The 55148-nt window shown below is 40.9% G+C and overlaps 4 protein-coding genes across 4 annotated transcripts in view; all 4 read right to left on the bottom strand.

The window, feature by feature from the left end:
• Positions 1-9077: 9077 nt before the first annotated feature.
• On the bottom strand, positions 9078-12982 carry LOC119521154. Its single transcript, XM_037819214.1, has 4 exons — positions 12973-12982; positions 10273-10385; positions 9717-10114; positions 9078-9582 (listed from the first exon to the last, which is right to left on the bottom strand). The coding sequence occupies exons 1-4, from the start codon at positions 12980-12982 to the stop codon at positions 9159-9161; spliced, it is 945 nt and encodes a 314-aa protein (XP_037675142.1). The 3' UTR covers positions 9078-9158.
• A 6316-nt stretch (positions 12983-19298) lies between these two features.
• Positions 19299-20297, bottom strand: LOC119521110 (proteasome subunit alpha type-3-like). The gene is given in 1 exon segment (XM_037819165.1): positions 19299-20297. A coding segment is annotated over 1 exon segment (765 nt). The 5' UTR covers positions 20250-20297; the 3' UTR covers positions 19299-19484.
• A 4937-nt stretch (positions 20298-25234) lies between these two features.
• ZNF180 (zinc finger protein 180) lies at positions 25235-42725 on the bottom strand. Its single transcript, XM_037819164.1, has 5 exons — positions 42478-42725; positions 39539-39636; positions 34717-34791; positions 30468-30594; positions 25235-29428 (listed from the first exon to the last, which is right to left on the bottom strand). The coding sequence occupies exons 2-5, from the start codon at positions 39587-39589 to the stop codon at positions 27690-27692; spliced, it is 1992 nt and encodes a 663-aa protein (XP_037675092.1). The 5' UTR covers positions 39590-39636; positions 42478-42725; the 3' UTR covers positions 25235-27689.
• Positions 42726-53266: 10541 nt separating this feature from the next.
• The window catches only part of CEACAM20 (CEA cell adhesion molecule 20), an 8497-nt gene continuing 6615 nt past the window's right edge, over positions 53267-55148 (bottom strand). Inside the window, exon 6 of the mRNA XM_037819867.1 lies at positions 53267-54158. Within this exon, the coding sequence (XP_037675795.1) occupies positions 54105-54158 (54 nt within the window). The 3' untranslated portion in view covers positions 53267-54104. The remainder of the gene's footprint in view (positions 54159-55148) is intronic.

Genomic DNA, 55148 nt, shown 5'->3' with positions numbered 1-55148 from the left:
AGCATCTCCAAATGTCCTTCTTTCTGGCTCTCCAAGCATCTCCAAGCATCTGGGTCTGTCTCAGCTCTTAGCTTCTCCCAGAGGCAAACTCTGGATTACATATCTTAGCTTATGTCCAAAATGTCTCTCTCAGCTTCTCTTAAAGGACTCCACTGATCTAATTAAGAACATCCAGAATGGGTGGGATCCACAACTCCTTGGAGATGATCTAATCAAGGGTCTTGCCCACAGTTGGGTGAGTCACATCTCCATGGAAACACTCAATCAAAAGATTCCATCCAACAAGATTGGATTAAAAAATTGTGGCTCTTCTGGGGTCCATAACAGTTCCAAACCAGCACATGGAGAGACCTAGTCTTCTTTTTCACCAGATAGTTGTCAACGTTTCTAAAAAGTATTTACTAAAATTATTTCCCTACTGACTTAAATGTCATATTGATCATTTATTATTTTATTCTATACACTCATATCTTTTCTAAGTGTATAGATGATAGAGATGTATCTTTCCATGCCAGGATGAGTTTTCAATGACAGTGATATTATAACACACTAGCAAGTGGATAATACAAGTTCCAGAAGGTAGAAAGAATAGACGGACCAGCCAAGATAGATATAGGGAGTGATTAGATCTATCCTCCTGCCTGAAATGATGAAAAAAGGACAAAATATGTAACACTGCAGTTTTTAAGTCATTGGGGAAAAAAAGACACTGATCCTTGAAAAGCAGAGACCAAACAAGTGAGCCTTACAATTTTCCCATGTTCCTACCTGAAGAGAGTTTTCAGATTATGGTACAAGGACGGAGGGGAACCAAAGGTCTTGATGAGTTGAGAGGACAGAGCTAAGAGCCAGGGCGGTCAAGGCAGCTGGAGTTCCTGGAGCAGAGTACCAGAAAGGAGAGAGATACAGAGACCTGCAAAGGGTCCTCACCCAGTATGCTCTGCAGCTTACTGATCAGTGCAAGAACAAGACTGGGGAAAAGATTAGAAGGAACCACACTCAGAGCTCACATGGAATTTGAGATAGTGCCTGTTCTCATCAGATGGAGTGGAAAATCGCATTATTCACAGGATATCAGGCAGAGTACCTCCATAGTGGGGTAACAGTAGTGCTTGACAAAATGCTGCTCTGGTCCTGCCCAACAAAACTTTAAAGTAAGACATGGATGGAAAAAACTATTTCCAAGTAACTTTAAATATGTGTCTCGTAATAAAGAAAAAAAAAAAATAGCTATAGGAATTTTTTAAATACCCAGCCACAAAAAGGTAATAATCACAATCTTTGGTAGACAACACAAATTACCAAAAATGCAAAAAAGCAGAAAAATATGACCCTTAATAAGGAGAAAAATCAATACATTCAATCTAATTCATAAATGATATGGATGATAGACTTAGTAGACAAGGACATTAAAATAGTTATTATAACTGTATTTCATATGTTCAGAAAGTTAGAGGAAAGATTGAACATTTAAGTGGAGACATGGAATAAATATTAAAAAGACCCAAATCAAAATTCTAAAAATAAAAACTACAATGTCTGTAAGAAAAAACAAATGGATGGAATTAATAGCAGATTAGACATTGCAGAAGAAAATATTAGTAATTGAAGATATAATAATAGAAACTATCAAAAATGAAACACACAGAGAGATAAATTATGAGCATCAGGGAATTGTGAGACAACTTCAAATTAATTAACACACATGTAATTGGAGTCCCAAAGGAGGGATGAGGAACAAAAAACATAAATTTGAAGAGACAGTGGCCAAAAAATGTTCTAAATTGGATAAAAACTATAAACCAACAGATTCAAGAAGCTCAATGAGTTCAAATCACAAAAAAAAAAAAAAAAACATGAAGAAAGCTACCTCAAGGAACATCATAATCAAATTTCTTTAAAAAATAAGACAAAATTTTAAAGAATCAGAGAGAAAAGAAACAATATGCACAGAGGAACAAAGATGAGGATAGTGGTAGATTTTTTTATTGGAAACAATGCAAGCCGGAAGCAATGGGGCAACATATCCATGGAGAAAAAACTGTCAATCTAGAATTCCATATCCAGCAAAACTATCTGTCACAAATAAAGGCAAAATAAGGATTTTTCATTAAAAAGCTGCAAGAATTCACTACCAACATACCTTCATTACAAAAACTGTTAACATGTATGCTGTATGCAGAAGGAAAATGACACCAAATAGAAATCTGGATACACAAAGAAATGAAGAACATAGAAATAGCATGACATGGACAAATATAAAGATATTTTAAAATCAATTATATTTTCTTAAAAGATAATCACCAGTTTAATGAAAAATAGTAATGATGTACTTTGGGGTTTGTAACACATGTAGGAGAAAAACATATGACAGCCGAAACACATAGGCTGGAGGGGCAGAAATAGAAGTTTGCTATTGTAAGATTCTCATTCTAAATGTAAAGCAGTGTAATATAACTTTAAGGTACACAGTAACAATTTAAAAGTGCATATAGTAAACACTAAAGCAAGCACTAAATGAATAGCAAAAAGCTATAGCTGGAGGGGGAACATGGTGGCATAGAGAGGTGTGGAATTTAGCTTGTCCCCTGGAGCAATTAATAAACCATGAGGAACAGCTAGTAAATAATCTGGAACAACTGCTGGGGGACAACCATGACTGTCCACACATCGTACACCAACCTGGATTGGGTGGAATGGCAGAGATTGCAGCATAAAATCTATAAGTGAAAACTGAAGATCTGTCCCAGGAGTCCCCTCCCCCCATGGCAGGCTGAGCTGCAAGACCTCACCATGGGAGAAAGCAGCATTCTCAGAGCCAGCGACTATAGCTCAGCCCAGCTCCAACTGGGGTTTTAATTAACAAATGTGGACTGCTGAATACAAGCCACACAGGAGAGGAGTTGGGGCAATGCAAAAAAAACTTAATTAAAAAAAAAAAGGAAAAATACAGAAGCTTTTAGAGACTGAACTTAGAGGGCCAGAAAACACCTGTATCCCAGGAAAGGGAGCCCAGAAGACCAGATGCTCTATCTGACTGATGGGCAAAACTGGGGGGTCATGGACTGGCTCTGAAAGGGGGCTTTCTTTCCCTTTTTCTCTCTCTCAACCTGAGTGGCTCAGTGGAGAGAGCCCCAGACATTTTCAGTTTGCAGTGCTCTGACCAAGACAGGGGTGGAGATAACAGAGTCAGAGAGACAAAGGAGCTATTCAAATGCAGAAGATAACTCCCTAGGGGGTGTATCTTCCCTAAGAGGAAGGAGGTGGGGCCTAGCTCTAGGACTGGCCCTCCCTTCAGAACTCAGACCCCAGGGCCTGTGGGAAAACAGTAAAAACAGAAAGAAACTAAGCTAAGAATTAAAGGGACCACACCTACTTACACCACTGGGGAGGGACAGGATGACAGCTGCCACCTGCTGGGCAGATTAGGAAAAGCACAGTGGCTAGAGGCCTCACAGGAAAGTCTGTGACTCTTCTAAGACACACCTTCAGGGAGACCTGAAACTGAATATAACCCCATTCTGAGATCTGAACCCGACGTGGTTCTAGAAAATCTGATTGGTGTAACCAAGGAATTCAGATGCCTAGACAACAGAAAACTACAAATTGTATTAGGAAAAATGAAGATATGGCACAGTCAAAGGAACAAACTTATACCTCAATTAAGATAGAGTTGAGATATTGCTTCACTTTAATGAAACAACCAATTAAAGATTTTGAAAGAAATATGACCAATCACATCAAAAACCAATGAGTTCAGGGAAGATATTGCAAAAGACATGAAGGATATAAAGAAAACACTGGACAAACATAAGGTAGAAATTGAAAGTTTGAAAAAACTACTGGCAGAATCTATGGAAATGAAAGGCACAACACAAGAAGAGAAAAACACAATAGAGACATACAAAAGTAGATCCCCTGAGGCAGCAGAAAACACTCAGGAACTGGAGAACAAGACAACTGAAATCCTACACACAAAAGAACAGATAGGGAAAAAAATTGAAAAATATGAGCAACGTCTCAGGGAATTGAATGATAACATGAAGCGCATGAGTGTGTGTGTCATGGATGTCCCAAAAGGAGAAGAGAAGGGAAAAGGGGCAGAAGCAATAACAGAGGAAATAATCAATGAAAATTTCCCATCTCTTATGAAAGACATAAATTACAGATCCAAGAAGCACAGCATACCCCAAACAGAATAGATCTGAATAGTCCTACACCAAGACACTTAATAATCAGATTATCAAACATCAAAGATAAAGAGAGAATCCTGAAAGCAGCAAGAGAAAAGCAATCCATCACATACAAAGGAAGTTTGATAAGACTTGTGCGGATTTCTCTGTAGAAACCATGGAAGCAAGAAGGAAATGGTGCGATATATTTAAGATACTGAAGGAGAAAAACCACCAACCAAGAATCCTGTATCTGGCAAAACTGTCCTTTAAATATGAGGGAGAGTTTAAAATATTCTCTGACAAACAGACAATGAGAGAGTTTGTAAACAAAATACCTGCTTTATAGGAAATACTAAAGGGAGCACTACAAACAGATAGGAAAAGACAGGAATGAGAGGTTTGGAACATAATCTTGGGTGATGGTAGCACAATAATACATGTACACTGAACAAAGATGACTGTGAGTATGGTTGAAAGAGGAATGTTAGGAGCGTGTGGGACATCAGAAGGAAAGAGGAAAGATAAAGACTGGGACTGTATAGCTCAGTGAAACCTAGAGTGCTCAACAATTGTGATAAAATGTACAAATATGTTTTTACATGAAGGAGAACAAATGAATGTGAACCTTGAAAGGTATTAAAAATAGGGTGGTATTGGAGGAAAATAGAATCAATGCAAACTGGAGACTATAGTTAGCAGAAACATTGCATTATGCCTACTTTAATGTAACATAAGCAATATACCAAAGCTAAATGCCTATAAGAGGGGAATATGCGGGACGGGAATGGGACTCTTGGCATTGGTGATGTTGTCTGACTTTTTTATTCTACTTCAGTTTAATTCTATTTTCCTTTTGTTGCTTTTTAGCTGGCATTTTTTCTTTCTTTTTCTTTTTATCTCTCTACCTTCTTTGATGCTTCCTCCTTCTTTGTGGAAGAAATGGAGATGTCCTTATATAGATAGTGCTATTGGTGTGAATACATATATATGTGACTATACAGGGAACCATCGATTGTTTACTTAGGACAGAATGTATGGTGGGTGAACAAAACCATCTTAAAAAAAAAACGGGATGATGAAGAAACCTTGAGGGCACTATATTGAGTTGAAATAATTCAGATATATAAGGACGAATATTGCATGGTCTCACTGATATGAACTAATTATAATATATAAACTCATAGACATGAAATATAAGTTACCAGGATATAGAACAGGCTAAGGAATGGGAAGTGACCGTTTATTATGAGCAGAATGTTCAACTAGGTTGAACTTAAGTGTTTGGAAATGGACAGAGGTGACAGTAGCACATTATTGTGAGAATAACTAACAATGCTGAATGGTGTGTGCCCATGGTGGACAAGGGAAGCTTAGAGTCATGAATGCCACCAGAAGGAAAGTTGGAGGTTAAAAGATGGGAATGTATAAAAGTGAATCTTATGGTGGACAATGTCCGTGATTAACTGTACAAATATTAGAAATCTCTTTCATGAACTAGAACAAATGTATGACACTATAACTAAAAGTTGATAATAGAGGGTATATAGGGGAAAAATGTACCTATTGCAAACTATGTACTACAGTTAGTATTTTAACATTCTTTCATCAACAGTAACTAATGTACTGTACCAATACTCTGAGTCAATAATGGAGGGGGGGTGGTTAGGGGTATGGGAGGATTTGAGTTTCCTTTTTTTGTCTTTTTACCTTTTCTGGAGTAATGAAAATGTTCTAAAAATTGAAAAAAAATTGTGGTGATGGATGCACAGCTGTATGATGGTACCATGTGCAATTGATTGTGCACTTTGGATCTTTGGATAATTGTATGGTATGTGAACAATCTCAATAAAATTAAATTTAAAAAAAAGTGAAAGGATGGAAAGAAATATTCCACCCAAGCTACAGTCAAAAGAAAGCAGAGGTAGCAATACTAACACCAGACAAAATAGACTTTAATTACAAAGATGTCATAAGAGACAAGGACACTATATATTAATAAAAGGTACAATTAACCAAGAAGAAATAACAATCATACATGTTTATGCACCCAATCAAGGTGCTCCAAAGTACATGAGACAAGTATTGGTAAAACTGAAGGAAGCAATAGACATTTCCACAATAATACTGGGAGACCTTGATACACCACTCTCTCTTATAGATAGAACAACCAGAGGATCAATGAAGAAATTGAGAACCTAAACAATGTGATAAATGGACTAGATGTAATAGACATATATAGAGCATTACATCCCAAGTTACCAGGATATACATACTTCTCTAGCACTCATGGAATGTTGTCCAGGATAAATCACATGCTAGGGCATAAAAATAAATTTTAAAAGATTGAAATCATTCAAGGCACATGCTCTGACCATAAGGGAATGCAACTAGAAGTCAATAACCATAAAGAACCAGAACATTCACAAATATGTGGAGGTTAAACAACACACTACTAAATAATCAGTGGGTCAAAGAAGAAATTGCAAGAGAAATTGCTAAATATCTAGGGACAAATGAAAATGAGAACACAACATATCAAAACCTATGGAATGCAATGAAGGCAATACTGAGGGGGAAATTTATAGCTCTAAATTCATACATTAAAAAGGAAGAAAGAGCTAAAATCAAAGAACTAATGATACAACAGAAGAAGCTAGAGAATGATCAGCAAATTAACCCTAAAGCAAGTAGAAGAAAAGAAATAACAAGGATTAAAGCAGAAATAATGAGTTGGAGAACAAAAAATGCAACAGAGAAGATAAATAAAACCAAAAGATGGTTCTTTGAGAACATCAACAAGATTGACAAACCCTTAGCTAGAATGACAAAGTCAAAAAGAGAGAAGACCCAGATAAACAAAATCATAAATGAGAAGGGGGACATTATTGTGGATCCTGAGGAAATTAAAAAATCATAACAGGATAGTATGAGCAACTGTATGCCAATAAATTAGAAAATTTAGAGGAAATGGATAACTTTCTGGAAACACATGAACTGCCTAGACCAACATCAGAAGAAACAGAAGACCTCAACAAACTAATCACAAGTAGAGATCCAATCAGTCATCAAAAAGCTTCCTACAAAAAAAAAAGTCCAGGGTAGGATGGCTTTACAGGGGGATTTTAACAAACTTTCAAAAATGAACTGACACCATTCCTGCTCAAACTCTTTTTTAAAAAATTGAAGAAATAGGGACATTACCTAACTCATTTATGAAGCTAACATCACTCTAATATTAAAACTACATGAAAATGCTACAAGAAAGGAAAACTACAGGCCAATCTCCCTAATGAATATAGATGAAAAAGTTCTCAAAAATATACTTGCAAATCAAGTCCAAAGACACATTAAAAGAATCATACACCATCTATGAAAAATCCACAATTTACATTATGCTTAGTGCTGAAAGACTGAATGCTTGCCCCTAAGATCAGGAACAAGACAAGCATGCCTGTTCTTGCTACTTCTATTCAACATGGTATTGGATTTCTAGCAAGGGAAATAAGGCAAGAAAAAGATATAACAGGAATCTAGATTGGGAAGGAAGAAGTGACATTATCTCTATTTTCAGTGACATAATCTTATGTATAGAAAATCCTAATGAATCCACCAAAAAATATTAGAATAAACAATTCAACAAGGTCACAGGACACAAGATCAAAATATGAAAATCAAGTGTATGTCTATACTCTACCAATCAACAATCCAAAGTGAAATTAAGAAAATAATTCCATTTATAATAGCATCAAATAATAAAATACTTAGGAATATTAAACTTTAAAAAAATGAGGGCAACATTTATACTCTGAAAACTATAAAACACTGCTGAAAGAAATGAAAAAAGACCTAAATAATAGAAAGAGTCCATGTTCATGAATGGGAAGATTTAATATTATCATGGCTAATGCCACCATTATGCAAAACACCAGAAATGGATTGGCTTTTATAAAGGGGGTTTATTTGGTTACAAAGTAACAGTTTAAAGGTGATAGAAGTGTCCACACTAGTGTCAACAATAGGGTATCTTCACTGAAGAATGGCCAATGGCATCTGGAACACCTCTGTTGTCTGGGAAGGCATGGGGCTGGCATCTTCGTGCTCTTAGGTTGTGTTTCCAAAATGGCATCCTCCAAAATGTCTCTCTTAGCTGCAGCTGCGAGCTCCTTCTGTCTGAGCTCTTATATATGACTCCAATGATTAAATCAAGACCCACACTGAATGGAAATAATCTAATCAAAGGTGTTAACCACAGTTGGGTGGGTCACATCTCCATGGAAAAAACCTAATCCAAAGATTCCAACCTAATCAACACTAATACCTCTGTCCCCGTGAGATTGACTCAAAGAACATGGCATTTGGGGAGACATAATACATCCAAATCCACATACTCCCCAAATTGATCTACATACACATTCTACACAAGCTCCATCAAAATCCCAACTGCCTTTTTTTTTTTTTGCTGAAATTGACAAATCAATTATAAAATTCACATAGAAATTCAAGGGACCCAGAATAGCCAAAATAATCTTGGAAAAGAACATGCAACAACATGGATGAACCTTGAAAACATTATGCTTAGTGAAAGGAGTCAGTCACAAAAGTTCACCTATTGTATGATTCCGTTTGTATGAAATGTCCAGAATAGGCAAATCCACAGACACAGAAAGTGGATTACTCATCACCCAGGGCTGGGTGAAAGTGAGAATGGGGAAGACGGCTTCATGAGTATGTGGTTTCATTTTGGGGAGAAGAAAATATTCTAAAACCGATTGTGGTGATGGTTCCACAACTCTGTGCCTCAACTAAAAACTGTTGAACTCTTCACTTTCAATGACTTAATTGTACGGTGAATATCAATCAACTCTGAGATGAGGGGCAGACAAAGTGAGAGTGAACGGATGGAGTAAAAAATTAAAATCGGTAGAGAAAAACAGAATAAAAAGTAATACAAATGGCAGAAACACAGTGCAGGGGGAAATGGTTTTATTTGTAAACAAGAGGTCTCATTGGTGAGCTGGGGTCACTGACAGGGTCTCTGGCAGTCAGGGGACTCGTGTGGCCAGGCCAGGGGTTCACGCCGTCACTGTCGTCTGCAGCGTCGCCCACAGGGACGCAGGCAAGCTGGGGGATCACGCCGGCACCAAGCTCGCCAGCAGCGCTCTCGGCGGCAGGCAGGAGGGTCACGCTGGTAAACTCGGGGGCGCCCACAGCCCGTGTGGTGAAGTCGGCCGTTGGAAGTGTCTCTTCTGCCAGCACATGTGTGGCAACAGCAAGCAGAAGCGCAAGCACGCCTGTGAGAGCAAAATGCAGGAAGGTCTCTTCTGCGAGTGGGTGAGTGACCCCCACCAGGGCCATGGAGAAACGGGCGAGTGAGGCGATCGTGTCGGCCAACAGCTTGGTCACATCTCTGAGTGGAAGAACAATATTGGGGAGTGACTTCACAGCCCTGTGCGTGTCCACGTGAGACTCGAGAGGAGTATGGGGATGCTCGGGGGTATCCAGAAGCCATTGCTGTCGAGATGGGAGATGTGGGTGAATTACCTGCTGACGTCTCTGAGTTGGTAGGTATTTCCTCTTGCAAACGTCTGGGGATGGTTGGGGAATAGCTGGGTGATACGGCAGACTCTCTGAGCGAGGTGGGTGAATTGCTTGGCGATGGAAGGAAGAAGATGTGGTATATGACTGATGAGTCTGGTGATTCGGATCGTCGAGTGCCATCTGGAGAGCGCAGTGCGAAGTGGGGCGATGCTGGTGACGACGGAGGTGAAGGTGGGGACCCTCCGGGGGAGGATGGAGCCTCGTCGTCCTTGGTCTCTGGAGAACTGACCATTATGACTGAGCTGCTGGGAGAGAGGAGTAAGAAGCGGGGTGAGGACGGCGTGCGGTTCAGGGAGCCAGGGCTGGGGGCCCGCTGCTGGGAGGAGCCTGACCTCATCCCCCTGTCCTCAGATGCAGACGTGCTCGGGAATCTGCAGCTCCCCCTGCCCGCTCTTCTGACTACAGAAGGGGAGGGCGGGTGGTGCGTGTGTGGGGGTGAGGGTGTCCTCTAAAAGAACAGACGAGAATAAAAAAACAAGACGGGCGAAGATTCACTTACCCAAGTGTTGTGTCCTTCTCGCCTCTGAACAGATTGCAGGTTTCGGGCTGTAAGCGCCAAGCACAGGAGGATCTCGATGAAACGCCCTGGACGCCGGGCTCCTCTGAAGAAGTCTGAGCAGAGCGCCGAGGCTGCATTTAAGCCCCAGTGGGCGGGACCCGGCGCGGAAGGGGAGGAGCTTCACCCCTCCCTGCTCCACCGTTTCACGTTAAAAGTTTGGAACAATTTAAGCACCAACTTAGAATTTTTGTGGGCCAAATATATTACAAATTAATTTCATTTAAACCCTTTAGGACGTCTAGTGCCGAGTTTGGTGCTGGGACCAGCAGCGTCTTTGCAAACTATCAAACCCCTCCCCAGAACTGCTGAAGCAGAAACTCTAAGGTGGGAACCCAGAAGTCTCCTGCATTCTAAGAATCCCTCTCCCTGATGCTGAAGCAAGGCAGAGTTTAAGAGCCACCTGTGTAAGGGTAAAGAGTTTTATTAACATGTTGAGATATATGTTGTGTGATCGATCCTGGTCTTGAGTCATCTGGGAAAAATTGGAACTAAATGAGTGAAGGGTTGATTGGATTTGGATGATTAAGTTGGAGGAATGCGTGGCTCGAGATAATGCAATCATCCAATTAATTTTTATTTGTGCTAACTTGTTTGCTTAAATTATGCATATTTGTGTAAATTAACATAATTAGAATGAGAATTGCAACGCTGGGGTGTGACAGATATGTGACTTTATGTAAACATTTGCATCAGAACATAAATCCTATTCCTGCCCCCATTTTCCTAGAGGGTCCATTCAAGGTCAGCCCCTTCCTGTTCCCTGGACTGATGTCTCCATTCCAAGGACTTTCAGAGGCATTGGGGGTGATGCAGGAGGAATTGACACTCTCTCACCTTCTAGGACTTGTTAAAGAAATATCAACACTTATTTTATACATATTACTTTTTTTCTTTCATTACAATTCATTCTTCTTTCCCAAGCTTCCTGAGATGAATTATTACTTTATTTAATACCCACTTCTCTTTTCCTAAACAATCATTAACATCCCATATTCTGCTGCTGTCACTCTATTTTAATCTGATTAGTGTTCTAATTTCCTTTAAACCCCAGAACACATTAGATGTTGTTAAACAATTTGTGGGAGTTCAGATTATGAATCACAAACATTTTATTGGATGTTGGAAATATTCTTCGTTGCTTGGTAAATGATTGATTTTACATTACACCAATAGGCATTTATTAAGGATGTCTATGACTTTTATATAACACTCAAAATTCCGTTAAAACAGTTAATCTAATATTCAACTACTTCCTTTCTCCCTTTACATGATCCGTACAATAAATGAGATGTTAGTTAAAATTTTCACCTGAGCATATGTTCTTCTCAAATCCTTTTTTTGCTTCCTTCAGATGGGAAAGGATGAGGGGACAGACTTAGAACTTTATTCAACCCAATCCCATCTGCACATGTGGCAGAAATTGCTCACATCTGATTTCTAGTCATAATCCTCTTTAATGTTTTCCAGTACTGATAACGTCTTCATCTTTTCCTATTTTTGAATATTTTACTGTGATTTTTCTGGGGTTGGGATTAAAGCCACGGGTGAGAAGTTTACACATCACAGGTTTGTGAAAGATAATACTGGGATTATAATGGGAGAGGGGGTGGGAAGGGAAAGCCCTGCTATCCCATTATTTCGGAATTCATTGACCCCAAATCTGCTCACTCTTCTAAGACCCACCTCCTCATGGAAACTGAGGAAAGTTCTGGTGTATGTTAGGAGACTGATTAGGGGGTTAGTTTTATGGACAATGAAAACAGGAAAGAGGTACCAGGTCTTCACCCTTCTTGCGCTCAAGTTGGGGCTTGAGAAATCTCATGAACCAAGCCTGACAGCATTTTTATTTCTATGATAAAAATACCTGTATTTTAGTGCAGTATTTCCAAAATATAATTCAGCAATGTTTAACTTTCTCCTTAAAGTAAATCATCCCAAGGGTTAACCACTGTTAATAGTTTGATGAATATATTGCCATATCTTGTAAATATTTTCGTCAACACTTTAAATATTTCACTTCATTTCCGACACTTTTGCATGGTTTCTTAAAAGAAGTCTGATATAATTATTATCCCTGTTCTTCTGTAAGTAAGATGTATTTTCCTCTGGCTTCTTTCTAGAGTTCCTCTGTCTTTGATGTCCTGAGGTTTGAAGATGATGTGCCTAGGTATAGATTTTTTGTATTTATACTGTCTGGTGTTCTTTGAGCTTCCTGGATCTGTGGTTTGTTATCTACCAATAATTTTGGGAAAACCTCAGTCATTATTACTTCAAATATTTCTTCTGTTCCTTTCTCTCTTCTCTCTTGTAATTGTACCACAGTTCTTGGATTTTCTATTCCATTTTGTTCTGCCTTTTCTCTTTGGTATTCAAATTGGGAAGTTTCTATTGACATATCTTCAACGTCACTGATATTTCCCCAGCCATGTCCAGTCTATTGATGAACCCATCAAAGGCAGCCTTCATTTCTGTACAGTGATTTTGATTTCTAGCATTTCCTTTTTATTTTTGCTTTGAGTGTCTATCTTTCTCTTTACATTATCCATTTCTTTGTTCCAATAAAACTTTATTTATAAAAATGGGTGGCCCCTGAGGACAGATGTTCACACATCTCTGTTGTGGAAACTTGGTGGCACTTACCGATAGCCATCCAATCCTACTACCCCACCTGGAGTGCCCAGTGTCCTGCTGGTGGGAATGTAAAATGGGATAGTCACTTTCTATTCTTTTTGAGTCACACTGGTTAATTGCATTTTTCTAATGATTTGTCCATTTCACCTAAGGTTTCAAACTATTTGGCATAAAGGATGTTTAAAACATTCTGTTATCTTTTTGACCGTCAGATCATTTATATTTATGAGCCTGTTTTATTCCTAATCTCATTTAACTATATTTTCTGTTTTACTCTCTTGATAAGACTTGCCAGAGGTTTATCAATATTCGACTTTTTAAAGAATCAACTTTTGACATCACTGATCCTCTATTTTGTGTGTTGTTTTTCACTTCATAAATTTCAGCTCTTGTCTTTATTCTTTCTTTCTTCTACTTTCTTTGTGTTGATTCTATTTTTCCCTCTGTGTTCACTCTTTTTCCCTTTGTGTTCACTCTCTTATTTTCTCTACTACTTTGCTCATTAATTTAGACCCCTCTTTCTTTTTTGTTTTAAAATAATCATGAAAGTCTATAATTTTTTCTCAAAGTAGGTGCATTTGTAAGTTTTGTTTTTTTGTTTGTTTGCTTGTTACCATTTTAGGTGTAAATTCTTTGACATTAAGTACACTGCCAATACAACGTAACTTTCACCACTATCTATTTACAGACTATTTTCCTCAACCCAAAACAGAACTCATACACATTTAGCAATAACTCCCCATAACCCCCACCTCTGGGAACCACTATTCTGCCTATCATCTCTATGAATTTCCTTATTCTAAGTATTTCACATAATAGAAATCATAAAATATTTGTCCTTTTCTGTCTGGCTTATTTCACTTGACATGTTGTGTTCAAAGTATATCCATGTTGTAGTATGTAACAACACCTCATTTCTTTTTTTAACATTTTTTATTATGAAATATAACATATATACAGAAAAGTGATAACTTTCAAAATACGGTTTAACAAGTAGTTATAGAGCAAATTTCAACATACAACATGGGTTACAGTTCCACAATTTCAGTTATTTCCTACTAGCTGTTCTAAAACACTAGAGATCAAAAGGAAATACCTATTTAATGATTCAGTGTTCATAATCCTTTATTAAATCCTATCATATCTGTTGCTACTCCTTCTTCTCACTTGATCACTGTCTTTTCAAGGATATCTAGACAATGACCACTCTAACTTGTTCATATTGAGAAGGGGTGTCGACATTATGGGTTCAGGGGATGCAACTGGACTTCATTTCTTTTTATGGCTGACTAATATCCCACTGTATGGCTATACAACATTTTGTTTATCCATTCATCTGTTGATGGTTACCTGGGTTGAATCCACCTTTTAGCCATAGTGAATAATGCTGCAATGAACATTGGTGTACAAATGTCTGCCCGAGTGTGTTTTCAATTATTTGGGGTATATACTTATGAATGGAATTTCTGGATCATAAGGTAATACTATGCTTAACTTTCTGAGGAACTGCCAAATGTTTTCCACAGCATCATTTTACGTTCCCACCAACAATGTATGAGGATTCCTATTTCACCACATCTTTACCAATACATGCTACTTTCAAATTTTTAAATCAATAACCATCCTAGTGGGTATGAAGTGGTATCTCATGGTATTTTCAATTTGCATTTTTCTAACAGCTAATAATGTTTAGCATGTTTTCATATGCTTATTAGCCATTTGAATATCTTCTTTGGAGAAATGTCTGTCCAAATCATTGGCCCACTTCTAAATTTGGTCGTCTTTTTGTTGTTGAGTTGTGAGACTTCTTTATACATTGTGGATATTAAACCCTTATCAGATATATGGTTTCCAAATATTTTCCCCATTTGGTAGGTTGCCTTTTCACCTTCTTGATAATGTCCTTTCATGCACAAAAGTCCTTAATTTTCATGCAGTTTATTTTATCTATTTTTTCTTTCATTGCTTCTAATTTTGGTGTAAAATTTAAATCCATTGCCTACTAAAAGGTCCTAAAGATAGTTCCCTGTGTTTTCTTGTAAGAGTGTTAAAGTATCAGCGCTTACATTTAGGTCATTGATCCATTTTCAATTAATTTTGTATATGATGAGAGGTAGGAGTCTACATTCATTCTTCTTCATGTAGATTTCCAGATGTCCTGGCATCATTTGTGGAAGAAACTATTCTTTCACCATTGAATGAACTTGGCATCCTTGTCAAAAATCAAATGGCCATGGATGTGTGGGTTCACCTCTGGACCCTCAATTCTATTCCATTGGTCTATGTGCCTTCATGCCAGTACCATGCTGTTTTAATTACTGCAGCTTTGTAGAAAGTTTTAAAATTAGAAACTGTGAGTCCTCCAAATTTGTACTTCTTTTTAAAGATTGTTTTAGCTATTCATAGCCTCTGGCAATTCCATATGAATTTGATGATCAGCTTTTCCATTTTGGCAAAGAGACTGGTGGAATTTAGACAGGGATTGCATTGAATTTGTAGACTGCTTCAGGCGGTATTGAAATCTTAATATTAAGCCTTCCAATCTGTGAACACAGGATTGCCTTTCTGTTTATTTAGGTCTTTCATTTCTTTCAGCAATGTTAACCACCGTTGTTAAATTTATTCCTAGGTATTTTATTTTTTAAGAAGCTATTGTAAAAGGTAAAGAGGCAGCCAACTCAATGGGAAAAAATTTTTGGAAACCATGTATCTGACAAAAGACTGATATCTTGCATATACAAAGAAATCCTACAACTCAATGACAATAGTACAGACGGCCCAATTATAAAATGGGCAAAAGATATGAAAAGACAGTTCTCTGAAGAGGAAATACAAATGGCCAAGAAACACATGAAAAAATGTTCAGCTTCACTAGCTATTAGAGAGATGCAAATTAAGACCACAATGAGATACCATCTAACACCGGTTAGAATGGCTGCCATTAAACAAACAGGAAACTACAAATGCTGGAGGGGATGTGGAGAAATTGGAACTCTTATTCATTGTTGGTGGGACTGTATAATGGTTCAGCCACTCTGGAAGTCAGTCTGGCAGTTCCTTAGAAAACTAGATATAGAGCTACCATTCGATCCAGCGATTGCACTTCTCGGTATATACCCGGAAGATCGGAAAGCAGTGACACGAACAGATATCTGCACGCCAATGTTCATAGCAGCATTATTCACAATTGCCAAGAGATGGAAACAACCCAAATGTCCTTCAACAGATGAGTGGATAAATAAAATGTGGTATATACACACGATGGAATACTACGCGGCAGTAAGAAGGAACGATCTGGTGAAACATATGACAACATGGATGAACCTTGAAGACATAATGCTGAGCGAAATAAGCCAGGCACAAAAAGAGAAATATTATATGCTACCACTAATGTGAACTTTGAAAAATGTAAAACAAATGGTTTATAATGTAGAATGTAGGGGAACTAGCAGTAGAGAGCAATTAAGGAAGGGGGAACAATAATCCAAGAAGAACAGATAAGCTATTTAACGTTCTGGGGATGCCCAGAAATGACTATGGTCTGTTAATTTCTGATGGATGTAGTAGGAACAAGTTCACTGAAATGTTGCTATATTATGTAACTTTCTTGGGGTAAAGTAGGAACATGTTGGAAGTTAAGCAGTTATCTTAGGTTAGTTGTCTTTTTCTTACTCCCTTGCTATGGTCTCTTTGAAATGTTCTTTTATTGTATGTTTGTTTTCTTTTTAACTTTTTTTTTCATACAGTTGATTTAAAAAAGAAGGGAAAGTAAAAAAAAAAAAAAAAAAAAAAAAAAAAAGAAGCTATTGTAAATGGAATTGTTTCCTGATTTCCTTTTCATATTGTTCATTACTGGTGTATAGAAACCCAATTGCCTTCTGTGTATTTATCCTGAAACTTTCAACTTGGCAGAATTAGTTTATTACATCTAATAGCGTTCTTGTGAACTCTTTTGAGTTTTCTATATATTGGGATCATATGATCTGTGGAAAGGGATCATTTTCCTTCTTCCTTTCCAGTTTGGATACCATTTATTTCTTTCTCATACCTAACTCTTCTGTCTAAAACTTCCAGCACCATGTTGAATAACAGTAGTGACAGAGGGCATCCTCGTCTTATTCGTGGTCTAAAGGGAAAACTTTCAGTCTCTCACCATTGCATATTGTATTTGCTCCAGGCTTTTCATGTATAACACGCTGAGAAAGTTCCCTTCTACTCCTAGTTTTCTGAGTGTTTTAATCATAAAAGGATATGGGATTTTGTCAAATGACTTTTCTACATTGATTAAGATGATCATGTGTTTCTTTTTTTCCTTCATTCTATTAATGTGGTGTTTTACATTGATTGATTTTCTTACATTAAACTAACGTTGCATTTCTGGAATAAAATCCCACTTGGTTGTGGTGTAAAAATCCTTTTAATTTTCTGTTGGATTTGGTTTGTCAGAATTCTGTTGAGGATTTTTGCATCTATATTCATAAGGGATGTTGGTCTATAATTTTCTTTTCTTGGGCTGTCTTTATTTGGCTTTGGTACCAGAAGAGGGTAATGCTGGCTTCATTGGATGAGTTAGAAGATAATCCCCCTTCTTCCATTTTTTGGAAGACTTTGAGAAGAATCAATGTTAAATCTTCTTTAAATATTTTGGAGAATTCAGCAGTGAAACCGTCTGGTCCTGGATTTTTCTTTGTTGGGAAATTTTTCATTACTGATTCAATCTCTTTGCTTGTTATATGTCTGTTGAGATTTTTCTGTTTCTTCTTGCATCAAATGAGGTCATTTTTGTTTCAAAAAATTCACCCAAGTTTTCTGATTTGTTGGTATATAATAGTTAATATTATCCACATAATCCTTTTTATTTCTCTTTGGTGGGTAGTAATGTCCCCACTTTCATTCCTAATTTTAGTTATTTGTATCCTCTCTCTTTTTCTTTGTCAGTCTGGCTAAAGATACGTCAATGTTATTGATTTTTTCAGGTAACCAATTTTTGGTTTTGTTCATTCTACTGTTTTTCTGTTCTCTATTTCATACATCTCTGATCTGATCTTTACTGTTTCCTTCCTTCTACTAACTTTGGGTTTTGTTTGCTCTTCTTATTCTAGTTTCTTTTGATGTGAAGTTATGTTATTGATTTTTTTAGTCTTTTTAATGTAGGCATTTAGAGCAATAAATATCCCTCTGAGCACTGCATTCACTGCATCACGTAAGTTTCGGTATACTGTGCTTTGTTTCAATTCGTTTCAACATATTTCCTTGCTTCCCTTGTGATTTCTTCTTTGATCCATTGATTGTTTAGTAGTGTGTTCATTTCCACATAGTTGTAAATTTTCCAGCTTCTATTCTGGTATTGATTTCGAGTTTTATTCCATTGTGGTCTGAGAAGATACTTTGTATGACTTCAATATTCTAAAATTTATTAAGATTTGATTTCTGGGCTAACAGATCATCTATCCTGGAAAATGTTCCATGTGTTCCTGAGAAGAATGTTTTTTCTGAGGTTGTTGGATGGAGTGTTCTATACAATTCCATCAGGTCTAGTTGGTTAATAATGTTGGTCAAGTCCTCTATTTTCTTACTGATCTTGTTTAGATGGTCTATCAGTTATTCAAAGTGGTGTACTGAAGTCTCCAACTGTTGGGGACAATTAAGGTAGCATATATAATATTCACCTTCAGCGATACCGGTGACATGCAACATGGCCGCCAGGGCTGATGCAAGAACAGCCTAAGCTATAATTAACCTTCTTCAAGGAAGTAACAGTAGTTCCCGCCTAAGCAGTAGCTAGTTCGCGCCTAAACAGTAGCCGCCCATTGGCCATCCACCCCAGCAACAGCAGCCACCAATCCCAGACCGCCACTTGTTGTTACTAGCCACTCCCTCCACCCTTAGAGTATATATACCCTGCCTCTTCAATAAAATTTTGCAGCTTGATCGGAAACCTGTCTTGCTGTCATTCCTCGTGTCTCTTGTCCCATACCATTCTTCCCTCGCAGGAGTTAGAGCCTCAGTTGAAAGTCCCGCGGGCCGGGACATCCAACTATTGTAATCTATCTATTTCTCCCTTTAATTTGGTCATTTTTTTCTTCATATATTTGGGGGTTCCATTGTTGAGATGTATATATGTTTATAACCATTAAATTATCTTGCTGGACTGAACCTTTTGTCTATATATAATATCTGTGTTTGTCTCTTATAAACTTTTTTGACTTAAAGTCTGCTTTATCTGACAATAATACAGCCACTCTGATTCATTTTTGATTAGTCTTTGCATGGAGTATCTTTCTCTACCCTTTTACTTTCAACCTGTTTTTGTCTTTGTTCCTAGTGTGAGTCTCTTGTAGACAGCATAAGGATGAATCACGCTTTTTCATTCAATCTGCCCATCTCTGTCTTTTTTTTTTTGATTCTAAAACAAAAATTTAATGAAAATTGGTTATTGGGTATGTAATAATCCACAGGGCTAAATAGTTTACATGGGACTGTAGTAGAAATTTAAAACAGAATAGATATAGATGTAAATATTACATATTATCATCATCAGATTCATCTTCTTCCTTCAAAGATTCCTTAGCATAGTTCTCTGCTTCTTCCCTTATATCTTTTGGAACAATTTCATGTCGTCCTTTAGTTAATTCACCAACCCAGCTGAGCTCTCGTTCAAAAGCTTTATCCTTAACTTCATCGTGTACTATGTAAATTATTTTTGCAACTTCTTTAACATCACGGCAGGTCATTTCTTTCATCTGAAGCTTTTCTATTTCTGTCTTTGCAGCTTGCCTGGCTTTACCAATGGCTCAGCCCCAATAACCATATGAAACACCTGATGGATCAGTCATGTAGAGTTGTGCACCGTCATTCACACGGTAAGACCCTAACATGAAACTGCACCCAAAAGGTCTCACAGCACTGTAGAGTGTATACGCATGAACATACATGGCCACTCTGTCTGCCAGATGTTTTAGTGGAATGTTATAGCCAAAGTTAGATCTAAAGTTGGAAGCTTCTTCTCTTGCTATGTCTGCTAAAGAACGAGCATCTGCCAACAAACCTGCTACCGCCATTCCAACATGCCGATCAACATTAAAAAGTCGTGTGTTGGAACCTTCTTCGTAAAGTTTAGAAAGGACTAATTTTTCTACCCCGAAGACAACGCCATCTTTACATCTGATTCCAATAGCTGTACTACTATTTTCCACTGCCTTCATAGCATATTCAACTTGAAAAACTCTTCCATCAGGAGAGAATGTAGAGGCTGACAGGTCATACCCGGTGCCGATAGAGCTCATCACGCTAAGACCACCAGGACACGTACTGCCCGATCTCTGTCTTTTAATAGGGGAGTTTAATCCATTGACATTTAAGGTCATAACTGAGAAGGAGGGATTTACTTCTGCCATTTAGCTATTGTTTTTTGTATGTCTTGTATGATTTTTGATCCTCAATTACTCCATTACCTCTTTTTTTTTATTCCCTTCCTTTTTCCTTTTATCCATATTTTTAGTTATTTCCTTAGTGGTTATCTTTGTAATTACAATTAACCTCTTAAATTAATAACAACCTAGTTTGATTAGAACCAACCTAGTTTCGGTACTGTAAAACTCTACTCCAATGTATCTCCATCCTTCCCCCTTTATACTGTTGTCTCAGATTACATATTTATATATTGTATTCCCAGTAACACATATTCAAAATATTATTTTACACATTTGCCTTTAAGTCATTGTTTTAGTTTGCTAAAGCTGTCAAAATGCAATATACCAGAAATGAGCTGGCTTTTAACAGTGAGAATTTATTAGTTTACAAACTTTCAGTTCCGAAGCCATGAAAATGTCCAAATCAAGGCATCAGGATATCTTCTTCCTGAAGACAGAGTGCAGGTGATCCTGGATCCTCCGTCAGCCGGAAAGGCACTTGGTGGTGTCTGCCGGGCTGTCCCTTCTCTTCTGGGTTTCACTGCTTCCAGCTTCTGGCTTCAATGGCTTCCTCTCAGCTTCCATGTCTTTCTCTCTGTATTTTTCTCTGACTTTCACCCCCTCTTACAAAGAACTCCAGTAAAAGGATTAAGACCCACCTGGGGCACACCTCAACTGAAACAACCTAATTACAAGGTCCCACCCACCATAGGTTTACACTCACAGGAATGGATTTGCTTTAAATACATGATCTTCTGAGGTCCCTTCAGCTTCAAACTACCACAGTCGTAGAGGGGGGAAGAGCAGTTACAAACCAAAAGTACAATAATGCAGGATTTTATATTTACCTAGGTAGTTAACTTTACCAATGTTCTTTATTTCTTCTGATGGCATTGAGTTACTGCTAGTGTCCTTTTACTTCAGCCTGAAAGGCTCTGTTCTGGTTTGCCAATGCTGCCATTAGGCAAAATACCGGAAATGGATTGGCTTTTATAAAGGGGGTTTGTTTGGTTACACAGTTACAGTCTTACGGCCATAAAGTGTCCAAGGTAATGCATCAATGACCGGGTACCTTCACTGGAGGATGGCCAATGGTGTCCGGAAAACCTCTGTTAGCTGGAAGGCATGTGGCTGGCGTCTGCTCTGGAGTTGTGGTTTCAAAATGGCTTTCTCCTAGGACATTCCTCCCTAGGCTGCAGCTCCTCTTCAAAATGTCACTCTCAGTTGCTCTTGGGGCACTTGTTCTCTCTTAGCTTCTCAGGAGCAAAAGACTGCTTTCAAAGGCCATCTCCAAAATGTCTCTGTAAGCTACAGCTCCTATCTCAGCTCCTGTGCATTCTTCAAAGTGTCCCTCTTGGCTGTAGCAAGCTCGCTCCTTCTGTCTGAGCTTATGTAGTACTCCAGCAAACTAATCAAGGCCCACGCTGAATGGGCAGGGCCACACCTCCACGGAATTTATCTAGTCAGAGTTATCACCCATAGTTGGGTGGGTCACATCTCCATGGAAACACTCAAAGAATTACAACCTAATCAACACTAATACATTTGCCCACACAAGATTGCATCAAAGATAATGGCATTTTGGGGGACATAATACATTCAAACCAGCACAGGCTCCTTTTAGCATTTCTTATAGGAACTGTCTTCTGGTAACAAACACTTTCAGCTTTTGTTTTTCTGTAAATGTCTTTTAATTTCTCCTTCATTCCTGAAAGATAATTTTACCAGACATCAAATTCTTGGTTTACAGTTTCTCTTTAAGGGCTTAAAAAATATGGCAGGGGATGAGGATGAGGCATAAAAATGGAGACTGGAGAATGGGAGGCCCTTTTATGGAGTGCTCACTCTGCAGCAGCGCCATGGGAAACACTTTACCTACGTAATCCCCTGAACCCTGACAACAACCCCTGATGCCTAAAGAGTGGCCTCGTGCCCACAGGGGACAAGGGAAAGAGTTAGCCCTTGAGGCAATGGAGAAACAGCAGGACAGGGGCAATAGGGTCAGCACCTTCTCACGGAATGATGGGAGAATGAGGAAAGGTGTTTGCTGCACCTGAAATGCAGATCAGCACCTCAAAAGAATGTGCAAGCAGGATTCATATCTCCTTCCCCTTCAGAGAAGATGTACAGAGGAAAGCATGGGACAATGTCTGGTACACCCTGCTTTCAAACAAAAGCCATAATTATCAGTGAGCTCCGTTGCTTTGAAAAGTAAAAACCTGCCATGATCGATTGTGGCAACCATTTTCTGACCTTGTGTCCTTGTTGACAGTGTGTCCTTCATAAAAGGGGCTCAGATGTCTGATGCTCACTTTCTAAGCCCCCCTTGACTTGGTTCTGGTCAAGTCACAGGGAGAAAGGATCATGTAGGAGAGATTTTCTTCTCTGAACAAAAGAAAGCCCTTCTTCCCTCCTGATTGGAATGTTCCTTAGATGATGTGATATTGGAGTTGCTGCAGCAATCTTGTGACCATGAGGATAAATCCAGGAGAGGATTAGAGAAGCAACCCAAAATCTCAGCATCACTGCTGAAAAACCCTCAAACCATGTACCTTCAGACTTCCTGAATGGAATATTATAGCTGTAAGAAGGAATGATGTCCTGATGCCTGCAACAACATGGATGAACCTTGAGGACATTATGTTGAGTGAAATAAGTCAGACACAAAAGGACAAATACTGTATGGTCTCACTAATATGAGCTAACTATAATGAGTAAACTCTGGGAGTTAAAATCGAGAGTATAGGTTATCAGGAGATAGAAAGGAGGTAGAGAATGGGGAGATGATGCTTAAGGTATACAGATTTTAAATAAGGTTGATTATAAATGTTTGGAAATGGATAGAGGTGATGGTAGCATAATACTGGAAGTGTAATTAACAGTTCTGAATTGTGTGTGTGAGTATGGTTGAAGGGGGAAGAAAATGTGTGTCACTAGAAGGAAAGCTAGAGGATAAAACGTGGACTGTATAACATAGCAAAACCTGTTGTGGATGATGGCTGTGGTTAATAGTTCAAATATAACAAAGTTTTTACATGAACCAGAACAAATGTATGTCACTATTACAAGGTGTTGGTAGTAGGGTGCTATATGGGGAAAAGTACAATCAATGCAAACTAGGGACTATAGTTAATAGTAACATTATGATAGTCTTTCATCAACTGGTACCATACCAATACTAAGCATCTGTGATGGGGAGGTTTAAAGGATATGGGATTTTTGTTTTTCAGAGCAACAAGAATGTTTTCAAATTGATTGTGACAGTGAATGCAAAACTCTGTAATTATACCCAGAGCCACTGATTGTACCCTTTGGATGGATTATATGATATGAATAAAACTTTTTTAAAAAGTAAACAGTCTAGGTTAATAGCATATCCTCGAAGTTTTTCAAAAGTACAGAACATTCAGAAAGTGACACCCACAGGATTTCAGCCTGCCACAAAACATTCTGCAGAGAAGTGTAGTCCTTGTCCTCTCAGAAAGCAAGTAGCGGTAGAGAAAATGTTGGCAAAACAATTCTAGAACAAGAGCTTTTGGTGAGAAAAGTCACAACCTGTTGGATCTGTGGTGACCCAGGGATGCAGATATCAACAATCAGACCTAAGCAAACACCATCAGAAAATGAACCAGGTGGAACCTGTGCAAAAAAGAGGAATGATAGGAATATACAAGACTCAACAACTCCACATGACAACTCAATCCCAGGAATTATCTCTGAAGAAGAGTGGCAATGATCACAAAAACTGTCTTGGCCTCAGAAATGAAAATTCAATAGGACACAGAAGATGTTGAAGAGTCCAGAATAGGTGATGTAAGTTCTAGGGAACAATTTATCAATCACTAACCTATTTTGACTGAAATCTCATCCCCATTGTATCTCCAGTAGCCAATGCCACCGTGTACACAGCACAGAAAATCCAACTTACTGTTCCAATATGAAGATCTACTTGGCAAAGGCCAAAAGTCGTATTTTTATCAATGAAACAACACTATATTTAATGCAATGTCTATAAAAGTCATTTTGTCAGACCCCAAATGAATCCCAAAAAAAAGGATAAATCATCTTAACCAGTAACTGCTGACATCACCGATTTGTTTGCAGTTTTATAAAACCATTTTAAGCTTTTGAATATCAACCAGCAACAACCAAAGTAACCATACATTAGTTTTGTAATTTGATCTGGTTTTATGATCTCTATTTTGATACCCAGCATCTGAACCCTCTTCCTACATCTGAGGAATTTTTCACTAGGAAAGGAGCTGACATCACCCAGAGATCCTGGATTTGGAACTGGATGCAAAAATGTATGGCTTTGGGTTAGCCCTATTTGGGGAAGAGTGGGTATGGTTTTGGTTGTAAAAAGGATTTTCTAAATGCTGTAGGAAAATAATTAACCTAAAATTGTATGTCTTAGCCAAGGTACCATTCAGTAAGTGACAACTGAGGACACCTTCAGGTTTAAGAAGTCTAAGAGAGTTGACTGCATACCCACCCTCATAAGGGAATACTAAAGGATATACTTCAACAGGAAAAGTGAACATGGAGGGAACACAGGAAAAAATAAAATGGTGAATACAAAACCTCCAAAGTGTTGATGAAAGTATTTAACTCTTCACTACACATAGTTTTGTATTGTTTTAAGCTTTTATGTATTTCTAGTTGTTAGTTTCTGTTCTGGTTCATTTTGTTTTCATGACATCATGATGAGTCCTCATGTTTATTTCCAACCTTCCTCCTTTGAGAAAGAATCCATTTAAAGGTATAAGTTTTATATTCTGAGAACAGCTTTTTCTATATCTCAAAGGTTTTGGGATAATATGGTCTTATTTTCTAGGGGGGGTGGGGTGGGTGTTAAATTTCAGTTTTTATTTACTCCTTGAAAAATTGTTTCTAAAAGTTATTTCTTAGCATCCAGATAGTTAAAAACATTTTGGTCATGTTTTATTTATTTCTAATTTTACTGCAGGATGATGAAAGAAATTTGGCCTGTAAAATCTCCGTGATTTTTTTCTATAACTGTACAATTTTATTTTTGTGAACTTCACAGACATAAAAATTCTTATTTAGGGGATGTAAAGAATCACATACATGTTATCAAAATCATAGTATTGACTCACCTTTTGAACCCTAAAATTTGGGCTTAGAAATTTAATTATATATATTTTTGGCAGGCTGCCACTTAAACCTCTGTCTCTTTATTTTTGGTTGGCCACTTTTTAATGAAAATAATACTTTTCCTATCAAGAAAATTTGTTGAGCAAGTGATAGAAATTACTCTAACATTTTTGTTTAATTATTGAGTCTGTTTTACTTCAAAACATCTGGTAACCATAAATCACCAGCCAGGAACTGAAGTTTCAGTACACACAGATGACACATATTCAACCTGGCCAGAAACACGTACACACAAAGAAACAAACACACTCACTCGAAGACAATTTTTTTGCAGTTTTACACATTTCACATTTTCAATGTAATATTTTCAACATTTACTGAGGAGATTCTTTTGCAGTAAATCACTTCCAAAACTTGAAATCATCAGAATCCTAACCTTTAGCCTGGCTGGCTTTATATTTGCTTGTACAATCCTAGTTCTTTGCATTCAAAGTAAAGATTCAGCATGTTCTGTGAAAATCATTCACTTGTACCTAACACTGGCATTGGTTTATCTATAATTTGGGGAGAAAGAAGTCTGTTTAGGCCCCATTGCTAAATAGAGGTGTTTCACAATTTTATGTTCTCCCCGAAAGCTAATACCTGGAGAACACCTGCTGTTCTGTTATCTGTGCATTAGGAGTCTGACCGGAGCACTCTCATGCGGTGGGAGCTGGTTTTCCAGATGTCCACAACTGTTCCCCCAGACCTTAAGTCACTGACAGGTGTACTGGAATCTCACAGGAATGAAATTTTACTAAGGGTAATCCCTATAAGATTGATTCATTTTAGGTTTCCCTTCCTTCCTCAAGTCTCTCAATCTGTCAGTACAACTCCTAGCTTATTTTTTTTACCACCTCTCTGGGGTCAGATCTTCAGGCCCACATCAGTCCATAGGATTAGAGCCCATGATTTAGGAGCAAAGGCCAGAAAGACATGTGAACCAGATCTAAAGATCAATGAGTAGCTACAAATCTTGCCTCACTGAAAACTTTCTTGGCAAGCTTAATTCAGGTGATGAGCACTTAGCTGCAGCACTCAGAGGCCTCTCCCATTAGGGGACACAGTGCAGAAAAAAGAGAAAACATGACATGAGGGGAGAAAAAGAACATCTTCAAAATAGAACTCTTTTACCCTGCTTTGAATATAAGAAAATAAGCCTACCTACCCTCTACACTGCCCATGTGTTCTCAAGCCTTCATACAGAGCCCTTTCTGGCCTAAATTTTCATTCCCCTTTTCCCAGGGAACCATTTTACTTTCAATGAGGGCTGTCTCTGGGAATTTAGATCACAAAGAGTGACACACTCATCCTAATCCAAACAGAAATCTCAGAATATGGGGGGATCTTTGCTATCTGGTTGCCCAGTCTTTCCTAAATGGTCAAAGGAGATTGAACCCTTTGAATTATTTTTGTTTTTGACCAATTTTTACTTATTTATTACAGCAAAATAGCATACAGTCTAAAAAGGAACAAAACCACACATAAACCTAAAAGTCAAATGCATATATCTATAATCTCTTTCAATTCTGACCCATATACAAAGATTTTATAATGGTTCTAGGAATGAGTGTTCTAAGTTCTTCTGCATTTTTTCACTTCATTTCTTAAGCCATTTTCCTAATTTCTACTAAATTTTCATTTATATAGTAGGAAGTGCTGTTTGAAACAGACTAGAATCTACCTAATGGGGAAATCATGTAGTAAATGATAATGATTTGCAATACTGTTTTCTGCCCTAAATTCTAACAGCCACAACTATCTTTCAGTCTTCTCAACAACAAGCCCACCAGTGTTAGCATCCTCCTTAATTCTTTATTGCAAAAGAGTAGACCATCTACCTCACTGGCAATCACTCTACAACACATTGCCCATTTAGTGGTTTTCCCTCAGATTCTAGCCAAAGTGCTGTCCATAAGGAAGAGTGCCAATATTTATTACTTTTGTAAGAATGTGTCATAAGGGCCAAGTTTCATTTTGCATCTGGAAGTGCTAAGTAAAATAAATGGTTTATAGCTTTCCCCCCTTTCTTCTCCAGAACGAATTTCCAGATACATAATAGAGGGCTGACTGAAAGCTTTCCCACATACATTGTTTTTATACTAGCTTTCCCATCACATGTATTTCATTAAAAAGAGAAAAAGAAATATTTCCGCACTAGTTACATTCATAGGGTTTCTCCTCAATATGAGTTGCCTTGTGCCTAATAAGTTTAGAGCTATTAATGAACGCTTTCCCACACTGATTACATGTGAAGGGTTTCTCTCCAGTATGAGTTCTTTGATGTACAATAAGTCGAGCACTCAAGCTGAAGGTTTTTCCACACTGATTACATTCATAGGGTTTCTCTCCAGTATGAGTTCTCTGATGTTGAGTAAGGCACGAACTCTGCCTGAAGGATTTCCCACACTGATTGCATTCATAGGGCTTTTCTCCGGTATGAGTTCTCTGATGCACAACAAGAACGTAACTCTGGCTGAAGGATTTTCCACACTGACTACATTCGTAGGGTTTTTCTCCAGTATGTGTCCTCTGATGCATAACAAGGTGAGAACTGCGGTTGAAAGATTTTCCACATTCATTACATTCATAGGGTTTCTCTCCAGTATGAGTTCTTTGATGTGCAACAAGCTGAGAGCTCCAACTGAAGGATTTTCCACACTGGTTACATTCAAAGGGTTTTTCTCCTGTGTGAGTCCTCTGATGGGCAACAAGTTTATAACTCTGACTAAAGGACTTCCCACACTGGGTGCATTCATAGGGTTTTTCTCCAGTATGAATTCTTTGATGTGCAATAAGTTTATAGCTTTGGATAAATGACTTCCCACACTGACTGCATTCATACGGCTTCTCTCCAGTGTGGGTTCTTTGATGTGCAATAAGTTTATAGCTCTGCCTGAATGACTTTCCACATTGACTGCATTCATAAGGCTTCTCTCCAGTATGAGTTCTCTGATGCACAACAAGAACATAGCTCTGGCTAAAGGATTTCCCACACTGATTACATCTATAAGGTTTCTCTCCGGTATGAGTTCTCTGATGGGAAACAAGATGAGAACTCCGGCTGAAGGATTTTCCACATTCATTACATTCATAAGGTTTCTCCCCTGTATGAGTTCTCTGATGTGCAACAAGGTGAGAGCTCCAGCTGAAAGATTTTCCACACTGATCACATTCAAAGGGTTTCTCTTCAGAATGATTTCTGTTTTGAGCAAGGGATGAGCTCTGAGAAGTTTTACTACACTTATATTGAGAGTTTTCAATAGGAATTCTTTGTTTATTATGAGATATATTGTGGTTTAAAACTTGCTCACACTCCCTAAAATCAAAGGGTTTTTCTCCTGCATGAATTTTCTTGTGTATATTTAGGGGCGTACCAGGGCTGAAAGATTGAATACTATCATTCAATCCATAGACTTTGTCTTCTGTTTGAGTTCTTGCAGGCTGAATAAGGTGAAAACTCTGGGGGATTTTTTCACATTCAATATTTCCACATAGTTCCTCACTGTCATTTATGTTCTGATGATTGTTTATAACAGAATTACGACGCAACTTTTTAACATGCGAGACATGTTTATGAAAATGATTTCGTATAGGTATCAACTGGGGTGAAAGAAGACTGGAATTCAGACCACTCTTATCCTCAAGTTCATCACTTTTGCAGATTCTCTCATAAGTAATAGCTTTCCTTTGGGGGGATGCCACTTCCTTCAGAAACCTCTCTTGTTTTTCCTGTTGCTTCTCCAACTGGTCATTACAATTCTGGACTTCTCCACATGAAGACAACCAAGGATCATCCCTTGTTAACCTTTCTATCTTCACTCCATGGGATGTTTCTTCATCAAAAATGCTCTGCTTTGGAGTTGATTCTCTTCTTCCAAGTGCAGTCACAGAGTCTGCAAGAAAGCAAAATAAGACATCCCAGCCAAAAACATTAAGAGCTAGAATAGTGGAATAAAGCGAATTTTGTTTTCAGATATAGACCAAAAACCTGAACTGGAAAAGCAGAAAGGTGGGGTGAGGCAGTAAGCAGAAAACTACCACAGGCCCATCATATAATTGGGCATTAAAATTGAACTGTTTCAATCTTTGTTTTGTCTGACTATCTAAGACTTTAGATGCCAAATACTACTTGTATATTCCAAAATAAGATCACCTATGCAGAACCTAAAGAATATCAAAATAAATTTACAATCCTTGGGAAGAAAACAGAGGGTCCTTTCTATCCTTTCTAATGCTAGACATACATCCACTGAAATAGAAATTAAAGTCTACATTTCTAGGACTTTCTGGAGGTATGAAATTCACTAGCATAGCCTGGGTCAGCAAGACATGAGCAAACTATATTTGTGAACCCAGGAAAAAGAATAGGAACACTATTATCCCAGTTCTCTAAGTGCCTCAGGGGTGAATAGGGCCCCAAGGATTCCTGTGATTCCAAGTGAGGGGTCAAGCAATAGACAACACATCTGGAAAAAGTGATGTATGGGAGAGATGGAGAAACTGTGGCATCCCCTGTGGGGATTTTTCAAACAAACCCTCTATACCTGTAATGATTCCCATGTGTCTAGGTTCTAATCTGGACGTGTGCACTGGGAAATTTTTTTATACTGTTCCCCAAGTTGGAGATTGTGTCTGATTTGAAAAGCTGATGGGGAAGACAGAGAACTTTGGGTGTTTGGGCTGGGGACAAAAGAAAATCACTGCAATTTGGTCCCAGACTTTGGCCTTTAGGAACCATGAAGACTGAACAAGCTCAAGCCCAAGAAGCTATACCATTTCTACCCTACAAACTAAAATTAATTTTCACTGGGGAATAAAGAGCACCAACACAATCTGTGTGTGGTCAAAATCATTCTGGCTGCTGAACCCCACCATTCTAAATCAATGGGAATGTGAAATCATTTTAATGGACAGTCCCTTCACTATCCTTACCCCAAGAGACCAGCTCCCTGTGATTCTCCAGGATCACGTCTCTGTCCAGGGTCCTCCGAGCAGGGTTCCGAGTTTCCTGTTCCTCCGGAGTGAAGTCCACAGTCACAATTTTGAAGTTCACACCTTCCTAAAACAGGACACACATTCCTCTCAGTGAGATGGTCAGAGTCCAAAGGATTCTAGTCAAGGTGTGCAGGTGCCTTCTCAGTGAGCCCCTTGGGTTTTTGATGCTCAACCCGTTCTTACAACTCCCAAGAGGAATACCAGATAAGATGTGATGTTTTTTCTCTTGTCCACTTAAAGAAAATGCTTATTCTGATTTTTACACTGGTGAATCTACAATTTCCATTTAGGAGTTCCCTCCAAATTCTGAAGAAACTAACAGAACGGTTCAGCAAACGTTTTTCTGTCAAAGACCAAACAGTAAATATTTTAGGCTTTGCAGGCCACAGAGTCTCTTTCAGAACTACTCCACTTTGCTGCTGCAGCAAGAATGCAGCCACAGAAGTATGTAAACAAATGGGCATGGCTATATTACAACAAAACTTTATGTACAAAACAGGCAGTGGGCCAGATTTGGCCTGAGGGCTGTACTTTGCTAATGCCTAAAAGAGAAAAGAAATGAGGGCCTCAAAAAACTACAGTATGTACAGGTTATAAACACTGGATATGAAAGAAAAGACACTTGGGTTTTCTCACCTTTATAGTGTATGCGTGGATTAAAAAATGTATCTGATCTGACAATCTGAATTTAATGAAGAGTTTATGCCTTTTCTGTTTATTAGGCTTTATTCATACCAAACTCACTGAGTTGTTGGGTGAATTGTGATGATATATGAAAAGCCAATGGCAAAGTTTAATACTAAATAAAGGATGGCAATTATTAGGGCAATTATTAGGTCTGAGAACCCTAAAAAATTAACAGACAACCAAAGTGACTAAAGAAACTTTTATCCTGAACCCTTAGACTTCAGATGACAGTTTTACTCGTGTCTACATTCAGAACTGTACTGCAGAGTCTTTTGGGAGACATTGACTGTCATATTGCCATATAAAGGGGGTCTCCTGGGCTGCTTCCTCTAAGCAGGAAAGGGCCTGTTCCCAAGACTACTAGGCAGGAATTTTGATTCAAAAAAGTAGTGTGGAGGGAGATATGTCCTTACGCAGAGGCAGAAAAGGCCACGGAAGTCAAATGCCACTTGCCCCTAAAGGCTCATTAAATAGGCCAAACGTTTTTAAGCTGTGGTTCATGAATGGAATACAGGGATTCCTGAATCCCATAGAACTACAAGCAAAATGCTGCTGTACATGTATTTTTGTAAGTCAGGACCTATATACAGTTCATCAAAATCTCAGAGGTTTTCATGATTAGCCCAGAAATATTTGAAAACTGCCACTTATATCGAACACTGACCTTTAAGGTACTGTTTTTCAACCTCTAATCCATGCTTCCTTTCAATAAACACTCCCTTTGCCTGTTTAAGGTAGATTCCTTTAATACTGAGCTTGTTCAAGTGTCAAATAAGTAATATTAGCCTAGGTTAGCACCTCCCATCCCACCCCCAGCTATGTGTTCCCAAAGTTCCGTGAACTTCTATCATAACATTCGCCACACTTTCTTATTATTTGCTTAATGGTCATCTTTGTCACTAGGCTACAATCCAGGAGAGCAGGGGCAAAGTATTAATAGTTTACATCTGTAAATCCAGTGCTTAGCATAGTGTTGGTATATAGGAGACACAAAACATATATTTGGTAAACTATTTCAATAAGTGAATCAATGTCATCAATAGACTTTCTAATTTGTCAAAATAATCCTGGTCCAAATTCTGATGTAGGCCCTCTCCTCTCACCTGAATCTCACCAGGCATATCATATATACCATTTGAAATGAAAAGTCCTTCCACATGTGGTTACTGGCTTTTCTGGACTCTCACACCCACTTAATCTATTCTTTCTCTCACTTGTCCCAAACTCCCCACTCCTCAAAACTCTTCCCCAAACCTTTCAATGTGCCCTCAGGAATTCATCTGCTATAATGAAATCCTACAGCTTCAATATCTTTCACCAAATATTCCCTATCCATCCCTGTGCCAATGGAAACCCACATGCCGCCAAGAACGCCCCTCTCCATCGTCCTCACAGGCTGCGGATGGCTGTGCTCTCACATCCCAGGGACCTCGGCTTCATGAGGGGGAATGTGAGTGCCCTCCCAGTTCACACTGCAACTCAGGCCGTTCACCTCCACATCTCTCACTACTTGGAGCTTTGTCTCACTCATCTGAACACCATCAATCCCATCCCATGAAGAAATACCTAGGATTTATCCTCTAATACAAGAACTTGTATTGTCTCATCAAATGTCCACATGGATAGCCATCCAAGAATAATATAAAAATAACTGACTTTAATGAAGCACTTACTGTGCACTGTCAGGCAGTGTGCTAAGCACAGCACATAAATTACCATTCATTTAATTTTCACAAGGTTCCTGTAAGATGATACTATTAGCTTTTCAGATGAAGAACCAGGCTAGAGAAATGAAGACATATGCCTAAGGTCAGTGACTGGGATGCAATCTCAATTTTGAGAACAACACAGACCATGTTCTCAGTCATCAATTCATATGGCTACCCAACTCACGGCACCCTCCCCCACTCACAGCACCCTCCCCAATTCACGGCACCCTCCCCAATTCACGGCACCCTCCCCAATTCACGGCACCCTCCCCCACTCATGGCACCCTCCCCAATTCACGGCACCCTCCCCCGCTCACGGCACCCTCCCCCGCTCACGGCACCCTATTCTCACAGTGACACCTCAACTCTTGAAATCACGAGGCAGCCCCACCTCTGAAACCACCATCTGCTGACAACCCCGGACTGCTCCACGTTACTTGCGCAAAGACTCCCTTTACTCTTGTCCTTCAGTGGTTTAGGGACATTATTCTATTGAAATGTCTACTCTACTCCTTTACATTCTTTTCCTTTCCATTTAAGTATCCTCCTGACTTTTCCATCATAATTATTCAGTTCAGATTTGAGGGATCATTCATTTTAATCTTTTATTGAACAGAGTCAAAAATTCTCTTTCAAACAGTCCTTGACCCACATGCTTGCCCTGCATATACCTGGCAAATTACAAAACTAGATGAATTCGAATGTCAATCTGCTATCTACAGAAAGTGAGTTACAGAACACCACTGGAAAAACCTCACACAACTGGGGAGCTATATGGAGTATTATAAATTACAGGTCACCATCTCTGAATGACCCTTTAAGACCAACCCACAACCCTAGTATACCTATTGGGACAGCTTATTCTCCAGTAATCGAAAATTACTATTTTAAACCTTCTCCACTCCTGTCAAACATCTCTCCATTCCAATTCCCACCTAATAAGTAACTTCATCTGATTTTTCACAGAGGAAAAATCCAAGACTTCACATGCACTCTAAACTAAATCCTCTGGGACACTTCATCAAGGACTATGCTTTAGAATTCAAATTCTCTCTCCCCTGATCTTTTTCTTTTTTTCCCATTTATTTTATTTTCTACTTAAGCCATTTTATATTCAAATCTACTTAAAGGTAGCTATAATCTTTTTTTTCACCTAGCAACCCTCTGATTTGTGAGTGTGTAGAAATGTGTTTGGGGGGGGGGGCTTTATTTTTTAAGTTCTCCATTGTTCGGAACTGGTAGAGTTTCTAAATATCTCAGGTTAGAATTAGTACAGGCTTTAAACTTTTGTTTGCTTATTTTTATGTAATTTGAAGTTTAACCGTGAAAATACTGTTAATTGTTTTTTAATAATTCAATTTTCTTGAGATATATTCACATACCATGCAGTCATCCAAAGCATACAATCAGTTCACAGTACCACCATACAGCTGTGCATCCATCACCAAAATTAATTTTTGAACATTTTCATTACCACACACACAAAAGTAATAAGAATAAAAATTAAAGAGAAAAAGAACAATTAAAGTAAAAAAGAACATTGGGTGCTTCCCCCCCAATCTTAAACTTTTTTTCCCCACTAACTCCTTCCTTGCAATCATTTAAGCAGAGTCAAATCTTTTCAATCCTTAAAAAAAAAAGTCCTTCAACCTCAAATCTCCTTGCAGTTATCACCCTCTTCCGTCTTTCACATGATAACCAAACCAAGCCAGTGCATTTCAATCTGGCTTCTGTCACTGTCAAACCATTCAAATTTCTTAATGTAAAGAAAGAAGTCATGCCCAACTCACCTGGGATGGGATGCCCAGTGACCCAGTGTCTTCTCCCTCCACCTTGATGATAATCTCTTCAGGAAGGAGTGAGTCCTGAGAAGGCAAACAGACGAGAAAAAGGGAAAAAATCAGGGAGCTAAGTCACAGCTCAAAACTCCCACTGCGACTAGGTGAGGATTTGACATACCACTTGTTTTAACCACATTCCCCAAGTAAAACTGTTTTAGCAATTATGGAAGATAGGAGCATTTTGGGATTTTGTTCCTACAGAATGCTTGCTGATTTAGAAATATTAAAAATTTTTCAGCTCTTGGCACTGTTTCTTAACTGATCTTAGCTGTACCCCTCCACTAAAAAAAAAATTAACTGAAAGAGTGTGTAGTAATTTAAAATAGAGGCTACCATTTGTAAAGTTTCCTTTTTTGAGAAACTTTCCTCTATTTTCCAGGTTTGTTTCCTCTGTTTCCCAGGTTCCTCTGTTTGGCTGTAGGATAAGAGTTTTGTTTTGACTAGAGTGTGGGCTCTGTAAGAGCTTAAATCTTGTCTGTCCTGTTTACTGTGGTTTCACTGTGCTTAGATAAAAAAATATGTGATAAAAGTAATATTTTAACTAAAAAAAAAAAAAAAGACAAAGAACCGTTAAGGCCCCTAGAAAACAGCCAAAGTCACTAGTTTAAAATAGAATACCAACAGTCACCTCAAAACTGGTTTTAGGCAAAAGACTAGATATTTTTCCAAAGAAGAAATACAAATGGCTAAAAAACACATGAAAACATGCTCAGTATTACTATCTATTAGAGAAATGCAAATCAAAACCACAATGAGCTATCATTTCAAACCTCCTAGAATGGCCACTACTTACAAAACAGAAAACTAAAAGTGTTGGAAAGGATGTGGAGAAATAGGAGCACGTTCACTGCTGGTAGGAATGTAAAATGGTGCAGCCGCTGTGGAAGACAGTTTGCAGTTCCTCAGGAAGCCAAGAATAGACTTGCCATATGATCAGGCAATCCTGCTACTAGGTAAATACCCAGAAGAACTAAAAGCAGGGATGCAAACAGACATTTGCACACCAACGTTCACTGTGGCATTATTTACAATTGCCAAAATATGGAAGCAACCCAAATACCCATCAACTGATGAATGGATAAAAAAAATGTGGTAAATACATACGATGGAGTATTATTCAGCTGTCCTGATGCATGTAAAAAATGGATGAATCTTGAGGACATTATGTTGAGTGACATAAGCCAGACACATAAGGACAAAAATTGTATGATCTCACTAATATGATCTAATAATAATAAGCACACACACAGAGTTAAAATCTGGATATAGTTACCAGGAGAAACAATGAGAATAAAGAATGGGGAGCAGATGCTTAATTTGTGCAGAATTTTTAATTAGGTTGACTGTAAATGTTTGGAGATGGATACAGGTGATGGCAGCACATTATTTTGAGTGTAATTAACAGTGCTGGATTATGCATGTGACTGCGGAAAGGGGAAAGGGGACATTTCAGGTCGGGTATGTCACTAGAAGGAAAGCTAGAGAATAAAACATTGGACTATATAACATAGTGATCCGTGCTGTGGATGATGACCGTGGTTAATAGTACAAATATAAGAATGTTCTTTCATGAACTAGAACAAATGTACATCACTTTTACAAGCTGTTAACAACAGAGTAGCATATGGGAAACAGTGCACCTAATGCCAACTATGGACTATAGTTATCAGTAATATTTTATCATTATTTCATTGGTTGTAACAAAGGTACCACAGCAATGCTAAGTGTGAATAATGAGTATATGGGAAATGGGGTTTTTCTTTTTGAAGTAATGAAAATGTTCTAAAATTGATTGTGGTGATGAATACATAACTGTGATTACACTGCAAGGCACTGATTGCACACTTTGGATGGATTTTATGGTGGGTGAATAAATCTGAATAAAACTGCATTGTAAAAGAACACATTTTAACTGTAGTTTTAAGAAAGATGTAAGTGTAAATTTAGATTTGTGTAACTGCCACTTAAAAGTCACCAAAATAAATAATACACAGAGAGCCCATCCATAATGAAATATCCTAACACTGATCAAAACAACGTCTCTGACACAGTGAGATGTGAACCAAATCAAATGGCGTCTCTATGATCAAACATAGATCTTCATTAATATGAACAAAGTGTAGCTGCGTTGACATACGCGATGGGTTCCTCAAAGGCCACCACCTCCCACCTTTATGTGAGAAAGGAAGATGGGTTGATGGGTGAGAGAGGCTCCCGTAAAAGCAGGAGTGCCTGCTCAAGGCCAATACCCACCAAGGAGTGCTTTAACAAGTTAATTAAAGGGACAACCACATGGCCTAAGAGTACTGTTTATATTCAAAATTGTGCCAGAGGCCCCAGCCAGTAACTAAGTCAAGAAAAAGAAAAAGAAAAATAGAAAGTCTTAAGAACTGGAAAAGAGTAAACTGTCAATATGTGCAGAATAAATTATTAACTGCATTTTTCTTGTTCGTGGAAACAAAATCAATATAAAAATTAAATTCTATTTTTACATACATGAAACAAAATAAAAATTGTGAGTAACCATTTAAAATAGCATCAAAATACATTAACTATCTGGAAGTGATTTTAAGGACCTTTAAGTTGTACAATGCATACAATGGAAAAAGGGTGAATAGAGATGCGTAAAGAATGGCAAATCGATAAGAAAAAGACAACCAACAGAAAGAACTACTAATTGGAAAAAACAACAACAACAAAAACAACCAAAGAGAAATTTGATAAATCAAATTAGATAAGGATCTGAAAAACTGCTCAACCTCATCATTAATCCAGGAAAAAGCAAACTCAAGTCCTGAGACAGCACTCTACCACTTCTAGAGGGGTTGTAATTTACACTGAAACCCAGACACTTTCCTTACTAAATATCCTTCCTAGAGAAGTCTTGTCCACTTATACAAGAACATTTACAGTGGTGCTATTCATAACAGCAAAAAACTGAACACTAAATATCCATTAACAGCACACCCGTAAAACCTATCATATATTTAGAAGTCAAAGTCCGGGCGCTGGGTGTGCACATTGCTATTGGGATGTCACTGCTTCTGCGCCCTCAGTGGACATGCAAGGGGACACATGAGCGTATGTGTGCACCAACGCACACACAAAACACACACACCGAGGCACATGTTCATCTCTCTATTTCTACATCTCTTTATACTGAAAACCATGCGTTCTCATCAATATCCCCAATTCCCACGGAACCCCCAGAGGTTGATGCCAGTGTTCTCTGCGCACACCTGTATCTCCCGGCTCTGACAGTGGGAAACCTGCTCCCGTTAGCCTCAGGTTCACTTATCTTGGAGGTGACTCTTCTCCCAAACCCACCCCCTCTCCCGCAGATGCTCTCCTCACTCCACTTGGGCTCTGCCACCCCCATCAGGCTGCCATCTGCCCAGGGGCCCTCCTCACCCCGTGTGGCCTTTGACAACCCAGGCCAGGCCGTCCCTACTCATGGCCTTGCTCCTTGTGCCATCTGGATGTGGACTGTCCACATCAGGCCGCCCCTCTGCGTGGTTGCCCTCTGCATCCTGCTTGGGCTCTGATACCCCACATTGGGGTCCCTTCATGCAGGAATGCCCCCAACCTGCTCACACTGACCCAGCACACCTGGCTGCACGCCTACCCCCAAGGTGGGGGCACTTCTCACCCTGCTCTGGCTCCCACACCACATGCCGGACCACCCCTCGCATGGACGCCCTCACCCCACTTGGGCTCCCCTTTAAAGGGGATGCCCTTGTCTCCTGCTCTGACTCTGTCACCCCAAACCAGATCACCCCTGCATGGAGGCCTGCCTCCCACCCAGGGCACTGGCTCCCCATGTCAGGACGCCCCCTTGCTCGGGCCCCCTCTTCAGCCCCAGAGGGCTCTGGCACCATGCTGGACCCCCACGGACTTCACTCCGCTGGGGCTTGGAGCCCCCATGTCAGGACCTGGGCAGACACCCTCCTACCCGACTCAGTCACCGACACCCCCTCACCCCGATCCACAGCAGGCAGCCCTCCCTCAGCACAGAGGCCTCCCTTCCTCAGCCCCCCTAATGGCTTCAGGCCAGAATCGCTCAGGAGGGGGAAGTTCTAATTGAACATTTTTCAGAGAGTAAATGTTTTCAAAGAATATCTACTGTAGGAAAAGGCTTTAAAGTGTTGATTTTTTTCACCTTAAAATGCACTCCACAGAAACAAGAAAATATAGGCAAGTAAATGAAAAAAATATATATATACATCACTTGTAATGTAACTTTTTGGTATATTTATAGTTTCCTAAAATACTTTCTGTATACGCACAAACTATATCTTTTTTTAAAAGTGACAATTTCTAAATACTATGTACTTAACAGAGATCATAAATACCTTTTTATGTCAGCAAATATACATTACAGACTCACGTTCAATGGCCACAGTATATTCCATTTTGGGGTCCCACCACGTTCATTTAACTGTCTTCTTTTGCTGCACATTTAGGATAGTTCTGAATGTTTATATTCAAACAAAGGAGTGACTTGCTGGGACAGGGGAATCCGTGTTCTAAGGGCTTTGATATGAAATGCCAAACTGCCCCTGAAAAAGCTACTGGGGTTAAAAGGATGAGGGAATACCTGAGGCTCATAGATGTGTAGTGTTCAAAAATTAGCAGCCTGTGGGTCAAGAGGTGTCAGAAGCCCCTAAAAAGCTGCAGAAGAAACAGGACAGCCTTCTACACCTGGAGGTCAGGCTATGGGGCCAGGGTGGGAGTGAGCACGGGGTCTCAGGGGAAGGCAAGCTCCACTCACCTGGGTACAGGCCTTCAGGGGCCCTAGCAGCTTCGCATCCTGCTCCTCCATGCTCTCCTCCAGGCGCAGGCAGGGTCCTGGCAGCTCGAGGACCAGGGCTGCATTGAGAAGGGACAGCCCTGACACAGCATCCTTGTGCAGATCCCTGCCCTCCCTGGTCCAGTCTTTGCTCCCTGGATGCCCTCCCCATGGCAAATGTGTTTCTAGGGGTTCCTGTCCAAATAACTGTGCTACACCCAGAGTCCTTCAGGCACAGCTCGTGCCTTCCCTAGGTCAGGAACCTGCAGCCCCAACGTGGTTCCTTCAATATCCTGGGGGCTGTGGACCACCTACCCCCAGGGCCATCTTATACCTAAGAACAGCCTCCCCCACCCACCACCACAGTCCACAGCACAAATCAGTTCCTCCCCACCCCAGTGGGTCCCGGGATCCCCACAAATACTCAGCACACTGAAGACCCCTAGTGCCCTCCCCCCAACCTGAATCTGCAGCTGCAAACCAGGATGTCTGCCTAGGGCCAGCAGCAGGGTTCGGAGAGTGACAGCCCAGAGTCACACTTCCTGACTACATGGGTGAAACTCATGACACAGCCCCACCCCTTCCAGAAGCCGATTCCAGGAATGAGTGATCCTGAACCATCATCACCCCACCCTCAAGCATCCTCTCGCAGATCGCCTCCCATTGCTGCTCACCTCCCACTTCCACTCAAACAGCCAAGCCTCCGCACAGAGGCCAGCTGCACCCAGGACCTGGTACCTCCACTGTTCTGGGGCCTGCTGGCCCTGACCAGAACAGGGCCAGTCCCCATTCACACCCACACTCTCCTGTACCCTGAATTTATAGCTCAGGTCTGGACCCTACACCAACCTGGTGTCCTTGGCTCTGAAACTACAACAAAATCCGCACAGGCCTGGGAGCCTCCCCTCCAAACACCAGCACGTGCCAACCCCAGGCAGCCCCTCCCAGGTCCAGAATGTACAGCTCAGGAGCTCAGACCTGTCTTTCTTTCAACTATTCTGAAATAAGAGCAGTTCCAGCCAAATCCTACCCTAAATCCCTCCCAACACTGCTAGATTCTCACTCCCACAGCAAAGTGTGGGTTCAGAATGCAGCTGTGCCCTGAAACTCCACCAACCTCGACAGATCCCTACTTGAGCAGCACCAGCCCAGATCCCTGCCCAAATATCTTTCTGGACACCTGCAGCTCAGGGAGATCCTGTCTTTCCACAGGATCAGCATCATCAGCCTGTGATTAGGGTACCCTCTGCCCAAACCCACCTCCAGCCTCCTGTTTCCCACTTAAACCCCTGTGGATATGCAGCCCTACCCACCACCTCACTCCCCCTGCAGCCCAGAATCTGTGGCTCAGACCTGGTCCCTCCACCCACCTGGGCATTCTCAGGCAGCACCAGAGTCTTAGGGCTGCCCATGTCCCCCTGCTCTGCCCAAATGCCAGTGCATGTGCAATGTGCAGCTGATGCAGCCCCACCCCTCCCAGGACCAGAACCTGCAGCTCCAAACTGGGGTCTCCAGACCTCCACTCTAGCAGGTTCCCTCCTCTGGCTTGACACCCATGCACACACAGAATGGGTTCACGCCCAGAAGTGCATCAAGGACCTGGACTCCCCACCAACACGGGGTTCTTGTGTGCAGTCCCTGCCCCTGAGATGCACTCCCTGCATCTCCCACTCTATGAGCTTCAACCCACCTGGGACACCTCAGGCATCCACAAGCCTCCACATGGGTTCTGGGGTCACCTGCCACTCCGACTCTCATGCCCCCACCCCACTACCTGCCTGCCACCAGAACATCCAGACAGGAGCCTGTGCACAGAGGTCCAGAATCAGCCCCAGGGCTTGGGCACTCACAATCCTGAGGGTTTTCAGGCCCAGGATAGAGCAGCCCCCCTGGTCCAGGGCCCATCTCCTTCCTCCTGCGTGAGAACCTGGGTGCCACACAGAGTACTGCCCCTTCCATACCCAAATATGCAGCCCAGACTCTGTCCCTCTACCAACCTGGGTGTCCTCATGTCTGCAAGCAGAGCAAGCTCTGAGAAGGTCCCAGAGATGGCTGCTTCATAATCATGCTGGCAGCATCCTGCCCAAACAACTAGTGATCTCATGGCAGCTATAAGCTCTGCCCTTCCTGGGATCAGCTTCTGTACCTCCAACCCAGCATCTCCAAGAATTTGAGGGCCCTTCGGCTCTGCACTATCCTACATGTGTTCTAGGATTATTGCCCAAGTTGCTGCTTCCTACTCAGACACCCCAGCTTGTGCAAGGAATGCTCCTAGAATCTGCATCTAGGCCGTGGTCCCTCCTTCAACTTGGGATTCCGCAGTCTATGGGTGATTCCCACCCAGGGCTGCCTAAAGCAGCCCTGACCTCCCCTGGAACAAGAATCTGCAGCTCCAACCTGGTCTCTCCATCAAGTATCTACGCCAGGGTCCCAGCACCTCCTGCCCAGAATCTCACCTCCCACCTCGTGCGTGCTTCTAACCCAAACTTCTGCTCAAGAATATGGGGATACTGGCAAAGGCCCTCCCCTCCAGGAACCAGGACCTGCAACAGAGTACTCCATCAACCTGGACGCCCTCAGGCCCTCCACTAAACAGGCCCTGAAATGGGGGTGGGGGTTCTCAGGATATCCCCAGCACCCAGGCATGTGCCCTGTCTTCCACCAACCTAGGTAACACGGGCTCCAGACAAGAGCATCACCTGCTCAGGCCAATCACCGGCGCATGCGCGTGGGACACAGCGCGGGAATCTGGAGCTGCAGCAGCCTCTCCACCAACCTCCGCGACTGCACATGAGGTTAGAGTGTGTCTCGTGCGGGTCCCAGGTGACCCATCACACACTTTCTCACTTCTAGCTTCCCGCCTACAAACTGCGCATGCGCCCACTGGACAGCCAGCGCTGCCCCCACCCCCGCTCACAAACCTGGGCGTCCTCGGACCCGCGGTCCGGGTCCGGCCTGTCCTCGCCTCGGTAACCGGCACTGCTCTACGGCAGGACGAACTAGGGTTAAACAGCTTCCCACCCTGATTCAAAAGCACGACCGACTCGGGTTAAGCTCGTTCGGCTCTCTCCTCTGGTCGGCATCAGCAAAGCCGCTCGGGGGTTAAGCTCCGAAAGGCCGAAGTGCCGGGCGGCCGCAACCGCCCGCGAGCGGGACAATGGCTGCGCGTCTGGCCGAACCCGGAAGTGCGTTTGGGGTCCACGAGCAGGAACTACAATCCCCAGAAGCCTCAGCGGCGCGGCCGGCCGGTGGGCGGGCTCCGGCGCCTCAGGGGAGTTGGGGCTCTTGGCAGACGTCTGCTGCGGTGTTTTCCCGAGTCTTTACCCGGCCTTGAGACGGGGAGCCAGACCGGCAGGCCAAGGCCAGGGCACCGACGCGAGGGGTGTGGCTGACCGGAAAAGGCCGGCCCTGGGCTGGCCGGACGCCGTGGAGGCGCTGGGAACTGAACCCGGGTGGAAGCCGCGGGGCCCACGTGGGCGCCTGCTGCCGGTCCTACGCTTCGGCGCTAGGTCTCCTTTAGTCCTCCGGGCAAACCTGTGGGGTGGTTGCGGCATCCCCGTTTTACAATAGAGGGTGCTCCTAGCAAAGCCCTTCAAGTCTCTGATATGTTTTTTTTTTTTACTTAATTGTAATAAAATAGAATTCTTTTGTTGTTTTTTTTTTAATTGAGTTTTCTCTGCCTGTAAGGTTTTAAGAATCCCCCACCCCTTTTTCTCTTTGCCCTCAGCTCCTGTCCCCCTCCCCCCTTACTGGCTCAGCTCCAGTCACGTTGGCCTCTTCCCCCTTCTCCAACAGATCCAGCACGCTCCCACCTCGGAGCCTTTGCATATGCTGTGCCCTCTGTCCCTAGGCTCCTGCTCAGGGACTCCACTTGGCCTTCACCGTGTGGTGTTGAGGTGGATGTCATGGTCTCGTGAGGCCGTTCATGAGCGCCTGCTGCGAGCGTGGAAACAAGCTCTTCAGTACCACACGGTGTCTGCCCATATCTTCATTTTCACCAGCTAACACACAAAATATCAAATAACCAGTATCTGCCTTCACCCTTCGATTGTCAGCTGCATGAGGAAAGGATTTGTGTCGGTTTTGATGACTGCTGTATCACCACTGTCTGAAAACAGATGTTCCATATAATACCCCAGTCAACAAAAGGTCTTGTCAAAGCACTCCTGTAGTTTTTCTTAGTTATATTTTGACCATTAGCAACAATAACAAACTGTTACTATTTGAAATGTACTCTCTACCCCCCGCCAAAGTATCCTGTAGTTGGTTATTGTGGTTGATTTTTTAAAAATATTTTTTATCTCCTTAATCTACTGAAATGTTAATTCTCATAGTATTCTGAATGAGTCTCTTGGCTTCTCTAATGAGACAGTTTTTCACAGATAATAATTTCACCTCTTCCTTGCCAGTTTTTAAACCAGAGATTCCTTTCACATTGGATTGTGTGGTAGGGGATGGTCTGAGCACAGCCTGCCACCTTTCCCTGGACATACAAATAAACCCTGTGCTGGGGACTGTGTTAGCCAGACACCTGGGACAGGATGATAGACGTGGGCTGACCCTTTTTCGAAAGAGCCTTGAGTTAAAACACATCCCCTAACAGTTAGTGGTCTGCCTGTACATTCCTTCCTTCTTTGTCCTGAGCATATGTAAACATCCCCTATAGATAGTTAGGCTAAAGTGTGTCCATTTTATGGCACCTGCAGGTATATCTGTCCCTGGCAGGGAGGGCGTGGGGTCCTTCCCCTACAACACAAGAAGTGTGTGTAGACCACAGGTCTACAAGTGTGTGTAGACCATCTTCCTGTGCAGGACGGGGATTGGGACCGCTGGCCGTGGGAGACCATTGCCCACTAGTGAAGTTGCCCTTATTTTGTCTCTTCCCTACAGGAACAAACATTTTTCTGTTCAGTGCCTGTGTGAGTGGTGTTTTTGCTGGCGCCCCCAACCCCTGCAAAGCATGGAGTGGATTGGGACGCTGAGACCAGTGTTCCTGGTGACAGGCATCGTTGTGCCCTTTGCCACCCTCCATGCGGTGAGAACCGTCCCCTGGAAGTGATAGTGGGTGGCTCTCCTTTTGACCAAGAGTTTGGAGAAAGAGGTACCAACAGTTCAACAGATTGTGTTGGTGACCGTTTTCAAAGAAATATTAGTAAAAGTGGCATTCTTTTTTGTCTTATTCCTTTAACAAGCATCTAATATTTCAGGGATAAATATAATGCTGGTTCTTAAATCAAAGTAGATAGCTTATGATTTTTTTTTAATTTTTTATTATGTAAATTTGAAACACAAAAGTGGAGAGATGGTTTAATGAAGCTGCTTGGCCTATCATCCCTGTTGTAATTTGCCAGGGCCACTATAACAAAAACCACAGACCGGTTAGCTTAAACTACAGGAATTTGTTTTCTCACGGTTGTGGAGGCAAGAAGTCCAAAATCAAGCTTTCAGCAGAGCCATTCTTTTTCTGAAGTCTTTAGCATTCTGGTGGTGGCTTGCAAGCAACCCATTACTCAACCTCTCCTTGTTCACGTGACATCTCTCTCCGTCTCCTACTGTGTCCAATTTCCTGAGCTTATAAGGGCTTCAGTCATATTGGATTAAGACCCACCCCAGTGTGGTTTGGCCTCACCTTAACTAGTAACATCTTCAAGGATCCTCTTTACAAATAGGTTCACATCCACAGGACAGGGGGTTAGGATCTGAATGCATCTTTATAGGGGGCGTGATCCAATCCATAACACCCAACTTAAGCAATTTTCAACTGGAAGTCAATCTTGTTTCATCTATACCCCCATCAGTGCTTGTGCTTTCCACTCTCCTCATCCCCTGGTGATTTTATGGCAAATCCTAAATAATATTTTAATTTCATCTGGAAACATTTCAGTATACATCTACAATGGAAGGACTCTTAAAAAATACAACTTCAATTCAAAATAGATATGAGTTATAGCTATTGGGTACAGAGAATACAAAGTAATTGTTATTAGCAGATGTTATTAAAAACCAGAAGATCCAAGAGAATTCACTGAAAGATATTAGCATGAAGGAAAGTTTAAAAAGTCATTGAATATGAAACAAATAATTAACATTTATTTAACACTCTGGACCAGGCACTTGTTTTGAGGTCCATATATATGCATATATATATATTTTTTTCTATTCTAATATACATTATTTCTCATGTAGTCCTCATGCCAACCCTATGAAGTTGAACTCTCATTCCCATTTCACAGAAGAGGAAACTGAAGTGCAGAGGTTTTAAGTAACTGTGCCAGTTTGAATGTATTATGTCCCCCAAAACACCATTATCTTTGATGCAATCTTGTGGGGTAGATTGATTAATCTTTTTGTTTAGGGTGTGACCTTTGATTGTTTCCATGGAGATGTGACCCACCCAACTGTAAGTGATAACTCTGATTGGATAATTTTTATGGAGGTGTGGCCCTGCCCATTCAGTCTGGGCCTTGATGAGTTTACTAGAGCACCATATAAGCTCAGACAGAAGGAGCGAGCTTGCTACAGCCAAGACGGACACTTTGAAGAAGGCACAGGAGCTGAGAGAGGAGCTGCAGATGAGATACAGTTTGAAGACGGCTGTTGAAAGCAGACTTTTGCTCCAGAGAAGCTAAGAGAGGACAAACGCCCCGAGAGTAACTGAGAGTAACACTTTTGAGGAACTGCAGCCTAGAGAGGAATATCCTGGGAGAAAGCCATTTTGAACACAGAACTTTGGGGCAGACACCAGCCACGTGCCTCCCCAGCTAACAGAGGTTTTCCGGATGCCATTGACCATCCTCCAGTGAAGGTACTCAATTGTTGATGACTTACTTTGGTCACTTTATGGCCTTAAGACTGTAACTTTGTAACCAAATAAACCCCCTTTATACAAGCCGATCCATTTCTGGTGTTTTGCATCCCGGCAGCATTAGCAGACTAGAACAGTAACTTACCCTAGAATTATTGTAAGTGGCAGAGTTGGGATTTGAACCCAAGAGTCTGCCTCTAGAGTCTATGCTTTTAACCATTATATTGCCTCTTGCCTATACATCAATATCATATTACTCATAATAGAAGCAAAACAAGCCTGCAAATAAATATAGTAAGATATATACAAGACATCAGAAGAAACTTTCAAAACCTTAATGAAAGATATAAAGACAAATCAAAATACCATGTTGCTGGCTATGTCGTAAAGATGTCAAACCTTGCAGACTGATGTACAGCTGCCGTACGAATATGACAAAATCACAATGGGATGCTTTGGGTTAGCTCATCTTTTTTCTCTGTTGACTTCTCTTGTTGCATTTGTTTGTTTTTTACCTTAAACATGCAGGCAATAAAACATTAGTAATATATCATTTAAAATTGCTGTTTTTTATTTTTTATCTTTTTTTAGGTCTTTTTTTTCTTTCAAAATGAATTAGTTGGCAATGTTTATCTCTAGGAGCCCCCAAATCCCAGCTCAACCTCATTAATAAAGGTACTTCAGAACAGCTACCACGGAGGAACAGAAGCCACCCTAGAAAATGCCCGTCTAACCCAGAGATTTCTCTATCCACTGTTTAGGCAGTGTTGGAGGCCTGAGTTTTACCCTGAGGAGATACTGGCCAAGAGATGGATGAGGGCTCAACATCCACCGAAGAACGAGGAAGTCTGGAATGCACTTGCTCCAGATGCTGGAAGAGTCACAAGAAAGTAGAGGGGGAATGTGATCTGTCCCTAGGATATTGTAGGGTTCTTGGCAGGGAAGAGGGAAGTTTCCAGGATTCAAATCTGAAGATGTTTCTAGCATTATTGAGTGTAACTATAAAGATCTTAACATTAGTCTTCTGTATCATATCTAACGTTAATAGGAAAAAAAATCTGAATTAAAATTATCATCATTATTATAGTCTTACTACTCGATGAACAACAATACATTATGAGTAATTCGTTCTTGCTTTCCACGATACTACACTCTTGGAATTCCTCCTATGTTATTCACCAGTCTTTTTCTGTCTCCTTTGCTTGATCCTCAGCCTCTCCTTAATCTCTAAGCATTAGAAGGAGGCAGGACTCAGTCGTCGGTCCATATTCTTATCTGTCTTCATCCACTCTTTGGGATCTGTCCAGGAAAGGGTTAACATGCAGGCCTGGGTTGCTGGAACACTGCACATTTCTGAGAAAGGCATGTTTTCATAACTGACCATTAGCCGGCTGCTGGGAACTGAGCTCTCGGACTGTTCCATCTGATAAGAATGTTTTTTGCACGCCTGAGGCCTTGAGCTACCTGGAACCAATTTGTCCAGATAGTTTATACCAACCCTGTGATTCCTGGTGATCACCTGCTTTCCCTCTGGGCGTCTGGAGCTTCAGTAACCGAGGCCAGTCTCTCGAGGTGCTGCCCGCCTTCATGACTGATCCCCAATAAAAACCCTGGACAGGCTTCTCTTGTTGGTAACACATTGAACATGTTGTCAGGCATCATTGCTGAGAGAATTAACTGTGTCCCATGTGGCTCCACTGGGAAAGGACACTGGGATGCTTGTGCCTGGTTCCCTCCAGACTTCGCCCGATGCACCTTTTCCCTTCACTGCTTATTTTACTCTGTATCCCTTCACTGTAATAAATAATAAACTGTGAGAATAAAAACTTCTGTGTCCTATGAATCTTTCTAGTGACTCATTGAACCTCGGGGTGATCTTGGGGACCCTGGACACAGGATCATGTCTAGCCTCATAGATTTAAATTCCACTAACTGCCAAATGTGTATCTCCAGCCCTGACTTATCTAGATCTTTTAATGAACAATTGCCTACTTGATTCTCCATGTGATTTCTGACACGTGTCAAACAAATTCTTGATATCCCTCCCTACTCTAAATGTGCTTCTCCGCCATTGTTGCCTCAGAAAGTGGCCTGCCAATCATTCAGTTGCTCTGATCAGAAACTTTGGGGTCATCCTTGGCTCCTCACTCTCTTTACTCACAGCCAGGCCTTCAGCAAAGCCCGTCTCACCACCTCCACCACTACCATCCGGATGAGGCCCCCCTTCATCTCTCGCCTGAACTAATACAGTAGCCTCCCCACCGGTCTCCCTGCTTGTGCTCCTGTTTTCCTACAGTCTGTTCTCCACATAGCATCCAGAGGGATTCCTTAAAACTGTGAATTCTGTCCTGTTGCTCCCAAGGTCATTACCCTCCTCGTCATACTCAGAATTAAAATCTAATGTCCTTGTCATGGCCAATGGGTCCTAGATATCCTGGCCCCTGGTGCTTCTCGGAAGTCATTCCACACCCTCACTCGTTGCACTCCAGCCACACTGGCCCCCTGGCTGTTCCCACAGCCTTCCAGGCACCATCCCACCTCAAGGGCTTTGCATTAGCTAATCCTCTTCCTAGACTCTCTTCCCCCAGATATCCACGTGGCTCCCTCCCTCATTTAATTCCTGTCTCAAAACACATATTCAGAAAGGCTTTCCCTGAGTGCCAAGTCAAAATTAGCACTTCTGTTCTTTTCTAACCCCTTACACCGCTTTTTCTTCATAGCACTCTTCACGACCTGACATTAAATTTTGTATCTGTTTGTTTTTTTGTTGGATGGCTTTCTCCCCATTATGATACAAACTTTATGAAGCAATGGACTTAAATTCTCTGTGTTATCACTAGCATCAAAAAAGGATCCGGCATTTAGCAGGCACTCAATAAACCCTTGCTGAATGAATGACTGGTTGAGTGGTGGTAACTCCATGTTCTGTATTGGCTGTTTCAGTGTATTAGAGGTGTACAGCCAGATGATCCTGACCACTGTGAGTTAAGGATGGTTGGAAAACATCTCCCATTCTCAAAGGATCATGCATCTTGAAAGAGCAACAGACATGAATAAATAGTCTTAGTATAAAGTCTATTACATTAAGTGCTGCAGTAGAAAGATAAACAAATCCCTTTTGCCTGACTAGAGAGAAAGCTAAAACTTCTTACTCAGGGAGAAGGAAGTTTCCATGCAAGAAGTAACGATTAAATGAGGCCCTGCTGCCTTGTGGAAGATTTGTAAAAAGAGAAGAAGGTTAACATGTGAAGATGGGAAGGTGTTAAAAATAATAGGATCTAGTAGAAAGAATATAGGTTGTGGGGTCAAGACTAAAATCTGAATTTGGAACTATCATCTGTATACCTGGGAGTTAATCACTTAATTCCTATGAGTCATAAGTAGCTCATCTTATAAAACTGGGGTAATCTTTTATTATTGTGAGAATTAATTAGAGATGACGAAGCTAAAGCACATACAATGTGGTCATATTACAGTGTGGTAAGAACTGTGCTGTGGTTGTAGGAGAAAGAGCTGGAGGGTCAGGGAACAGTTTCCATGGTGGGCTTTCTTCCTCTGAGAGGCGGTAAGTCTCCTCCTGCTGAAGACAGTCCCAGACACAGACCTGGAACATCTCATGGTTCTCTCAACTCCTAGCTCCAACTCCAATCACCGGTTACTAAACACAACGTGACCACTCCTTGGTGCTTGTGGTACTTGGGTCCTAATACCCCTTCAATACACACATGTATATAGAAACTCCTTCACACTTGCTTAAATCCCATATATTTCAAGAAACCTATCTCTATTTTAGTTAACACCAACTAATCTCTCCCTTCTGCAAAAGATCTTTAACTTTTATGCATCGAAGGAAATGGGAGAAAATATTTGGAAGCCATATAACAGATAAGGGTTTAATATCCAGAATATATAAAGAACTCCTACAACTCAACAAAAAGCCAAACAACCCAATTAAAAAATGGACTCGAACAGACATTTATCCAAAGAGGATATACAAATGGCCAAAAATCACTTGAAAAGATCAAAATCATTGGTCATCACAGAAATGCAAATCAAAACCACGATGAGATACCACTTCACACCCACTAGAATGGCAGAATGGCTATTAAGAAAATAACGTGTGTGGGCGAGGAAGCAGAGAAGTAGGAACCCTTGTATATTGTTGGTGGGAGGCAAAATAGTGCAGTCACTGTAGAAGACATTTTGGTCCTTTCTCAAAAAGTTAAGCATATAACTACCATGTGACCTAACAATTCCACTCCTAGATATATAACTAAAAAAATTAAAAGCAGAGACTCGAACAGATATTTGTACACCAATGTTCATAGCAGCATTATTCACAATAGTCAAAAGGTGGAAGCAACCCAATTACCCATCAACAGATGAATGGAACCTTTGGAATATGGAATAACCATACAATGGAACGTTATTCAGCCATAAAAAGGAATGAAGTTCTGAACTTGAAGACGTCATGTTGAATGAAATAAGCCAGCCACAAAAGGACAGATATTGTATGACTTCACTTATATGAAATAAGTAGCATATGCAAATTCACAGAGACAGAAAGTAGATGTAAGTTTATCAGAAGAGGCAGGGAGGAGGAATAGGGAGTCAATGCTTAGTAGGTGCAGATTTTCTGTTGGAATGTTGGAAAAGTTTTGGTAATGGACGGTGGTGATGGTAGAACAATTTGTGAATGTAACTACACCACTGAATTGTATGCTTGAGGGTGGTTAAAATGGGAAATTATATATATGTGTGTGTGTGTGTGTTACCACAATAAAATAAATCGATAAATAATGAATACATGATCAAGTTAAGATCAAATTAACAGACTCATGTAACCAGCACTCAGATCGAGAAACATTAAAAGCACCCAGGAGACTCCCCTCCTGCACCTTTGATAACTTACCCCCAAGGGCAATCCTTGCCCCAACTTTTAACTGCATAATTTGGTTCTGCTTGCTTTTGTATTTTATGTGAGTGGCATCACACAGTATGAATTTTGTGCCTGGCTTCTTTCACGCAATTTTGTGTGTTGAAATTCATCCATGTTGTAGAACATTTTCGTTGTTGGGTTGTATTCCATTCTATATGGGAGAAAATGAACCTTGACTTTTCCATTGTACTATACACAAAGTGTACACAAAATAGATTCAAAGTAGGTAATAGATTTTTAAAGTGAAAGGCAAAAACAATAAATATTTTCTTTTGATGTTATTACTTTGTATGCCCTATTTAAGAAATGTTTGCCTAACCTTTACATCACACTACACACAAAAGGTTTTCAATTTTCAATTTTGAAATTATTTATTTATGTTTTATATTTTATTTTAATTTATTTTAAAAAGTTTTACCTCCCAAAATGAATGGAAGAAAATGGAAGAGCCAGTATACCTCTTCAGGTTTGGCAATGTTATATTGTGAGTACTAAACAGGGCATCACATTATTTTTTTTTACCAAATATTTTGTGGAGATATAATCTAGATACAGTAAATACTACTCAAAGATTTTTACATACAGGTACACCTCTGTGATACCGACCCAGATCAAGAGATGGAATATTTTCTGGATTGCTAATGCTGCCGGAATGCAAAACACCAGAGATGGATTAACTTTTATAAAAGGGGGTTTATTTGGTTACACAGTTACAGTCTTGAGGCCATAAAGTGTCCAAGGTAACACATCAGCAATCGGGTACCTTCACTGGAGGATGGCCAGTGGTGTCTGGAAAACCTCTGTTAGCTGGAAAGGCACGTGGCTGGCATCTGCTCCAAAGTTCTGGTTTCAAAATGGCTTTCTTCCAGGATGCTCCTCTCTAGGCTGCAGTTCCTCATAAATGTCACTCTTAGTTGCATTTGGGGTATTTTTCCTCTCTTAGCTTCTCCGGAGCAAGAGTCTGCTTTCAATGGCCATCTTCAAACTGTCCCATCATCTGCAGCTCCCGTGCTTTCTTCAAAGTGTCCCTCTTGGCTGTAGCAGCTTGCTCCTTCTGTCTGATCTTATATAGTGCTCCAGTGATTTAATTCAGACCCACCCTGAATGGGCGGGCCAACACCTCCATGGAAATTATCCAATCAGAGTCATCACCCACAGTTGGGTGGGGCACATCTCCATGGAAACACTCAAAGAATTACAATCTAATCAACACTGATAGGTCTGCCCACACAAGATTACATCAAAGATAATGGTGTTTGGGGGATAGAATACATTCAAACTGGCACAGAATATTTCTGCCTGCCCCAGAAGGCTCCCTGATGCCCCCACTGTTCAAAATCTCCCTCTTTTCCCTCCCCACTATCTGGTCATCGCTGATGAGTTTAGGGAAATACATTATTAAGTAAAATGCCCAATCAAGAGGACAGACATTTTAGAAGTTAAAGGTTGCTTTCACATAATACAGCAACATTCACTGAAATCTTGGGGGCTTATTGGATTCTCTCATTAGAAATAACAGTAACAAAAGCAGTTTTATGATGCAGAAAAAGCATCTGCTTTTCTACAGCTATGGGGGAAAGAACACGTTATCTTGGTTGAGATTTCTTTGACAGAAATTAGAAAAGCTTATAGTTTTAAGGACAACCACTGGAATTCAGTTTGCACCAAGGGAAAAAAAAAAATAAGCCAGCTTGAGAAGGAAGGCGGTTGTGCCAGTTTGGAGCTTTTATCTATCCCATGAAAAGCCATGTTCTTCTAATCCATCCCTGTGGAGACAGACCTATTGTGGGGGAGACCTTTTGGTTAGGCTATTTCAACTGAGATGTGACCAGCCCATTCGAAGTGGGTCTTAATCCTTTACTGGAGTCCTTTGTGAAGAGGATAAAAGACAGTAAAAGCCCAGAGAGCTGACAGAGAAAAGCCCAGAGGCATTTGAAGACAGACATTGAAACCAGAACCAGCAGAGAAGGACCAGCAGACATCACCATGTGCCTTCCATGTGACAGAGGAACCCCAGATGCCAGCAGCCTTTACTCAGAGAAGGCATCTTCCTCTTGATGCCTTTATTTTAACATTTTCATGGTCTTAGAAGTGTAAAATTGTAACGTAATAAATCCCTATTGAGAAAGCCAACCCATTTCTGGAATATTGCATTCCAGCAGCTTTAGCAAACTGAAACAGGGTTGAAGGGTGGCTAACAAATGGAACACGGGGCATGTGATGCTTTGCCTCTACAAGGTCCCCTTGAAGTGTTCAGAGACGGCCCAGGAAGGGCTCCTTTCCTGATACTGTTGCCTGGATCCTTGGGGTTCTAAGCTTCTCATGCCCGTCCCTCTCCAGGAGCCACAACCCTGCTTCATTCCATGCTTTCTCCTGTCATTTCTCAAGAGCTCCTTGTTCCTTATCTTCTACATGATTTGAAAAGCCACTGTTTGTCTGGCCTTGGGATACTTCCCCTGCTCACCTCTGGCTGACTTGGACTCACACTTCTCCCTGCCACCGTGTCGCCCATCCATGTAGATGTAGCTATGGCATGCCCAATTGCTGAGTCTTGAACCTTAGACCTTTAATTCTAGGTCAAAAGACAACCATTTTCACCCTATTTCTTTTGCTTTTCAAGAAACATAAATATTTGGAGAGGGCTGGGGCCCAGAGCCTGGAAAAACACACTGAAACAGAACATCCCAAGGTCTACAAAGGTGGCAGAGAAAGGCTGGAATATAAGATGCACTCAGTGAACATCATTGACTATATGATTGAACATGATTTCTCTAGGATTTGAGGAGAAAGGATCTCTACTTCCATTAGACTGAGGGGTTGATCCAGCAGTAAATCTCAGACTCTGGATTCACAAGTGCCTGTTAAACAAAGGGAAAAGGTGAGCTCCATTTACGGGGTGGCCCTCTTCACCTACTTGCTGTAGTCCAGGGCCCAAACACCCTAACATTCCCCTCCTCATCCTTGGAAATTCCAAGATCTTCATCCTTCCTCACTGCACTTCAGTCACGCTGGCACCTCTTCGTTCCTGGAATGGCCCATATACTTCCCCTCTGTCCTATGCAGACCCTAAGGTCGCCCCTATAATTCCCACATCCTAGTATTCATGCTCTTATATAATCCCTTTCCCCAGAGTGTGAGCAGGACCTGTGACTTGCCTCTTGCCAATAGAATATGGCAGAGGTGACAGAACATACATGATTACCTGTATGTGATTCTGTCATGGAAGACTGACTTCTGTCTTAGCTTTGAAGAAACAAGATACAAGGTTGTGAACTGCCTATAGAAAGCGCCACAGGGGAAGGAACTGAGGGTGGCTTCCAGGTGACAGCCAGTAAGAAGCCAAGGCCCTCAGTCTGACAGCCTCCATGGAACTGAATGCTGCCCATAACCACATGAGCTGGGAAGTGGATTCTTCCCTTGCCGAGTCTCTGATGAGACCTAAGCCTTGATTGACACCTTATTACAGCCTTGCACAAGACCTATCTAAGTGGGTCTGACCCATAAAAACTGTGAGATATATGTGTGTTGTTTTAAGCTGCTAACAAATTTGTGGCAATTTGTTTTGCAGCAACAGATAATAATCCAGCTGGGGGTCTTTTCACTTGATGCCTTTCAACTTGGAATGATCCACTCAGATCCTTTACTTGGGTGGCTCCCTCTTGTCCCTCCAGAATGTCGCAGACACTGAGATGGCCGACCTAACACTCTTATCTATACTCCCCCCTTACTGCTTCTCTTGACCCTGGGGAGATTAACAGTCCACTTTCCCCACCTCACTTGCAACAAGGAGTGCCCTACGACACCATTTTAGCCAAGGAGATATAAAAAGAAGTTTACTGGGTGGGATT

Source organism: Choloepus didactylus, chromosome 27 (assembly GCF_015220235.1).
Source record: "Choloepus didactylus isolate mChoDid1 chromosome 27, mChoDid1.pri, whole genome shotgun sequence".
NCBI lineage: Eukaryota > Metazoa > Chordata > Mammalia > Pilosa > Megalonychidae > Choloepus > Choloepus didactylus.
Note: the sequence above shows the minus strand (reverse complement) of the source record. Positions and strands in the feature narration are given on the sequence as shown.

Bases quoted from the DNA above. Each gene is read 5' to 3' on its own strand.
- LOC119521154 (XM_037819214.1), bottom strand. The intron at 10,115-10,272 runs GTAAGTGAATCT...ATCTGAGGACAG, and splicing joins GAGAAGGACACAACACTTGG to GGGGATGAGGTCAGGCTCCT. The intron at 9,583-9,716 runs GTAATTCACCCA...TCTTCCACTCAG, and splicing joins CAACTCAGAGACGTCAGCAG to AGATGTGACCAAGCTGTTGG.
- ZNF180 (XM_037819164.1), bottom strand. From the start codon at position 39,589: ATGGAGGAGCAGGATGCGAAGCTGCTAGGGCCCCTGAAGGCCTGTACC. The intron at 34,792-39,538 runs GTGAGTGGAGCT...TTGCCTTCTCAG, and splicing joins CCCTGAAGGCCTGTACCCAG to GACTCACTCCTTCCTGAAGA. The intron at 29,429-30,467 runs GTAAGGATAGTG...GCTTTCTTGCAG, and splicing joins CAGGGAGCTGGTCTCTTGGG to ACTCTGTGACTGCACTTGGA.